At 35.5% G+C, this 64,523-nt stretch overlaps 2 protein-coding genes across 3 annotated transcripts; one reads left to right on the top strand and one right to left on the bottom strand.

Moving 5' to 3' along the window:
- The first annotated feature begins 7,409 nt into the window (after window positions 1–7,409).
- LOC132632624 (protein neprosin-like) lies at window positions 7,410–11,592 on the top strand. Its single transcript, XM_060348620.1, has 7 exons — window positions 7,410–7,975; window positions 8,083–8,169; window positions 8,261–8,470; window positions 8,656–8,820; window positions 9,774–9,827; window positions 9,946–10,092; window positions 10,980–11,592. Exons 1-7 carry the CDS (start codon window positions 7,739–7,741, stop codon window positions 11,355–11,357), a joined length of 1,278 nt encoding a protein of 425 aa, XP_060204603.1. The 5' UTR covers window positions 7,410–7,738; the 3' UTR covers window positions 11,358–11,592.
- A 1,384-nt stretch (window positions 11,593–12,976) lies between these two features.
- LOC132632623 (arginine-specific demethylase JMJ20) lies at window positions 12,977–17,872 on the bottom strand. Of its 2 annotated transcripts, none has more exons than XM_060348619.1 (9): window positions 17,559–17,872; window positions 17,100–17,252; window positions 15,881–16,043; window positions 15,668–15,743; window positions 14,990–15,059; window positions 14,793–14,873; window positions 14,066–14,122; window positions 13,856–13,964; window positions 12,977–13,621 (listed from the first exon to the last, which is right to left on the bottom strand). In XM_060348619.1, the coding sequence occupies exons 1-9, from the start codon at window positions 17,766–17,768 to the stop codon at window positions 13,188–13,190; spliced, it is 1,353 nt and encodes a 450-aa protein (XP_060204602.1). In that variant the 5' UTR covers window positions 17,769–17,872; the 3' UTR covers window positions 12,977–13,187. The 2 variants fall into 2 exon arrangements, with proteins under 2 accessions (XP_060204602.1, XP_060204601.1); XM_060348618.1 differs by having other exon boundaries at window positions 15,626–15,743; window positions 17,559–17,871.
- Window positions 17,873–64,523: the final 46,651 nt, after the last annotated feature.

Raw genomic sequence — 64,523 nt, 5'->3', positions numbered from 1 at the left:
AGTTGAATTGAGGGGTAGTTTTAGCAAAATAGATGAATAAAGGGTATTTTTATACCTTTTCTAAAAGTTCAGGGGCATTTTTGTTCTTTTCCGTTAAATTTATTTGGGATTGTGACTAAAAGTGCACCACTTATGCAAACATAATGTACTATTAGTGCACCATGTGAAAGAATATGTATGATTTTGATCCAAACCCAAACATTATGGATGATTTTGGTCCTTTACTAGCAGATTTAAGTCATGTAGCTTATGAGAGATATTAAGAAGCTTAGTTCTCCATTGTACCAAAAAAATATGGGTTAGGATCTAACAACCAAAATACTTATTCCCTTTTTTTTCAATTTACGTGAGACATTTTTCTTTTTAGCCTGTCACCAAAAAATATCATATTTTCATGTTTACAAATAATTTAATTTTAAAATTTTCATTTACCTTTAATGAGATGATTGATAGCAATAGGTACAAGAATTAGTAGGGGTACGTTTTTTTAGAAGTCCTTTAAAACTTTTTCTAGGTTGTTCGGCATTTTAGTCCTTGAATTTGTTTTTATTGAGTAGGAGTTTATTCGATTTAGCTATTTAAAAGGAGTGGTTAAGTATCAAATGTTGGAAAGTATTTTTTAAGTATTAAACTAATTTTATAAATACTAGACGGCGTATGTCTGTGCTGCGTACGGGCCTAACACTTTGGATTATAGTGTATCTATGTGTATGTAGTTGTGTTTGAGTAATGATAATATGAGTATATTTTCTATTGCTAATAAACATACATAAGTTTGCACTATTTTTATAATATATATATGTTCAAAACACGATTAATATAACATTATAGTTTGTGCTCCGTATCCAAAACTTTATTATATTAGTGTTTGCTACGAATACAAAGTTGGCAAAAATTTATTAATACTTTTTAAAAGAGAAGACTTGTTTAAAAGGAAACTATTTTCCTCTCTTTGAGATAAACAATAGTAATATTTAAGCACCAGTTGATACTTTGAATTTTAATTCGATTAATTTAAAGGTGTAAAATATTCTATTGTTAATGTATGTAAATTGGACCTAAACAATACTTATTATTTTTTTTCTCAAATTTTGATTTGGATAATTCTAATTCAAGTTATTAAATTAATTTTACATGTTTAAAACGAAACAAAGTAGAAATTTGATTTTCTATTTAAACAAAGAACTACTATTTTTTAATTTTTGGTAAATATTCTTGGTTTAGCTCATTTTATTTGTCATGTTGTCTTTTGCTCGACTTTTTAAGGAAACGTTAGTTAGAATTATAATTTGACTAATTTACCTTATTAATTATTTGATCTCCATTTAATATTATTTTTTCTTTTATGACATTAATTTCTTTTCACATTTATTAGAGTAAGAATAAAAATGAAATAGTAATTAAATTTTATCTTATTTTCAAATATAAATATTTTAAGTATATTTATTTAGTAAACATAATAAATAAATGACATAGCAGAATAACAAATACAACAGTTAAATAGCTAGATTAGATTTCAGACTAATATAAGAAAAGAAAGGAAATCGTATGGTTTGACTACTTAATCTATTGAAGAAAGGTAATAATATGGGGTCCATATTTTTTGTTGTACAATAATTTAATTTGCTCTCACTAATGGATTGATACGCATGTGGTAATGAATCCACCATTATTGATTTAATGGGAATACTTTGAGAATTATATAAATATTGTTTAATTTTTTAATATGGGGTGCATATTTTTTTTTTTTAATATGGAGTCAACTTTTTTTTTTATATGAGTTTGAAAATGGTGGAGTTTACTTTTTTTTAATATTATTTAGTATTTTTACTATAGAGCCCACCTTTGTTTTTTTTAAAAGCGACTGACGAACCACGAGTAAAAACCCATGCTTCTATGTACTAGAAAAATAATATTTAGATACTGTTCCCTTCACTAATAACACTGTAAATTAATCACTTTTAGTGCCAAAATTTCTTCATGTGAAGCTATCCAGCCGGCCTAAATAAAGTCCAGATGCCCTATCTTTGTATTTTTTTTATTTTATTTTATTTTTTCTCCCCAGCGCAAAAGGAAACATGTCCCCTTCTCTTTCACTTCCCCACGGGACTATCACATCCAAACTTCCCAAGCTCTCCGGCCATTTGGTCAGATTTATCCAGTAGTTTCATTTGCTTTTTGGTTGAAAGAAACATATGTTTGATCATAATTTTTCATATTTCTCTAAATTATTTATCATCCTAAAAGAGAATCAGTACTAAAAAATACAATGACTCTACTCTTCTAAAAAAAAGTAGTCGATCTTCCGGATGCCAAGTCTGTCCTGAAAGCCATCAATCCCTTTATTATTTGACAAGATGTGTAAAAGTGAAGGAAAATGTTCGAATATATGTCTGACAACAATTTACAATAATTTAACTTACATAATGAAATGAATCCCTTTTTTGGTATCGAGTTTACTCGTTTAAAATGCAATGAGTTTATACTGGTAATAAAAAAGATTACAATTTTTTTATATGATTCCCAACATTAAGCAAATTCAGCCCCCCACCACCCCACCACCCACTCATCCCCCCACCCGCAAAAAAAAAAAAAAAAACCTCTGTAGCCATATATTAAGGTAAACAAAATTTGTGATCTGCCACATCTAATAGCTTAAAATCAAACTCACATGTGATTAGAGGATTTCTTGAAAACATAGTTAAATCAATAAAAGTATGTACTATCTAACTTGTTAGTATTTTATTTTTAATAAGGTGGTCCCAGTCCCCCTGTTCCTCAACCTTTAAATCAAATTTTCAGTTTATACTGAACTTGAAGATCAAGTTACGCGTTCAATGTTAGAAATACACAATAGCGACATTGTTGTATAAGAATATCAAAAGGTAGTAGAAACCTCAAAAGGCACTTGGGCCACACTAAAAAAAGAAAACACGATTTTTATAATTCAGCTTTTCATTAATTGGTCAAGATTGATCAAGCCTAATGGAATAAACTAACATCACTATTCAGTTGCTTAATTAAGTCAATTTTGACATGAAAGAAAGAACAATCAAAGTGGCCACAGGGCCAAGTTTGAGAGTCTATAAATGCACTTTATTATTTATGATCTAAACAATCAACGGTAGGGCCCTAGGATTAAGCTTCTGACTTCCATTAGAGTCCAATTTTACGAAATTTGCATTTATGTTGATTTTTCAAATAAATTACTACCGCACTTGTGTCAGATTCATAAAAAAGATTAAATTTTACATAGATGGAAAACATATTAGAAGAAATATCTGATAAATCCGATCAACATAGATTTGCATGACCTTATTTTCAGCAATAAGACCGTGATGTCCGTCCCAAGGCTGTAGGTAAGGACATGGTCATTTGGTCAAAGTCAATTAGGCATTCAAGTTTCTGAAAATTTTCAGACAACGCTGCAAGACCATTTGCAAAATATCACAATATTAGAAACTTAATTATCCAAATATCTATCAGTCATCAAAATAAGTTAACATATTATTTTGCGTAATCATTTTTGGTGCTTAGTGTTCTCAAAGCAAGAGAAGGTTGGCAACTGAGATACTATAGTAAAAGATTTTACCTAGTTTACTGCACGATAGATTTCTCCTCATCGGTAAAAAAGACAAAATATTGGGCTGACAACCTACGAAACAAACAAGAACCTTGCGCATTGCGAACATACAGAATACTGTGCTCCAGTGCACTTCCACATGTTGCACACTAAATAACTATTTTAAAAATTGAAATGAAAGTTCGTTAATTTGGTGTGAAAAGATAATCTTTGATGGAAAATTAAAAGAAAATATTAGTGTCAAAACAAGTCAAAATCTTTTCCTTTATTTAGTTTACATCTATTAAATGTGGATCATAATTATGTTTCTAATAAGTAGATAATTGAATGCTAAATAAGGTCCACTATAAAGCGACCTCAATCGAGAGTCCGGAGCCAAAATGACTTATTTTTACAGCTATTAGACAAAAATAGTATGCTTTTTTTTTTAGACCAAAATAGGTATAACCAACGAAATACCCACACAAGTACTGCTCCGGTGCCGATGAATTTCTTGCATTTCGCTACATGTGTAGCGAAATGCAAGATTTTTTTTTTCCTTTGCATTTCGTGAATCAATTCACGAAATAGGCATTTTTTTAAATTTTTTTTTTGCCATTCGTGAAATTAAAACTGTTTTTTTTATTTTCCTTTGCATTTCGTGAATCAATTCACGAAATAGGCATTTTTTTTTTTGGCAATTCGTGAAATTAAAATTGTTTTTTTTTCCTTTGCATTTCGTGAATCAATTCACGAAATAGGCATTTTTTTTATTTGTTTTTGCAATTCGTGAATAAAAACGAAACTGATTTGTATTTTTTTTTTGCATTTCGTTGTGCAATCAACGAAATATGTGTTTTTTTTTTTTTTTTTATTTCTTGAATTGATTCACCGAAAGTGATTTGTTTTGTTATGTTTTTTTTTTGGCATTTCGTGACACAATCAACGAAATAGGATTTTTTTATTTTTTTTTGCAATTCGTGAATAAAAAAAGAAATAGGAAATTATATATATATATATTTGCATTTCGTGTATTAAAAAACGAAATAGGATAAATTTATATATATATAATTTTTTTTTTTGCATTTCGTGTATTAATGAACGAAATAGGTTTTTTTTTTTTTTTTTTTTGTATTTGGTGAATTAATGAAGGAAACTGATTTTTTTTTTTTTTTTTTGTATTTCGTGAATAAAAAAAACGAAATAGGAAATTATAATTTTTTTTTTTGCATTTCGTGTATTAAAAAACGAAATAGGAAGAAATAGGAATACATACATATATATATATATATATATATATAACGAAATTGGAATATATATATATATATTATTTTTTATTATTTTTTATTTTTTCTATAAAGCAGTAAAACAGTACCAATTTTTTTTTCTATAACGCAGTAAAATACTGCTTTATAGAAACAGTACCAAAAAAAAATAAAAATTGGCCAACTTTATTTTTTGCAACACTTAGTGTTTTTCTCCATACTTTGACCAATCATTAGTCGTGTGTCAAGACTCCGAAACGTCAATATTTTATATAGAACCTGATATTTTTTTCTGCGTACAATAATGTAGGCCCAATACATCAACGATACGTAGACGTTCGGATCGTCATTTTAGGGGTTGAAAAGGTGCCTGAAGTAAGTTTTGTTTGAAAAAACTTAGTGTTTGACTGTAAGGTTATTTTAGTCAACTTTATATGTCGAGAAAATTGGTCAGCTTTATTTTCAAAAATTGAAACCGCATAAGTGAAATTGACATTCACAGCTACATTACCCCGAGATTTTTACGTTGAAATCTATTGCGTATCATCATCTTATAAGTAAATAAAACTGAAAATTTCACGTCAATTTGGGGGAAAATTGAAATTGAATGGGATAAAAGCTATTTTTTTAAAAAAATCGGCTCGGCCAAACCGCCTTCTGGCGGTTTGTCCGCATAGATCTCGAAAATATAAGCAAGTTTAAAAAAAAAAATGCGTAAAACAGACGTCCGAGCACAAAGTTATGACCATCTAAAGTTTGACGACTTTACAACTAGTTTTTCTCTCTATATTTTTTAGAATTATATTTATATTCAAGATAAAGTTATGTCTTGACTTTACAACAATTTTTTTTTTCGTTTATTAAAAAACGAAATAAGATTTTTTTTATTTCGTTCATCTAAAAACGAAATATGAAAATAATTTTTTTTGTATTTTTGTATTTCGTTTATATAAAAAAATAGGAAATAATTTTATTTTCATTTCGTTTATATAAAAGCGAAATAGGAATACATATATATATATATATATATATATATATATATATATATATATATTTCATATACCAATCGTATATGAATGAAATAAAAAAAAATATATATATGTATTCCTATTTCTTCCTATTTCATTTTTTAATACACGAAATGCAAAAAAAAAAAAATTATAATTTCCTATTTCATTTTTTTTATTCACGAAATACAAAAAAAAAAAACTATTTCGTTCATTAAATTACGAAATGCAAAAATAAATAAATAAAAATAAATCAGTTTCGTTCATTAATACACGAAATAAAAAAAAAGAAAATAAATCAGTTTCGTTCATTAATTCACCAAATACAAAAAAAAAATAAAAAAACCTATTTCGTTCATTAATACACGAAATGCAAAAAAATAAATTATATATATATATTTTCCAATTTCGTTTTTATATGAACGAAATAAAAAAAAAATTATCCTATTTCATTTTTTAATACACGAAATGCAAAATAAAATAAAATTGTAATTTCCTATTTCTTTTTTTATTCACGAATTGCAAAAAAAAAAAAAAAAAACCTATTTCGTTGATTGTGTCAGGAATTGCAAAAAAAAAAAAAAACATATTTCGTTGATTGCACAACGAAATGCAAAAAATAAAAATAAAATAAAAATACAAATCATTTTCGTTTTTATTCACGAATTGCAAAAAAAAAAAAAAATTAAAAAATTAAAAATGCCTATTTCGTGAATTGATTCACGAAATGCAAAGGAAAATAATAATAAAAAAATTTCTTGCATTTCGCTACACATGTAGCGAAATGCAAGAAATTCATCGGCACCGGAACAGTACTTGTGTGGGTATTTATGCAACGAAATACCCATTTTGGTCTAAAAAAAAAAAATCATACTATTTTTATCTAATAACTGTAAAAATAAGCCATTTTAGCTCCGGACTCTCTCAATTGACCCCAATTTCTGACGCTGTAGACTAGTTCAACTCCTGTTATTCATTTCTGGGTCTCAGGACATGGTAGGTTGTCTTACAAGACAGCTTATACTTAAGGAAATAACCAAGCAAAGTTAAATGTTTTCAAAATGTTTACCTTATTAAATTTTAAAGTTTAAGTTATATACATCGTTAGTTAGTGTAAAAAATCTTTTATCGTATTAGATTACTCAAAGAAGGTAAGGTAACCTCTTTAATGTGAGATTTGTAATAAATAAGACAGGTAACCTGTTAGCACAAGTAAAGTTAGCCTGATGATGCAAACATTATTTATATGACAAGTGTATAACTTAAACTCTAAATTTCAAATGATCCGTGAGGACTAATGTAGCCAAATCCAACTATGCTCCATTTCTTTCTTTAAAACCAAGAGAAGCAACAGTACTAGTGAATCCCCCTTCCCCAGAAACAAAAAATAAAATAAAATAAAATACTAATCTGTTGAAACACCAAAATCTCAGTTTGTGGCGTATTTTTAAGTGGTATCTTTTGAGTGCCTGTAACATAGCTATTAGAATAAAGAATTGGTCGTTACTTTTGACTAGAACTACAGTAGTGGGGTTAACATTAACAGCCCCTACTTATGATGGGTCTATTTTAATACAAACTCAAGCCTGAAGTTTCTGCGTGTCAGTACAAAAAACCAAGACATATGCACACATACATAAAGAATCTGTAGAAATATATAGAGTTGTTTTTCTCTGTCAAAATTAGAGTCTTTAAAAAAATCATAAACAATTCTAAAAATGGTGTGTGAGTAACCGTGTTTTAACTTACTCTTTGAATCTTTCTTCCTGTCTTGTTCTTTTATTTTTGTATATGGAAGATCAGCAAGTGTTTCTTCCATGGACAAAATTCTGGAATAAATCCTCTTGTTGTGTTGCTTCTCATCACAGTACAAGACAACCCCAATACATACAAACACACAGTCAATGCTAACAGAAGAAACAGTCAGGAAAGGACATTCCAAAACCATGGCTACTTCAAATTCAATCATTTTCAAATTTGTATCTTTCTTGCTTCTTGTTTCTTCATTTACTACTGTTGTCTCTGAGCATAATACTCTGCCCGCAAATCAAACTTTCCGGCCACGGCAAGAATTGTTGAAACTCAAGAGGATAAGGGCTCACCTCAAGAAAATCAACAAGCCTCCAGTCAAAACAATTAAGGCACTTTTCTTCTTTCTCTTTTTCTTTTCAAGATTGCAGTTTACAGTCTTTTTGATTAGTAGGTGTTTAACAAAAAAAGATGGTTTTTTGGGTTTTGTATGATGCAGAGTCCAGATGGGGATCTAATAGATTGTGTGTTATCTCATCTTCAACCAGCTTTTGACCATCCTCAGCTCAAGGGAATGAAGCCATGGGTACTTTGTTAAATCCTTTAATAATTTTCACTCTTTAGTTTTAAACAGAGTTAGAATAACTTTTTGATGTGTTTAATATCATGCAATGCAGGAACCTCCAAAGAGGCCTAAAGCTAATAACACCATGAATGAAATGGCAGAAAGCTTACAACTTTGGACAGTTTCTGGAGAATCATGCCCTGAAGGAACTGTTCCAATTAGAAGAACAACAGAGAAAGATGTTGTGAGAACTAGCTTAAGAAGATTTGGTAGAAAAATTAGAAGAGGTGTAAGGCATGACACGTTGAGCAATGGTCATGAGGTAATTAATTAGCATAGGCACATCAATTTACTTAAGCACAGTCAAATAAAAGTCAAGATGTCACATTCAAGGTGGAATAGACATTGCATTAAAAGCAACGTATGATTAGGACATTACAATTTTAACGTGTCTTAAAGGGAAGAGTATACAATGTGTCTTAAAAAATGTCTGGTGATATATGGCAGCATGCGGTAGCTTTCGTTAATGGAGATCAATATTATGGAGCAAAGGCAAGCATTAATGTTTGGACACCTAGAGTTACTGACCAATATGAATTCAGTCTGTCCCAGCTATGGGTCATCTCTGGCACATTTGGCCATGATCTTAATACCATTGAAGCTGGTTGGCAGGTATGCAGATATAAGCCTTAAATTTTGATGTACCAAGTAGATGATGTTACTACTTCTATCCTATGTCCTTTCTTCTTTGTCTTTTTTCTGCATCGGGTAGTGTTTGAGCTAACTTGTGCACATCACAACAATTTTATATGAGTATTTGCTACTTCTCAAGTTCCACCAACACATGATTAGATAATTCTACTTGACTTAGACCAATAAAAAGAAATCACATGAATTTTTTTTTCTCGCTTGAAACTTGAATCTTTGAGCTCGTTTATCCATAAGTTTTTTCTCCCTTTTTTTGAAGTAAATCAAAACAACGTTTTGTTATACCATTGGACTAATTTTAGAAAAGAATTTGAAGATGAGTTTCAAGTTTGAAAAATTGACTTTAACCAATTTTTCAAGTGATATTTTTCTTCACAAAATTTTTACTTTTTTTTTTCAAATTAAATGCATGTCCAAAAATAACTTTAATTTTTAAATAACCTTTTTCTCAATTTTCTTTCAAATATTACTTTTTAAAAATATTATTCTCGTATCCCAATGCCTACTTAATCTCTCGTAATTTACCCCCTTTCATTAACAGCTAGACTACGCATTTAGGTTACTTCTATTGCTTCTTTGTCTCTCTCCCTAACGAAAAATAGGGTTAACAAAAGAAAAGTTTCTAACTTTTTAGATTGCTTCAAGTCCAATATAAACCTACTTTAGTCTTTTCTTTTACCCTTTCGAGTAGATGATATCATCGTTGCTGCTAAGCTGTAACATCACCAGTATAAAGGCTTCATTTGAAAGTGAAACATTAGCTAATTTAGTTGTCATAACAAACTATAGTACTATAGTATATATCCATATATCAGAATGACAGCTAATATTTTAAAGTAGTAAATTTTGTAATGCCTTCTGAGTCAACAGAGATTTTTAAGTAGAGTAAATTAATTAAGTGCCATGTTCATATTCAGGTCAGCCCAGAACTATATGGAGACAACTATCCTAGGTTCTTCACTTATTGGACGGTAAGATTTTTTTTTTTTCATGTCTCATACGTTAGGTTAAAGTGCTATCTGATTGCATGATTTCTGTTTACATCGTTAGTATATAAAACTTAAATTTATAATATAATTTGAAATGTAGACGGATGCATACCAAGCTACAGGATGTTACAACTTATTATGCTCAGGTTTCGTTCAAACAAACACCAGAATTGCAATGGGGGCAGCAATATCTCCAAGATCATCTGTCAATGGTAGACAATTTGATATTGGCATAATGATATGGAAGGTATACTTAAGTAATCTTTAGCTTTAATTAATCTTTATTATTCTTTCCTATAACATTTTTATTCTCTTTCTTTTTTAATAACCCAAAAAAAGAAAAAGGTTAAAAAGTATTTTAGCTGTCTTGCACTTCAACAAAAATTGCTTCTCAAGTATAGTACATCTCTTTTTCTTTTATGAGTGGGGTTGAGGCATGCGCATGGGGACATTTGATTTTGAGGAGCTGACAAAATTGCATTAGTTGTATTTTATTCCTTACAAATGGCTTTTTCCTCCCTGTTTAATAATAGTTCTGAATTTCAAGATTCTCTACATTTTGCTAAGAAAAGCATCCGCTGAGTCAACCTCCCATTTTCCATCTTCAATTTAATATTCTACCTTCTTGCTACCTGACAGCTAACAACTTTTAGGGCTACCAGTTTAATTTGGAACTACTCTTCTTCTTGTTTCCACACTTGTTTCTTATGGATTCTTGACTTTTTGTTTTACATTAATATTTTTCTCCCTACCAATAGAGGTTACGGTGGAATGTAAGTATTCCTCCATCCTTAATGAGATATCTCATTTTTAAATTTTAGGTATGAAATCCTTTTTGATAAGGACCACTTTACTCTCAATATGCGACTTTTATTTAAATTTATATAGTCAGGCCCCAATACGAGTACTAGACACTTGGCTAACATATCAATCTCTCTCCCTATGCAACATAACAAGCTTTGACCGGAGCACAGAGAACTTTTACATAATCGATTTATTTTAACCTGTTCTACATTATGCTTTATTTTTAGGTGTCATAAATCCCCTTTTGTTTTTAACCGTTACTTGTAGTTATCTTCTGGATGACTTAATAATGTAAAACAACTAGAACAACTAAATTTGTCTTGTATGTAGGATCCAAAGCATGGACACTGGTGGCTAGAATTCGGGTCAGGTCTATTAGTTGGGTACTGGCCAGATTTGTTGTTCAGCCATCTGAGAGGCCATGCAAGCATGATACAATTTGGAGGAGAAATAGTGAACTCAAGATCAACTGGATATCACACTTCAACACAAATGGGAAGTGGACATTTTGCTGATGAAGGCTTTGGCAAGGCTTCTTATTTCAGAAATTTGCAAGTAGTTGATTGGGATAATAACTTAATTCCTATGTCAAATCTTCATCTTTTAGCTGACCATCCAAATTGCTATGACATTAGAGCCGGAAAAAATAATGTTTGGGGTAATTATTTTTACTATGGTGGTCCTGGAAGAAATTCAAGGTGCCCTTAAAGAAAAAAGAAAAAAGTGTGCAATTAATTTCATTTTGGTCTTGTAGAGTGTCTTATTTTTTTTTCCTACTCTTTTTTTAACCACTTTAGTTCTTTGTGTCCCTATTTTGACCTAGGATTTAGAAGGTTTGGGTCATTTCTAGATTCTTTCATATAACAAACTTGCTTTGCTCAATTTGATCTTCATGAGTCTTATGTAAATTTTTGGTAAGAAGTTGATATTATTTGATTTATAACTACATCTCTGTTATTTTAATTTATATTTTGTCAAACTCAATGGAAATTGTGTGTAGAAAAATTGAACCACCACACCTACCATTTGAACTTGAAATTCAAAGTCCAAGGTGTAATGACCAAAAAGACACTAACCAACATTTTTTTTCTATAACTGTGGTGTTCAATCAGTTTATCCGCACCTTTTGACTAATTCGACAACGTACTTGCTACCTCCCATCAACACAGGTACCGAGTAGCTGTATTCACAAGGTTTGGACGGATAAAAAAAATCATCTAGTATTTTTCTCCTTCGCTGAAAATTGAACCCGAGACCTTATGAACACTAAGCAACATCTTGAGAAACTCAATTACCCAATGTATCTGTCTTATTCTGTGCCAGTGAGATTACAGATATAGAAGGCAAAACTTTGTCATAGTTTCAAATAATTTTCTAGTGAGATAATGTTGATGGTAACGTTCGTGTAGGTATTGCATATGGGAAGCATAGGGAGAATACAATAAATTAATAAATTAATAATCAAATCCCCAAGAAGACAGGTTTTTTTATGATTATAAGAGAAGTTAGAAGCCAGTCAACCTCACAAAAGCATCCAATAAATGGAAACAATCGAAGTTCAGTAATCGAGAACATGGTTCTTATCAAGAACCTATTTATTACTATAAACATAAATTTAAAAAGACAAGTTGTTGCGGGGATTTGTTTTTTGTCTTGGTTAAAAACACATGTCAATGCTGAAGTCAAATTTTAGGTAAATTTACAAACGTCTACAGAAGAAAATTGTATCTCATCACTTAAGAATAGGATATATGCCCCTGATCTTCTAGCAAAACCAAATTAAGGGTATCAAATCGGCGGTTTGAGCCCATTTATTTGAATATCTCTAAGAAATGAAATTTGACAAGCTCAACTACACAAGCTTAGTTCCAGGCTAGATAAAAGAATCCTTGTTCTTGTCGGAATGGGAGCAGCTTGGGCTAGTCAAAATATGTTGAATTAATAAATGGAAGTTACTTGAGCGGAAATGAGTTAAGACTAAAATGAGAGAAAAAGCGAATCATAATTCAACCCGTCTAATTCTTATTAATAAGTGTTAATAAGAATTACTTTTGTCACCCCTAAACTAAATGGTATCTCCTATTTTCTCCAATTGCTACTTTTCCAATTGCCCTCAATTGCTACTTTCCCAATTGCCAGACCCCAACTTGTTTGAAACTGATGCGTAGATATTGTTGTTGCTACTTTTCTTACACTTCCTTTAACTTCATAAACAGAAAAAAATGTCATACTTCACTTTCGATCTTACTAACTGCTGCTTCAAAGTTCAGACCATGACTGCTGTAAGTAAAACCCGTGAATGTTTACATTTCCAACATGTTCAGGTATTTAAGGAAAAAAAAGTAGTAGATCATCATAGATGATGCTTGGCAAATTACATGGGACAAACATAAATGTTTTCGTTTAATTTGAAAAGGCATAGTGCCAACACTTTGTAGAAAGCATAAACATGTAAAAGAGGGTGATAATACACCTGAGATTATACCTAGGGATAACAAGCTACTACCTTGCCAAGAACAAGAGAGTAAACATACATTTCTAACCAGAAAAATCACTACCCAATTTTGTCAAAGCATCATCAATAAAGGTAACTAGGTCTTCAGAACTCTGAACTTGGGATCTAATGAAATTAAACGCTATCAAGTCTTTACACTGCGATACTGCTTGGGTCACCTCACTTTGGCCATGCATCAATTCATATGTTTTTCCAACAGCAGCACAGAGCTCTATAAACGAGTGATCCTCCAAGTTTCCCCTTAAATCAAGTAAAACACTTTGTCTGTTCTCTGCATTTACGGGTTTCATTTTCACACCGATACTTCTTATAGATTCGAGGTTAAAATATAATTGCTGCATCGTTTCTGATGGTTTCCGACTTGTTTCGTTCTTTCCATGGGCAAGTGTATGTAGTAGGACTACATTTGCAAAGGCAAAGCGCACAATGAAGATGAAGAAGTCGTAGAAATTCATGCCTACAAAAGAAAAGGAAACGATAACCGGGTTGTCAAGATGCTGGTGTTGACAATCAGAACTCAAACCCTAATAACAAAATTGATAGGAATATCGAAAGAACTAGAAAGAGAAAAGTAAACAGCAGAGTGGTAGATTCATATCATATAAGTTTTTTGATAGGTCGGGTAGATTTATGTAGGAGTAATATACAAGTACAATAAGATAATTATTGTACTTATTAATCTAGGGTAGACCTGTATTAGCAGCAAGATTTCGCTGGCAAAGCTCCTCAAAATCATCACATCCTTTGAGGTCTTCAATGTATTCACTAGCCTCATTGTAATCTCTCAAAAGCAAATCCCACTGATATCACATGTATAGATATGGTTAATTTCTGAAGAGAAGACAATCGCTATATTCATTTAAAGGTTCCTAAGTAAGTATTTTATAGCAGCTTCACTTACCACCCAAGATAAATTATATCCATTGAACCAGTTATGATTTATGGATATCGTATCCTCCTGCAATTCATGTAACGTATTTGGATTCAGCAGAAATACAAACCATAGATCCTCGAATTAAATATGGGAAAGCGGTATCTCAGATGAATTTTCAGCTTAATTACATGCTAAGATGGATTTTATCTTCCTTCCAACAACCATATAAGGACGATTAAAAGGATCCTTCTTTTTCCACAATCTGCTGTCAATCGTTGTGATAAACAGATCCAAAACAAATTATTGACAGAAGATCCCGTTACCAAAATATGTATATTACATATCCATCTTAATCAGTTATGTCCAGTATATTTGGAAGATATTTCATCTGAATCGAGGCAATTCATTCTTATCTAATGTGTGATGGATGTAATTAGGACATTAACCACCTTGCTATTAGATCCCTTTCTGGAACACAGGATTAAAAGTTCAAGAGAGAAAATTGCAGCTTTACTTGTTTCAATTTTAGCACTATAACCCCGTAAGAAATATGCGCAGCTCTTTGTCATCAAAAGAAATATGTGCAGCTCTATAGAAAGCAGTGTAGTAAAAGAAGGAAGTTAGGATCTAATACAAGGTAAGCTACTTAAGTTTTTTCAGTTGAATGACAAGCTGTACATAATTTATACTCTACGAAGAAACACAGGCCATAACAAGTAAGAGATAATCATGTATTTGATTAAAGCAACAATACCAGATTATGAACTTGATGATACCATCCACTGGGCACGAAAATTACTTCATTTTCCTCTTGGGTGCACTCCCGCCATATAGTCTGAGCTCATGATAGAAGTCAAAAACTAAATACTGTACTAATTAACTGAAATAACATTTTGAATCCCAGAAAAAAACTGCCAGAGAGACATCATGAAGAAGTAACTAGCAAATTACCTTTTCAAATCCAGGAAATTTAGATTGAGAAATATCAGCAAAGATGTTATATACTGAACTTTTCATATTCCTGAGTCAATAAAGAGAATAAATTATGTGAACTAACTGAAAATAGTAAACCTCATATGTTCCATTAACATCATTTTTCCCTGTTTCAGTAAATTTACTTATAGCAATGCAATGCAGCTTTTGCTTCTTTTAACCAGTAATAAGTGGCAGTACAAATTAATAGTTATCAACAACAACATGAAAGGGAATTCACATAAAAGTTGTCACACAAATGTGAAGAATTTGAATTTTCCATCATTTTTTTAATGCATTGATCCAAGAAACTGATAGTTCTTCTATTTTAATATTCTGTGACAGTCATCTATAGAAGATTGTGAAATATGGAAAACCATCATAAAATATTGGCAAACTTCATTAGAGATTGTATGTTTGCATTGATATGGTACATCTGTTTGGAGCTGGACATTAGAACCTTCAGAGTTCAGCAGCGTACATTGCTTTTTCAGTCACCCAGACAATTTTTTCGAGACATTCACAGTTTCAACTCAATCTCATTTCAAAAGTCTAAGGAATAATGTTGGAAAAGGGTCAGAAGAAAGTCCATAGAAAACAAAACATGTACTACACCTGTCAAAAACCAAGTGATGTTGACTTGGAGGCAGAAAATACCACTGCTTTTTTCCACAGACATTTGCCGACCAACTGTATGACCTAAATACATCAGCATGAAGAGGTGTCCATGTTCCTGTATCCGTTTCTAAAGTTTAAAAACTTCCCAAAAGTACTAGGTATTTGATTGAAAAACAAACTTTTTATAGCCAGAGCCATGGAAAATAACAACCGTGTCTTACAAGAAAGAATTTACCGCGACTGTGGCCAAACCTTTTGATCCCATGTATACAAAACGATAGTCAGAGCAACTTATTTCATTTCTCTCACTATATGTATCAGGATCGTTATGCATACGAAATTTGTCAAGATAGAAATTCAGCCAGTCATCAGAAAAGTCCACGGGAGTTCTGTATGCAATATACTCTGGATATTCCTAAAAAGAAGTTCAAGATTTTCAAAATCAGCAAGAGAAACAGGTTAGAAATTTTTTGATAGAATGGACAAAAGAAGTCTGTTAGGCTGGAGTAAGTGGCATCTTTTGAAAGTCGGACAAAAGAACAAGACGGAGATACACATTTCAAATCCTAGCTTACAGTTTCAATATAACATTTGACTGAAGAAAATGCAACTCCTAATCTCACATATACGATTGAAAAGTTACAATTAATTATGTAACCTACTCACTCAGTTTCTATGGAGTGAATTTTTCATCTTATGTTACACAAGTGTATCCAGAAATATAAGGTCACGGAAACAAAACTGAAGAAGTACATGCAAACTGTATTTCTATACTTTTCTGCTACTATGCTGAAAAACAGATTTATTCGCTTACTTAAATCCTGACACAAACATTATCATAGTGAAAGAATTAAGCGACGAAAATTAATGAAGTAATGGGATGGGCAAAAGCTTCTCAAAAATAGAGTCCCTCAACATATGTTATCTGCTGGGTACTAAATAATGTGCTTATTTTCTATATCAACTTGGATTATTAGGATTGTATATAAATAACTATCCACAAACCCTTACATTCTACTTCAGGTGAGTTTATAGCATTTAACACAATTCCTCATAGTGTGCAATAACAAATCTTTTTATTTGGACACCAAGAATAAATCAGAAGAACTACACTATTTCACGGCTGGGGTTGAACAAGCTTTACGAAATCAATGATCAGTAGCACGTATATCGATTGCATCCAGATGGCTAGGTTTCCTTCAAGAAAGAATTTTAACTGAAGCAACAAGACGCAAAAAAGACTCACAAACAGCATAACACTGATTTTTTCTATTAAAGTAACCCGGTACCTGTGCTGGTGTGAGGCAACAGGTACCTGATTGAATTAGTCGAGGTGCGCGGTTATCAGAAAAACACTGATTTTGCTATTTTACATTTAGCAGCAGGAAACTACCATAAGATTATAGTACAAATTTTATTACATGTGTTAACTTATCTACAAATTATTACTAGGAGGACTCAAAGTTGGTACCTTTACAAAATGCCAATCCTTCAAATACAACAAAGATTCACTGTTATCACCATTATCATCAGAAGAAACACGAAGCCAACGATCAACGAATTCAGAAACAGTCATTTCTATTCTCTTCTGATCAGTAAACTCTCTGGTCCCACAATCCGCAACCTGCAAATCACCACCAAGTTGTTGGATTTTGCATCTGATACTGCTATAGTTTTCTAGAATAATTAGTTGTTTAGTTACATGAAAAAGTTTAATAGTTGATTTAGTAAAATATTAAGTTTTTTTAGTAAGAGTCTAATACTTTTATTGTAGGGAGAGTCTCTATGCTTTGTTTATGTGCCTATATAAAGGCTTATGATTAATAAAATTTATATGAGACAATTTTCATTCATATTTTCTACACAAGTAAGCAAAAAGAATCCGAATTCGGGGATTTAAACGAATTGGGTAGAAGAACAAATATGTTACCTGAACTTTGGATTTCCCAAAATGGGTGGAGATAAATTGAAGATTAGGTTTTCCATTAGGTGAAACCCAGTCCTTACAAGCCCTCCAATTGTCCATAAGTCCAGTAAGAACCACAGGTTGGTTTTGAGCCATATATTTCTCAGTGAATTCACTATAACTTAGTTCTTTACCGTTCACTTTTTCAATTTTGCCTCCAATTTTCAAACCCATTTCTATACTATGATCTTCAGAAAGTGTTTCGATGATGAATCTTGATTCTTATGTAATAGTAGCTTCTGTTATTTACAGGCCCCTTATCTGTGAATATAAAATTTTAAATAAATATTACTAAATAATGCGTACCCGCAGTGGTATGATAATAAAGTTGAAATTGAAAATTGATTCATATTTTTCAAAACCATAACCATTATAACACATTACGTTTTTGCATCTTTTTAGCATATTATCTCTCATTTTTTTATCTATATTTCAATTTTCGCAAAAAGAACAATTATTTTATGCTAATTGTTATATGTTGTTTTGAAATATGGAAATCATTGAGATGTTCCTTTTTATGTTATTATTTAATTCTTGCATATTTTAAAATATATCAGGGAGGCTTTAGTTGATGCTTAATGATTATGAATCGTAAAATGCACAGTTTGACAATAACACCAAATATAGAGAAGGTTTACTATATAAACACCAAATTAGCATTAGTTTGATAAATTATATTAAGAAGGAAAGAATTTATATAAGTAAATTTTATTTAAATTTAAATTTCTAAATATTAAGAGTTTTTATATAGTTCAAATAAAGAAATATTTAATAACTAATGTTTAGTTGATTTTAAAGTCCTAAATATTTGAAACAAATTAAATTAGGATTGATGTAAGGTAAAATTATGTATAGTTCGAATTCAAATACACACAAGAAAATTGATACATAAACCAAAAAGGAATTGAAAGTGGATGAACGGAAAAGAAAACGAAGAATCCTACTTCCGTACACCAAGAAGAAATGTAAATTGATCGATTTTTTAGGGAAGAAACAGCCTTGGTAGATTTTGCATTGATATAGAAAGTTACTAAATAAAAAAGGACACCAACTTCTGAAAGGAAATAAAAAGAACTCCTAATGAAGTTGGTTTTGAAGTCCTAAATATTAAAAAAATAATCAAATTTTATTTCTAAATATTAAAAAATTAATTAAATCACAATTATATCTGATGTGCAATCTATTTTTAAAGGTTAAAAGGCCAACAACAATAACCCAAAATTAGAAAATCAATATATGATTGCAAACATTTTGATCAAGAGGTCAATTCAGAAATAAAAATTGCATCATAAATTGATAGCGAGTTTGACTAAGTGGAAAATACTATTCTCTCCGATGGAGTGAAATTAATGCATCTTAGTCAACAATTGAGCCATATATCCTCCGGTTAAACTATACATACATAACCTCTACTATGCATCATCAATTGGCAGCGAATTTGACTGACTTGAGAATATGATTCTACGCAATAAAAAAAAGAATGATTTTTTAAAAATATTTAACCAATAAAAAAATGAAAAAATATATTCATACTATCTTCACATTATGATTCATATAATCTAAAGAACATATAAATGTTAATATATTTAACACTTTCATAATAAATAAGAAAATTAATTCCACCAATACATTTAACTCTATGCTGCAAATTCTCCAAATTGTTCCCTTTTTACTCTTTTCTTCCTTTCAAATAAGCCTGAACGCGTCACAGGACAACCCCCTCCTTTTTCCCCCTTTTCTTTCTTTTCACTTTCCTTCTCACTGCAAAGACTTGTTAATTATGCAACTTGCTAACCAGTTAAATATACTTGCAGTTTTAAATTTTAGTTCTGTCTTCTTTGGGATTTGTCCCAAACGAAAATTACAGTCACAAGAAAAGTTTTTTCTTCTTGATCCAATGATCCTTCAGCTCTGATTTGAACCTGCTTTGCAAGTAGAGTATATTGTTACTGCTGCTAAGCTGTAACATCATTTACTACAAGGCTTCCTTTGAAGAGGAGCAACTCTTGTTTACAGAAGATACCAATATCCAGGCCCCCAAGGTTTTGATTTAGTGGTAAGACCGCAACTTGGGCTGTGTTGGTTATCTGTACTTAACAGTTTTGGTCATTTAAGTTTGTCACAAGTTAATAAAAATGGTCCCTTAATTATGAGGGTTGGTTAAAAATAATCCCTTAAGTATGCACTTAACAGTTTTGATCCTTGCAGTTCGTCAAAAGTTAACATTTTTAGTCTCCAACAAAATATTTATTGAACTCTGTTTGTTAGATTTGATGAGAACTATAAAACAATATTTAGCGAGAACTCACATTTAGAGATGCACATTACTAAAGAAAAGACCAAATACCTCGGAATTAAACCGACAAACGTTAGTCCATTATTGAAAAAAATTAAGGAAAAAATCAACATACTTGATAATGTCAGAAAATAGTGTCTCGAAACATAAAGACCGACGGACTCTGTCGATTAAAACCAAGAGAGTCCATCGGCTAAGTCAAATACAACAGACTTTAGAAATAGCAGAAACTACAAAAATTGTCACTACTAAAAACAAACGAAAAAACGATGGATGGAAACCGATGGATAAAATCGAGGGACACTATTTTTTTTTAATTATTTTTTACGAAAACTAACGGACGTCAATCAATTATTTTCAGGGGAAGATGCGCGGAAACTTTTTTTTAAAAGAAAAGAATCACATAATGGAAGTATTTATTTTATACCGGGTTTTCAATAAAAATGAGTCTAGTGTATTTTACTTAGCCGATGGACTCCCTCGGTTTTAATCGACAGAATCCGTCGGTCTTTGTGTTCCAAGACACTATTTTCTGACATTATCAAGTCTGTTCGTTTTTTCCTTGGTTTTTCCCTATAACGGACTAATGTCCGTCGGTTTTGTCCCGAGATATTTGGTCTTTTCTTTAGTAATGTGTACCTCTAATTGTGAGTTCTCGCTAATTTTTTTTTTGTATAGTTTTCGTCAAATCTAACAAACAGAGTTCAATGAATATTTTGTCGAAGACTAAAAGTGTTAACTTTTGGCGAACTTAAAGGACCAAAACTGTTAAGTGCATACTTAAGGGACTATTTTAACCAACCCTCATAGTTAAGGGACCATTTTTGTTAACTTGTGGCAAACTTAAAGGACTAAAACCGTTAAGTGCATAGTTAAGGGACTATTTTGAACCTATTCTCATAGTTAAGGGATCATTTATGTCCTTTTCTCGTTATCTGTTGTCAAAAGAACTACCTAGAGAGAGATGCAGTCAAGTGCCACGAAAATCAACCTCCACTACAAAGGTTGTACTATACAGCATGAGATTATGCAATATTTTCTGAATGCAACATCAGGAAGTAATCACTGAGCATTTACCTTACTTTCAGTCTATGTTGCTCGGACCCTTCAATTTTGCTGTCGCCGCACCCGTGTCCGACACGACACGACACCGACACTGGATTCGTGTCGGATCTGGTCAAACGACATTGGATACTTTGACCAAATCCATGGACCAATTTGAGAAAAAATTTGAGGCCAAATTGAAAGAAACGGAGAGCTCTTGAAGAGTGGACACTTAATGTATCTAGAAGAGTTTCAAGTTAATTAAAAATTAACATTTAATTATAAATGAAACATAACTATAAAAAATTATTTTTGTTTTTTATTTATAGGCATAGATTTAGTTATTTTTCTTATAATTTTGAATTATTTTAGCCGAATCCCCGCATCCGTATCCGCACCTGGATCCGTACCCCGGAATCTTAAAATTTAGATTATGCCGAATCCGACCTCTAGATCCGTACCCGTATCCGACACTCAACACCGAATTCGAGCAACATAGCTTTCAACGATAGAAGCAAGACCAGAAACAAAGGGGAATGAAACAGTTATAGATACAGAGACGGAGAGAACACCTTGTATCCTGGATAAAAACCAAGTCAACTGACAAGATATTACCCATGAAATATCTAATTTCTCTATTTTCTTTTACTAACCTGATGTTATACATGGTTTGCATAGCCTTGAGTAGATAAACAAGCTTTTTCCGGCTGAAAACAAATTTCAAAGAAGTTAAATAATATATTAACTTGTAACAAAGCTTTTAACTGTTACCTTCCTCAAAAAATAAAAACAAAAGCATTTTCAAACAATAATTTCAAGAAAGTATATAAAGTGATGACCTTCCTCTTGTTCTGATAAAGTCCACCCCAACAGTCAAGTAATATGTCACACCCCAATCCTGATAGGGCAGGGTACGGATATGATAGATGTATGTATAGTGAGTGTAAGTGTATGTGAATGCATATGCATGTTATATATGGATATGTATGGAAAAGTTCTTAAAAAGTTAAGCATGCACGACATTCGCCTTGAGAGGGCATTCAGAGGCGCAGGTTGATCTCTTTTGTATTACTTTATCCCCATACGTCCATTATATTATTTTCCATGATCGGTATTTCTTACTATGTTACTGTTCATGCCTTACATACTCAGTACATTGCTCGTACTGACGTCCCTTCTTGTGGACGCTGCGTTTCATGCCACACAGGTGTATACAGATGAGTAGAGGATATTGCTAGAAGATGTTCCAGCTGGATTGGCGAGCTCCATTTCCTTCCGGAGTGTTGTCGAGTCAGAGTATCTATGTTATGGTATATTGATTTATGCTAGAGACTTTGCAGACAAAGTCACGTATATAGCATGCCAGTCTTGCAAGCGGCTCTGCAAACCGATGTATCATTATGCATTATGTTACAAATTTCATATGATTACAGATTTTTTTTGAGTTGAGGAAGACGAAAGGAATGTTTTTGAAAAGCTTTCATTATGCATTTCATTTTGTGATTTAAAAGTCCAGTGAGACTATGAATATACTGAGAACCAGCGGGTTCGCTCGGCTCTACGTAAAGGGTCGGGTGCCCATCATGCCCTATCAGGACTGGGGTGTGACAAATTGATATCAGAGCAGTTCGTCATAGGGGTTGTCTACAAAGTCGTGTCCAGTAGAGTCCTGTTTATGAGTGTGAAGCCGGCCACACTTATGAACAGGATGCTGCAGGGCATCTAGGAATTATTGACCTTCTTTCTGTTTTAAATCGTGCGATAGAGTCAATTCATAGGAAAGGAGATTTTTTATACTAACCTTTGACCTCAGCAGAAGCACAGTATCGATGGGAGAAAGTGAGTGAGGATATGGGAAGTCACAGAGGTAAGTTTTGATATTTTTGTTCTTTTACCTGAAATTGGGAGCCCTGGGTGGCTGGGATATACTGATATGTCGTGTATATATATATATATGCCCCGTGAGGCATTGCTGGTAATTGTTGCATGGAGGTTTTGGGTAGTAAGAATTGTAAAGGAGACTCTGCCAGAATTTTTCAAAATCAGGTCATTTAGTTAGGTACACCTAACATGAAGAAGCGTGGAAGGGAAATATCGTAGATAGAAAATTAGTGGGATGCGTTGTTTTAGAGGAGTTATGTATTTGGCATGGCATGAAGAATGATTGTGAGAAAGACGATTAACAGTCCGAAGGATTAAAATGGGTTACATTCGAGGTTTAGTAGGAGCAAGGTCTATTGGGAATTCAGGGAAAATCGACAAATGAGTTCTAATGTAGATTATTATATAAGAGTGGCGAGCGGAAGTCTAAAGAGGCTGATAACCGAGTATTTGTAAGTAACGGCGACGAAGGTGTGTTCGTTACCATCGGGAATCTGAAAATCTAGAATGAAAGGTAGCCATACACATAGGTGAAAGGTGAATATTGGGGATTGAAAAGGCTAAAATAGTAATTGTTAAAGGAGGGAGATGTGTTACGAGAATGTTTTGGAATTTGTCAAGACTTCAACTTGCTTTAGATTGTGTGGTGAGGGTCATGTGGTGAGGTGAATACGATTATACCAGCATTAACGCACCGGATTTCATCAGAGTTTCGAGGTTAAGCGTGCTGGGGTGAGAGAAATATTAAGATGGGTGACCCCCTAGGAAGTTGCAAGAAGTCCTATAAATTCAGACACGAGAGACAAATGAGAAGCTAGAGTAGCCTAAAGGAAGTTAGAGTATGCGGAGTGGTTAGAAACCTTAAAGAGGTCGTGTAGGACGAGGAGGACCAGGCCAGTGAAGAAAAAAAAAGAAAAAAAAACCTTAGAGATGTTATAAGAACGTCGGGACGAGAGATAAGGATTTAGGTGTAACCGAAAACTTCATAAAAGACGTGGAGAATCTCGATGTCCCCATTAACTTGTAGGTCCAGGACACCGTTGGTCATAAAAGACAGAGGTATGAAAAGACGAAAAAGGAAGCATCGGAATTGGATACCCTTATGAGTACTCCAATTGAACACAAGAGTTTAACTAGCAAGAGATGAATAAGGTAGACCACACGATGACAGAACCCCGACCTTAAGAAGATCGCGAAGGACGGCAGGAAATTATCGAAGACGGTGAATACTCAAGGGTTAATGGCATATAAGGACCTTCTTAATAAGGGGGGAAGAACATACTAGACTTGAAGGGAGCTATGACGTTCAAAGCTCCAGAAAAGGAGATTTATTAGCTCGGGGCCAGAGCTCGAAACATATTGGTATATCAAGAAGGTATCAAAAAGAAGCAGAAGCGAACGGAAAAATGTGTACCATGAGGCAGACATAGGAAGAAAGTATGGAAGACACCTTAAGAGAATGCTTTATGCTGACATGAACTATGATATTTCTAGACCATGGTTTGAATCTCCCGTATCGAGCAAAATTGCGCCGTACCCAAGTATGCAGCGACATTCCCTAAAGGGTAATGAAAAGAGCAAGAAAAGTCTCTAAGCTAAATTCACAAAGGGTGTTAGAGAGGATAACGAACCCAAATGACACTTGGGATGACGATGACAATTGTAATAAAAGGAACAACAATTGGTTGTATTGATAGATGTGAGGGAAGGAAGTAAAAAGAAGCTGTAGCAGGGGCTCAAAGATGTTGCGAGCTATGAAATTAGTTGAATTCGGATTACGAATTACCATAAGTATAATGGTACTGCGAAGAATAGTAAAGGGAGAAGAACCATTACGTATATACGTACGTTGGATCGATGGAAGTGGTCTTGGAAAGGAACTGGGAGGAATAGCTTAAGGAACATGGCCATTGGACTCACTAGCGAAAAGGTCATGTTGAATGAACACTCGGAATGTAAGGGTAAGAGAGATGGCGACAAGGATGTAAGGACTAATGAAGCTGACCAATGAACTACAAGGAATCAATACGACGTATATCTAAGATTAACGGGTACAAAAAGGATAGCCCGAGATGGCACCGAAGGAATGAACACAAGGAGGGCGCTGTAGAGAGAGGAAGGTAGTTGTTCACTAACAAAGGAACAAGGAACGAGAAAAAGAGAAATACTTACGGGCTGATGAATAATTATTGCACGATAAGTCAAGATTACAAGAATGGAGACAAATTGAGAGTGGTATGTGAGTTAATTTCCGATCATGTACATGAGGACAAGGAAGTGAAAGAAGATGACTGAAGGTAATAAAAAAAAGGGTTAAGGGAAGATGAGAAGAGATTGAATCAAGTTATAGTCTAAGCAAACGGTAATCGGGCCCTTAGGGAAGAATAAAGGTTCTAAGGAATCAAAGATGGTGTTGTGGGTTAGCAATACTGCAACATTCGAGGACGAATGTTTCTAAGGGGGGAAGGATGTTACACCCCGAAAAATTTCGCGTTACCAAGACTGTCGACGGCTTAGTATGAGGTCAAGGGAGAGTAAAGTTATACAAGGATTAGGGATGAAGATTATATTATCTGAGTATAAGAATATATATATATATATATGACATTTGAAGATCGTATGGAGTAAATCAGTTAAAAAATTACTTGATGATAGCCCTCGTAACCATAAGTTAAGGTGGGGCTCACATGTCGGGATTTTATAAAGGACATGTGAAGAAATATATGAGTAGTACATGTGAAGTTGAGCAAGTCCTAAAAAGGACCCTTAAGCCAAATATGGGCATAAGCCTTCCAAAAGGATGATTTAAAGATACGTTTTTGGATGACCTGACTTGGAGGGGCCAAAACGCTATTATAAGTTTGGAATTTAGAAAAACACAAATAATAAAAGTTGTAGATAATTGAAATAGCTTTCCGACTGTAGGTCGTGGGCCCTCACACCATATTGGGATCAAAATTTATGGCCATTTTAAGAGTAAGATCCTAAGCTGCCAAATAAGGCTCCGCGGGCCCCACATGAGGAGGTCGGTGAAACCGACCTAGGAGGGGTATAAATACCCCATTAACCTCATTTTTTTCAGAAAATTAACATTCCAAAAGGTCCTAGAAAATTCTCCACACCTCCCCCAAACATTATAGTCCGATAAATCAAGAATTTAACAATATTACGCCAAACTAGTCCGTGAAAGGCGATTGTTCTTGCTTCTACTTAAGTTTGGCGTTGGAGAAAGTTGATGTGGCTGAGTTTCTTCAAGTATAAGGTATGTTATTCGTCCCATCTCTTATGTTGAGTTTATTTGAAGGTCTAGCAAGCCTTAAAAATGAAAATAGTTATGGAGGAAAGGTCATAAATTGTTGTGTTGTAGTTGTTGTGTTTATGGGATGTTTTGAACATGTTGTGGCCATGTGGATGGACTGATTTATGTGTATAAAAATTGTATCTAACATTGTTGGTGTGTTGATGAGATTATACTCCTTGATTGGGATGAAAGGAAGTGTCTATTATTGTTGTTGTATGTTGAAAAACATCGTGTGGGATATTTATGGAATATATTGGTATGGATAATAGTGTTGTTGATGTTGGTATTGTTGTTGTTGTTGATTGGTTGCTGAATTGTAATTTTGGGCTAGACATATAAACAGGGGAGATGCTGCCCGATTTTCGGCAGAATATACAATAGTTTGATTTGAAACTTGGAACAAGTGTGCAATAAAGAGTCTAACGTTAGTATAACTCCTCTTAAATGTAGACTTGCAAGCTCGGACGAATAAGCGTAGCTAATAGGAGGTCGAACAGGTATGTTAAGACTCGTCCCTTTCTTTCAAAGGCATGATTCCTATGTTATGATTCCATAAATATTTCCATAATAGCTTTGTTTTCAAAAGCTCGAAGTTCATGACTCTTAAAACCTTTTATGACGTTAAATGGAATATGTTCTATGATGATTGTGACGATGACGATGATTCTCTTCTTTTAAAACCCCGAAGCTATGATTTGAGCGCATTATGAGATTATTGAGCCATTCCATGAATCCCTCAACCGTTCTTATTGTTGATGGTCTCACATCATATTACTCGTTCCTTCGAGGTGAGATATAGCGATGATAACTATTCTATTTCCAGTGCTACCTAAGTTCATGATTCTTGAGACTTTCGTGACATCGTCGATTTCATCTTGCGATGGTTGATCTTTTAAGGAATGATATAGTGACAATGGTAATGCTGATGATGATGTTGGTTTCATTTAAGTATTTTTATCTATGTATGTATGCATGCATTGCATCCCACTGATCAATTGGGGATAACACCGAGTCCCGCAAGGGTCGGGTACGGATAACACCGAGTCTCGAAAGGGCCGGGTACGAATAACACCGAGTCCCGAAAGGGCCGGGTACGGATCACACCGAGTCCCGAAAAGGCCGAGTACGGATATGATAGATGTATGTATAGTGAGTGTAAGTGTATGTGAATGCATATGCATGTTATATATGGATATGTATGGAAAAGTTCTTAAAAAGCTAAGGATGCACGACATTCGCCTTGAGAAGGCATTCAGAGGCACATGTTGATCTCTTTTGTATTACTTTATCCCCATACGTCCATTATATTATTTTTCATGATCGGTATTTCTTACTATGTCACTGTTCATGCCTTACATACTCAGTATATTGCTCGTACTGACGTCCCTTCTTGTGGACGCTGCGTTTCATGCCACGCAGGTGCATACAGATGAGTAGAGGATATTGCTAGAAGATGTTCCAGCTGGATTGACGAGCTCCATTTCCTTTCGGAGTGTTGTCGAGTCAGAGTATCTATGTTATGGTATATTGATTTATGTTAGAGACTTTGCAGACAGAGTCACGTATATAACATGTCAGTCTTGCAAGCGGCTCTGCAAGCCGATCATTATGCATTATGTTACAAATTTCATATGATTACAGATTTTACTTGAGTTGAGGAAAACGAAAGGAGTGTTTTTGAAAAGCTTTCATTATGCATTTCATTTTGTGATTTAAAAGTCCAGTGAGACTATGAATATACTGAGAACCAGCAGGTTCGCTCGGCTCTACGTAAAGGGTCGGGTGCCCATCATGCCCTATTAGGACTGGGGTGTGACATGATAGTCTTGTACCTACAATGCAAACTTTGCATTAGTAACTAATTTAACAAATTGAACTCTATTGAATTTACAACAACGAAAGAAATTTACGTCTCCATCAAACTCCATGGACTCTTCATCATCTATTAGGTCAGTGATGGAGTAGTTGTACGCTGCCAAATATCCTCTTAAACTAACTGATCCAAGGTTAACATCCCTCATGAATTCATTAAGACTGAAAAAATATTACTAATATAAGATATAAAAGAGGTGAAAAGAAAACCAAAATAGGTTATACTATAACGAGCTTTCAAAAACTTACATGCTAAACCTATCTTCGTGATAGTGATCCATGGATGGGTCCCTGTACCTACATTGAGTTAAAATTGAAGAGTAACTGATTATTCGCTTTCCTTCAAGACATCATGTATCATTTTGGTATAAATGTGAAAGCCTCCAATTTCTCAGATATATTCACCAATTTTGTACGTTTCTATCGTTTTTTGTTTCCAGCATCCATGAATTGATGTAATTGTGATACTTTGTATTGCTTCTCTAAACAAAGAATATCAAAAATTTGGTTATCTAATTATAATATCAAGAATTTGCGTATCTAATTATAATAAGTGTCACAAAACATGACAACATGCACCATACACGTGATATCCTTGAAGAAGGATTAGAAGGAGCTGAAATTTATTTGGAGAAAAGGCAAAAGAATCATGTCATTGTATAGCAAAAAATATTGTGTATTTTTTTCTGATCATCAAGTGATATATGAGCCCATCCTGATAGATTTGGATCTTGAAAAGGCATTTGATAGAGTTGAATGGTTTCATCCATCAACGGACTGTCTGGAATGCTTTTGGAATGGCAGATTTTATACAATGCATTGCATCACAAATCCACAAACAACGACTCTCTGTGTGGCTTGGAGCTATTATTAGTTTTGCACTAGTAATTTTTCATGTTGATATGCCAGCCAAGGTCCTTCCAATTTGCCTTTGGAATATTTGTACCACCCGAAACAGAAACTTTTTTGATAACCAAAACAGTGCTGCTAATCCAACACATATCCTCAGTCAACCTTTGGAATTTTTCTACTAGGAGCTCATACACTTGCAAAAAGCTAGACTTTCTTCTGTACCTCAAATGGAACCCACCAGCTCCTAGCCTATTTAAACGAAAAATTGATGGGGCAGCCTTATATACTGAAGAGAGAGGAATAGTGCGAGATTCAGCTGGAAGCTGGATTATAGGTTTTGTTTCTTGTATGCCAAAAGCTGCTATATAACTATTGTTGAACTAATGGCTTTTCTGTAGGGATTAAATTTTTTTTATGCCCTTGGTTTGCAACCAACGTTGGTGGAGACAGATTCTCAGGAAGTTATCAATATACTAAGAACTAATCCTGATTCTCATGCACATGTTTTTTCCGACTGCAGGCACTTAATCCGCAATCTCAAAACAATGATCTAGCTAAGTATGGAATGACTGCCCTAGATACTGTAACTTTTGCACCAAGATCGCTTTTTGACAAGGCTTCATCTCAACAAGGAGAGACAGACACCCATGCGGAAAGCAGCAGTTTTGTAATCACAGTGAAGAAATGGGAACATCTACTATTATATACCACTCACTCTACTATTTTTACGACTTTTGTAATACTAATCTCCATGTAGACAGGCATGTACTTAGCCTCACTTACCGTCTGTAGTTGAACGTCAGGGCCAGGGCCCTACTATGTAATGTGTGTTTATATGAATATTAGCATTCTTTTCACCGAAAAAAAAGACTAATTTTGAGCACCCCCGTACTCCAGAATGCTTAAGATGCTCCAGTTCTCATTTTATTGTTCAAATCCACCGAACCAGACATTTACGAAAAACAATTGTTGGTGAATCATTCACCATTAAAGAGAAACATGAAACAATGAACATTGGAATATGTCAATGTTTAAGTATTAGAATCAAATTTTGACTCAATTTATTTTAACGTGTTATTCAGTTTTTCAAGCGTCAGTTCCAAATTGAAAATAGCTGTACATATCAATCCCGCACCGAAGAACTAAACGATAAAAAATCAAACTGAATCGAACAATTATGGTTCAGCATGCAATTTATACAATAAAAATCCGAAAATCAGACCAAATCGAACAATTAGGGTTTGGTATTTGATATATACAATAAAAAACTGAAAATCAAACCGAACCAAACCATTATGTTCCGTATTTGATATATATAATAAAAATTCGAAAATCAAATTGAATCGAACATTATGGTTCAGTATTCGATATATGCAATAACAAACCGAAAATCAAACTGAATCGAACCATCATGGTTCCGTATTCGATATATATAATAAAAAATCGAAATCAACCCGAATGTATAATAAAAGACCGAAATCATGGTTCGATATTCGATATGTACAATAAAAGACCAAAATCAAACTGGATCGAACAATTATGATTCAGTATTCAATATATATACAATAAAACACTGAAAATTAAACTGAATAGAACATTATGATTCGGTATTGATATATACAACAAAAACTATAAATATTCGAAATATACAATAAAAAATCGAAAATTGAAGTATCAATCAAGATTCAAAAAAATCGTCATTCAAAATTTCGCAACAGAGCAACTCGATCAATTCACACCGAAAATTGAAGTATCAATAGAGATTCTAAAAAACCAGGCATTCAAATTTCGAAACAGAGCAACTCAATCAATTCACACCGAAAATTGAAGTATCAATTGAGATTCTAAAAAATTGGCATTCAAAATTTCGGAACAGAGAAACTCGATCAATTCACACCGAAAATTGAAATATCAATCGAGATTATAAAATATCGGCATTCAAATTTTGGAACAGAGTAACTCGATCAATTCACACCGAAAATTGAAGTATCAATCGAGATTCTAAAATATCGGCATTCAAAATTTCGGAACAGCACAACTCGATCAATTCACACCGAAAATTGAAGTATCAATTGAGATTCTGAAAAAATCGACATTCAAAATTTCGAAACAGAGCAACTTGGTCAATTCACACTGAAAATTGAAGTATCAATCGAGATTCTAAAATATCGGTATTCAAAATTTCGGAACAGAGCAACTTGATCAATTCACACCGAAAATTGAAGTATCAATCGAGATTCTAAAAAATCGACATTCAAAATTTGGGAACAGAGCAACTCGATCAATTCACACTGAAAATTGAAGTATCAATCGAGATTCTAAAAACCAGCATTCAAAATTTCGCAACAGAGCAACTCGATCAATTCACACCGAAAATTGAAATATTAATCGATATTCTAACAAATCGGCATTCAAAATTTCAGAACAGAGCAACTCGATCAATTCACACCGAAAATTAAAGTATCAATCGAGATTCTAAAATATCGGCACTCAAAGTTCGGAACAGAGCAAATCGATCAATTCATACCGAAAATTGAAGTATCAATCGAGATTCTAAAATATCAGCATTCAAATTTCGGAACAGAGCAACTCGATCAATTCACACCGAAAATTGATGTACCAATCGAGATTCTAAAAAATCGGCATTCAAAATTTCGGAACAAAGCAACTCGATCAATTCACATCGAAAATTGATGTGTCAATCGAGATTCTGAAAAATCGGCATTCAAAATTTCAGAACAGAGCAACTCGATCAATTCACACTGAAAATTGAAGTGTCAATTGAGATTCTAAAAAATTGGCATTCAAAATTTCGAAACAGAGCAACTTGATCAATTCACACCAAAAATTGAAGTATCTAACGAGATTCTAAAATATCGGCATTCAACATTTCGGAACAGTGCAACTGGATCAATTCACACCGAAAATTGAAGTATCAATCGAGATTCTAAAATATCGGCATTCAAAATTTCAGAACAGAGCAACTCGATCAGTTCACATCGAAAATTGAAGTATCAATCGAGATTCTAAAAAATCAGCATTCAAAATTTCGGAACAAAGCAACTCGATCAATTCACATCTAAAATTGAAGTATCAATCGAGATTCTAAAATATCAGCATTCAAATTTCGGAATAGAGTAACTCGATCAATTCACATAAAAAATTGAAGTATCAATCGAGATTCTGAAAAATCGACATTCAAAATTTCGGAACAGAGTAAGTCGATCAGTTCACACCGAAAATTGAAGCATCAATCAAGATTCTAAAAAATCAGCATTCAAAATTTCAGAGCAGAGCAACTCGATCAATTCACACCGAAAATTGAAGTATCAATCGAGATTTTAAAATATTGGCATTCAATATTTCGCAACAGAGAAACTCGATCAATTAATATAATATGATGTTTGCTTTTAAGAACACACCAATTAGAAAACAACTAAATTCAAACTTACAATGGATGAAATACCTAAGATATGAGTAATACGGCGCTTGAGAGTTGAAATATCAACCTACACGAACAATTGCTTATTACAATGTGTTTCGATGGGAGGGAAAATTGAAAATGGAGAAGAAATTGAGAGCAGTGTTTTAAAAGGCAGTTTCAAGACTCGCCTCCAGGCGAGGCACTGGCAAAACGCCCTGGGGCTCACGTGCGGGGCTTAGTTCTTATGAGGCTTACGCCCTAAGCGTCCGACTGTACGACCTAAACATGCCTGTCTTCCAACGCTCGGGGCTCGCCTTACAGTTCTTACACAATTTATATATTAAATTCTTTAATTAAAATCGTTGACCTTTATAATTCTTTAACAAATGAATGATACTTAATAGTTTTTCATCTATAGAAATAAGAAGATTGAATGTAACTCAAATAACAAGTCGTAGTATTGCATGTTTACTATTTGCGAACATCATGAGGTGAATTCTTTTAAAAATACATAGCCGATTTGTACATTTTCACTTGTTATTGGTCTGTTGTCCTATATATCAAAATTATCAAATTTTATTATTTCGTTATTTGAAAGTAATTTTCATTTTATTCATGAAGGAATTACGTTTTAATTATAATACTGATAAAGTTTATTGATATAAAATGAATAGTATGATAGTAATATTGTTTTAAGAAATTGTGATTTTTTCATTGTTTGAAAAGTTAAGATGTTAGAGTTGATTTGTATTCCATAATAACTTTTATTTCATTGTATTGTGTATACTTGTAAAATTATGTTATATATAATTACAAATTGTAAGCAAGAGTGGCTCAAGGGTGAGACTAGTAAAACTTTCTTTTTAGACCCTCAAACTTTTGAGGCCCCAAAAAATTTTACCGATAAATTTTTATGGTTTAAGTTTCCCTTAAATAATATTGAAGATTGTAAAAAGAAGTACAAATATATATAACAAAAGAAAGAAAAATCATTATCTACATTTTAAAACTTTGAACTAAACTACTCAAATCTTCATATTATTAAATAAAGTTTTTATAATAGCATCCTAGGTAATGTCTTTAAAACACATGGCTAATATCTTATTGACTTGAATTGATCCTCCCTAATATAAATACTAATGTTACTATTATCATTTATTTACAGTTTTCTTATTTTTTTTATGTAATTTTACCTAATTAGAAATATTTATTGTAATTAAATATTTTACGAATACTAAAAATATATACCCATGGGGCTTACGCCCCGTGCCTTGGGACTTACGCCTCGCCGGGGCAAATGTAAAATGCCTGCCTTACGCCCCCGCCTTTTAAAACACTAATTGAGAGAAGGGAGATTTTTTTAACTGAGAGAGAAAATCACAATTTTGTTGCACAAGAAAATGGGAGGGAAGCCAAGCTACCTATAAAACAGCCCGCCAACTTTTCATTTCAATTTTTTTTCTTTCCGTGGATTTTGAGTCTGTGTGTTAGGGGTGTTTATGTTATGGTCTGATAGGACAGGTATTGAAAATTCGGGTTTAGTCACTTTGGTTTCGATTTTTGAAAAATATTACTTATATATTACCATATTAAATTTTATGCCATCAATTACGTCTCCATCAAACTCCATGGACTCTTCATCATCTATTAGGCCAGTGATGGAGTAGTTGTACGCTGCCAAATATCCTCTTAAAGAAATTTACGTCTCCATCAAACTCCATGGACTCTTCATCATCTATTAGGTCAGTGATGGAGTAGTTGTACGCTGCCAAATATCCTCTTAAACTAACTGATCCAAGGGTAACATCCCTCGTGAATTCATTAAGACTGAAAAAATATTACTAACATAAGATATAACAGAGGTGAAAAGAAAACCAAAATAGATTATACTATAACGAACTTTCAAAAACTTACATGCTAAACCTATCTTCATGATAGTGATCCATGGATGGGTGCCCTGTACCTACATTGAGTTAAAATTGAAGAGTAACTGATTATTCGCTTTCCTTCAAGACATCATGTATCATTTTGGTATAAATGTGAAAGACTCCAATTTCTCAGATATATTCACCAATTTTGTGTGTTTCTATTGGTTTTTTTTTCTAGCATCCATGAATTGATGTAACTGTGATACTTTGTATTGCTTCTCTAAACAAAGAATATCAAGAATTTAGGTATCTAATTATAATAAGTGTCACAAAACATGACAATATGCACCATACACGTGATATCCTTGAAGAAGGATTAGAAGGAGCTGAAATTTATTTGGAGAAAAGGCAAAAGAATCATGTCATTGTATAGCAAAAAATATTGTGTATTTTTTTCTAATCATCAAGTGATATATGAGCCCATCCTGATATATTTGGATCTTGAAAAGGCATTTGATAGAGTTGAATGGTTTCATCCATCAACAGACTGTTTAGAATGCTTTTGGAATGGCAGATTTTATACAATGCATTGCATCACGGGAAATTTCTCACGTACGAAATGTATGTCCATCTCAATATGTTTAGTGCGTTGGTGCTGAACTGGATTACCTGATAGGTATATGACACTAACATTATCACAATAAATCAATGTAGCTGTCCGGATTGGACAACGGAGCTCTAAAAGAAGGTTGCGAATCCAACAGGACTCAGAGACGACATTAGCGACGCCATAGTATTCGGCCCCGGCACTCGACTTAGACATAGTAGGTTGCCGTTTGGATGACCATGAGAGGAGATTATCGCCAAGGAAAACACAGTAACCGGATGTGGATCGGCGAGTGTCTGGAAAACCACCCCAATCTGCATCTGTATAAGAAACAAGAGAGGCAATGGAGGATTTGTACAGATGGAGAGCAAACTAAATAGTACCTTGAATGTATCGGACTATGCGTTTAAGAGCATGCATATGTGCAACCTTTGGATCATGCATGTGAAGGCATACTTATTGAACCGCATAGGAGATGTCTGGTCTTGTGAATGTAAGGTACTGCAACGCGCCGGCCAACTTACGATATTGGGTGGGATCATCGCAAGGAGGCCCGGCCGTGGCACCAAGTTTGGCTTTGGTATCGACTGGTGTCTGACTTGGCTTACAGGCAGTCATGTCCGCATGCTCTATAATATCTGCTGCATAATTTTTCTGAGAGAGAAACATGCCGTGTGAAGTCCGGGTAACAGCGATACCCAGAAAATAACTTAGAGTGCCCAAATCCTTCATAGCAAATTCGGCACTAAGCAGAGACATGATGAATTTTCTGAGAGCATCTGAGGAAGCTGTGAGAATAATATCATCAACATATAGCAGAATGTAAGCAATGTCAGGACCTCGACAATAAATAAAGAGAGAGTGATCAGATCGGCTATGTGAAAAACCAATAGTGGAGACATAGTCTGCAAATCATTGGAACCATGCACGGGGAGCTTTCTTAAGTCCGTACAACGATTTCTTCAAGAGACAGATATGAAGGGGATGCTTTGGAACCTGAAACCCAATAGGCTGACGCATATAAATAGTCTCATTAAGATTACCGTGTAGGAAAGCATTCTTGACGTCCAACTGATGAATGGGCCAAGAGTGTGCAAGTGCAATGCTCAAGACAGCGCGAATAGTAGCCGGTTTGACAACCGGACTGAAAGTCTCGTCGCAGTCAACTCCAACCTGTTGAGACCTGCCGTCACAGACAAGACGAGCTTTGTGCCTCTGAAAAGAACCATCAGATTTCTTTTTATGACGAAAAATCCACATAGAACGAATAATATTCACATCAGTGGGACGTGGAACCAACTCCCACGTCTTATTATTAATTAGAGCATTATATTCATCAACCATGGAAGCTTTCCAATTGTGGTCATTTAGAGCACTGACAGGATTTCGTGGGATTGACGAGATGGAGGGAGTGCTGGAAATATTTAAGTTGAACGATTTTTTGGGCTTAAAAATCCCATGTTGGCTTCTAGTGACCATGCGGGTGGGCTGCTGGGCAGTCACGGGTGGGTCAGTGGGGGGTAGGGGCTGCTGGGCAGTGACCGTGGGGTAGGACCGCTGGGCAGTGGGGGGAAGGGCTGCTGGGCAGTCACGGGTGAAGCAGTGGGGGGGAGGGGCTGGACGGAGGGAACGACGGGTGGAGTAGGCTGTGACAGAAAATGCAGGGTATATGGATAATTCCCATGGTCCAAAAAATCATACGAAGTTGGGGGTGGTGAGTGAAATTTGAAGAAGGGAAATTGAGTTTCCTCAAAGATGACATACCTTGAGAAGATGATTTTATTGGTGGATAAATCATAACATTTATATCCTCTATGATTCAATGGATAGCCCAAAAATACACACGAGGTGGATCTTGCTTGTAACTTATGAATAGTTATAGATGGGAAAAGTGGATAACATAGACACCCAAAAACCCGGAGATGAGAATAGGAGGGGATTCGTTGATAGATAACTTGCGTTGGTGATTTATACCCAAGGAATTCGGTGGGAAGGGCATTAAGGAGGTATGTGGCCATTTGGAGAGCATGATGCCAAAAAGAGGGGGGCATGGAGGAGTGGACAAGAAGAGTGCGCACTATGTTGTTAATGGATTTAATTTTTCTTTCCGCTTTGCTGTTTTGAGGAGAGGTATGGGGGCAAGAAAATCGGAAATTTAAACCATTTGAGGCGCAAAAAGATTGAAAATGCCCATTGGCGAACTCCCGCCCATTATCACATTGAATGTTTTTAATGTCTCTTTTGAATTGAGTCCGTATTAATGCCTTAAAAGATAGAAAAGTGGAATAGACTTGGGACTTGTTAGAGATTGGAAAAGTCCAAAGAAAATTACTATAATCATCAAGAAAGAAAACATAATAGTGGTGTCTATTAGAACTTAAAACAGGAGATGTCCATAAATCACTATGAATGATATCAAATGGCATAGTAGTAAATGACAATGAATCATAAAATGGAAATTTAACATGTTTTCCCAAAGGACAAGAGGTACAAAAAGAAGTTTGGGCCCAATTACATTCAATTAAAGCATTACTACGAAGAGAACTAAGGATAGCATTTCCCGGATGGCTGAGTCGGGAATTGCCACAAGCTAGGTGATGCGGCAATGAAGATGGATGGTGGAGTGATCCATTTTGTGGCAATGATGGGATACAATTCCCCGGTGCTCTCACATCTCATTAGGCGGCTCCCCGTCGGTAAATCCTTCACAGAAAACCCAAGAGGATCAAACTCAACAGAAACATTATTGTCCTTAGTGAATTTACGTACGGAAATAAGGTTTTTGATAAGTTTTGGAGCATGCAAGACATTTCGGAGACGTAATTGAGGATTAGGTGGGGGTAGGGATGTATGACCATAGCCTCGAATTGGAATAGTGCTACCATTACCAACAATGATTCCAGAATTATTGCTCAAATTAAAATAAGACGTGAGAGTACCTGAGTTGGCAGTCATGTGAGAAGTCGCTCCGGTGTCCATGTACCAATTATCATCCGGTGTATGCATGGACAGAGTGTGCATGGCTGCCTCCACGTCTGTCGGAGTGTACCCAGAATAGGTCGGACCATGCATGAAATAGGCCTGTTGAAGTCGTGGACCCGTACCGAGAATGCCGCTGCGGGGCCGCGGTATGGTGGGACGCTACTGCCACTGTCTCGTCGGATACGGGCAGGGGGGCATTGGCCACTGCTGGGGCATCCAGGCAGGCCAGTAATAGTCCCCGGCCGGTGGCTGTCCCGTCGGCCACTGGCCGTTGCTGGTCTGTCCGCCGCGACCGGATTTCCCACTGTTGTTGTTGTTGTTCCCCTTTACCTTGTTCCTGTTAGAATTCCTGCCACGATTATTATCACGACGGTTAGTTGAATTATTGTTGCCGCCAGGTGGCGGGGAGGGAGTATCATTATTAACAAGTAAAGCCGCAGGACTGGAATCGCGGGCACGTTCCTTGGCTGCTGCGACTTCTAGCTTGAGTCTGGAGCACACTTCAGAGAAAGAGGGCCGCACATCCTTCTGCTGGATGGTGGTGACAAAGTGTGCATATGTCTCCGGTAAGCCTGCAAGGAGGCGCAAGACCATACGTTAGTCAGATACCGACGACCCCATGTTGGCAAACTGATCCGCGAGAGACTTGAGCCTATTATAATAGGCCATAACCGAGCCGAAGTCGGCCATTTTTGTGGTGGTGAATTCAGTTTCAAGGTACGCTGCCCTTGAGTGCTTGTTATCTTGGAAAAGTTGAGAAACTCGATTCCAAGCCTTCTCTGCAACATCATCCGCCACGAGAATAGAGGTAAGAATATCATGGGATACGGTGGCGTATATCCATTGAAGGACCACCGCATCTATCCGTTTCCAGTGCGGAAGGTTAGCCGCCTTTGTTGCGTTGTACGCGGTGAGTTCAGTGGTGTCAGTTAGTGGTATGATGTGTTCAAGTACGGAGTGGACGCGGGCTAGAACTTTGAATAGTGTCGCCCATTCGTGATAATGGCCGGTTTCCATGTCTAGAGTGATTGGGATTAAAGATTTCACATTCGTGACGGTTAAAGCAGAATGAAAATTTTTGTTGTCAGCCATTGAATAGAGAAGAGGGAAGAGGAAGGGGTGGCGGCTATGGCTAGGGTTAAGAGAGAGGGAGGTGGACGGCTAGGGCTTAGGATGCTAGGATTTTTAGGAGAAACCTAGTCTGATACTATATAGGAAATCAATCTGTGATCTGTATTGATGTATGAAAGTCATTATATACAAAGTAGGTATCTCACTATCAGAATGATATCAGGCTAAATTATAGGACCTAATTACTATACATAAGGAAGAGAATATTTAAAATATTTACGTAGACTATTACATAGTCTATCAGTATCAATCGAGATTCTAAAAAATCGCATTCAAAATTTCGCAACAGAGAAACTCGAACAATTCACACCGAAAATTGAAGTATCAATCGAGATTCTGAAAAATCGGCATTCAAAATTTCGCAACAGAGCAACTCGATCAATTCACACTAAAAATTGACGTATCAATCGAGATTCTAAAAAATCGGCATTCTAAATTTCGCAACAGAGCAACTCGATCAATTCACACTGAAAATTGAAGTATCAATCGAGATTCTAAAAGATCGGGCATTCAAAACTTCGGAACATAGCAACTCGATCAATTCACAGTTCGATCAATTAATATAATATGATGTTTGCTTTTGAGAACACACCAATTGAAAAACAACTAAATTCAAACTTACAATTGATGAGATAGCTAAGATATGAGCAAACGGTGCTTGAGAAATGAAATATCAATCTACACGAACAATTGCTAATTACAATGTGTTTCAATGGAAGGGAAAATTGAAAATGGAGATGCAATTGAGAGAAGGGAGATTTTTTACCTGAGAGAGAAAATCACAATTTTGTTGCACAAGAAAATGGGAGGGAAGCCAAGCTACCTATAAAGCGGCCCGCCAATTTTTTATTTCAATTTTTTTCTTCTTTTACGTGGCTTTTGAGTGGGGTGTTTATGGTATGGTCTTATATGGACCGGTATTGAAAATTCGGGTTTAGTCGCTTTGGTTTCGATTTTTGAAAAATATTACTTATATATTACCATATTAAATTTTAAGCCATCAATTACTGTAAAGTTTACGCAATAAGAATCAAAATGTACACAACTCTATGAGATCGTTTGATAGTTGATTTGGAGGTGAGTTATACAGCTATTAAATCATGTATAAATAACACCACGTTTAGGAGGTAATTATTTATATATAAAATTAATACGGTATTTTATTTGTAATTTTAAAGCCCGCGTAACTAATACATAGATAAATTATGCGGAAATCTATTTATTATTTTATGCATGGTAGAAGGTGGAATATCTAATACTTGAATAACTAAACCCTTCATAACTAACCCCTCCATAAAATAATACACAAATCACTGTATTTCTAATACCTGCATAACTCTAACCAGCTATCAAATGAGTTAACCAAAATAAATCAGAAATACAAACAACAAAAAATAAATCCAAAATTAAGTTGGATGTCAAACAATATTGTGGTAACGCCATATTAAATGAGATTTGATTTGTAATAGTACTACTATTTTATTATTTTGATTTATAAAAATTTATTAGATTTAATTAAATACATAATTATATTATAAGTTTGTAATATTTTCTATTCAATTAAATTTTACATTTTGGACTTTTTTTAAGCTCATATTAGATTAAAAAAATATTATCTATATTAATTTTTTATTTAATTAAATATTTAAAAATAATTTAATATTTTGATATATATTTTCTTAAATATTGAATACCAATATACCATTTTGCATAACAACTTTTTTTAAAATACATACTAAATATTATATCAAATATCGTAAAACCAAAATTGATGTCTAGAATATCAATTTCGATACCATAATTCAGTTTAAACAAAAGGATGTTCACCCCCACTGTGTGTAAAGATATGGGAAATGTTGTAAATAAAGGGATGATTGGGAAAATTCAAATAATGATCACGTGAGTCTTAAGTGAATTAATTGACAGGTCTTCACGGAGGAGAAGCTATATGTGTCACTTCTCCTATCGCTTAGAATACTATTTATCTTTTTTATTTTTTTTTTGAATTTTTTCTCATTTTAAAATTCATGTATTATATAATAAATAATCAAAAATTCGCTCTCTTAATTCTACTAATTATATCTCTTAATTCTCTTAATGACACTTTTTCCAAATTTCTACGCACTTACCAGCAAAAATTAATGCTTATTCCTCATTCTGAAAGCAAGAGGGATAATTAGCATTTATTTGCCTATAATTAGCATTTATTCATGTATATAACTCTACTAGCTTTCTTACTTCCCCTTAGGCTCTATTTAGCATGTTTGTCAAAATGGCCGGTCCAGGTAATTTCTTTAGCCAGGTAACATTTATCTCTCTCTCTCTCTATAATTCTTTTCTTGCAACTTTTTGTCTTCTCCTTCTGATATTAAATTAGTTGAAATGTTGGTGTCATGTTTTGTTTGATTCTTCTTTTATGGGTGTTTTTTTTAAAGCAGGTCCTCTAGGCTTTTAAGGGCCTAGAGCATTCCCTTATCACTGACAAATAAAGAACAAGACTCCCCTGAATTTGCAGCATATTATTGCAAAAAGTGCCACAGGCACCACGATATTCTTGCCACCGAACCTCAACTTCACTTTATTCTTCCATATTGTCCTAAAATTTGAGCTTTTTTTTCGCAGATCATCTTGGTGTCTATTTCCAATTCCACTTTTTCCCTTTAAAGATCAGTAGCTCACACTGAATTTGCAGCATGTTAGTGAAGAACGAGTGCCAGGCACCATGAAATCTTGACACCCCACCTCAACTTGAAGTTCAAACCCAGATTTGGAAAGCTGGAATTCAGATCCTTAAGGTCTTGGAAAAGAAGTCTGTTCATGAAGTTGAAAATTCAAAGCAAAATGGATTACTAAAAATTCAAACTGTCCGAAAAAGCAGATCTGAAGGTACACCTACCTTCTTTCTTTTAGATTATTTGCAAATTTATTAGATCTGACTCTTTCTCTGTTTATTGGTACAATTCTTTAGCTACTTCTCTTGTGCAATCAATTTTTATTTTTAGATTTACTCAAGATCTGAATCAATTTTCCCCTTAAAGATTGGTACTTTGCATCACTTTTCCGTCTTCAATTGTGGAATAAGTGATGGCCGGTGGCCAGTCCACAATGGAGGCTGGCCAACCCTCACTAAATACGACTATTCCAAAAACCAATCCTAATCCATTACAATATTCAGATCTGTTCAAACCAAAAACCTTGAATGATACATTACATAGTCAGATCCAATCACTGCCCCAAATTCCAATGAAACCAGTAACTTACCTACATGGGGTGCCATACATTAAATACACTAAAGTAGAAGTTGATCAGATGAATATCATTGAAAATCTTCAGTATGCTGTGGTAGGAAAGTTCTCATATGGCCAACCAGATATTGAACAACTTCGTCTCATAATCCCTACACAATGTGGAATAAAAGGTGAGTGTAGAACAGGTTTTCTAAGAAACCGCCATGTGCTTATCAGATTAAGTCTTTTTGAAGACTTTGTGAATTTCACATCAAAGCCTGTATACTACATTCAAGATAGAGAGGGATACTCGTACCAAATGAGAACACTGATCTATGATTCGAATTTCAAGGTTGATGAAGAAACATCAAAGACAATGGCATGGATTTCCTTCCCAAAGTTATTGCCTACATACTTTGTGAAGGAAACTCTTTTTTCAATTGCATCTGCAGTGGGTATTCCTATACAATTGGATATGGCTACGATTAACAAGACTAGACCTAGTTGTGCTAGGGTCAAGGTTTTAGTAGATCTGGTAGCGGATTTACCCAAAACGGTGAGGATGGATATTGAAAATGAAAAAACAGGAGCAATAAGGACTGTTAATGTTCAGATTCATTATGATTACCTCCCTAAGTATTGCAAGGAATGTAAATTACAGGGACATGATGAATATGATTGTAGAATTATAAATCCAGAGCGTGTTCAGTATGACAATGAAAGGGAGGAAATGCCAAAGGAGAATGGCAAGAAAAAACCTCATAAAAGCTCTGATGAAGTGCACAATAGTAAGGAAAGCAATAAAGATCTCCAAGAGGATAAAGAAATTGAAGCAAAAAATGCCAAGTGATTACAAGCAGAGGAACAACATAATAAAAAGCAGAATAATGACAAAGGCAAACAAAAGCAAGAGGATGGAAACCAACAAGGATATGAAGGGAAAAAGAATTATGGAAAATACAATTATAGAGGATACAATAATTTATACAATTATTCTGCTAGAGTGTTGGCAGGTGGAAGAGTGTTAGGAAATTCGGGAAATTGGAATCCCATCAAAGACAACAGAAACTTCAATGCTGAGAAGGGAAGTGCAAATCATAGCAAACAGAAAGAGACAACAGTCACTGCTACATGCAACAAATTTAAAACTTTGGTGGACTTGGTGGAGGAACAAGAAAAACAAAATGAAACACAAGAAGGAAGCACACATAGTAGTAATCCTGTTAAAGAGACAGCTAGGCCATGGGTGGATGCTGCCTTTGGGAAACAAACAGAAAATAACAAAGTTATGAAAGAGCAGGGAAAGATAGATAACAGACAAGAGCAAGATAATAAGAATGAGAAAGGGGTAGGGGATAATCAGTCAGAGGAGATAGCCATACAAGATTCAGAAAGAACAATTACAGATATCGTGGAAAATGATAACAAAAAAGAAGATGATAACAAACAGATTACTGAAGGCCAAGACGTACTTCAACCCATAGAAGTACATGACAGTGTTAATTCAAGCTCATATCAGCAAGTGGAATCAGCTAGACAACAAGTGGATCAAATGAAGGACTTACCGGAAGAGCCTCCTCATACAAACAATATGGGTGAAGGAGATACAACATCATCTGCAAATAAGGAACAAAATAATGAAAGGGAAACACAAGCAAGGGATCAGAGAGATCAAAACAACAGAGATACAGCCATAGAAATGCAGACAATTTCAGGAAATCATAAGTATCAACTGGTAGCCAAAGATCATGAAAACACAACACAAGAAGAAGTGAATCAGAATAAAATAGATATTGGAGAGGAGGAAGCAGGTGAAACTATTAGTTCTGATTTAATGGAGGGAAACAATAAAGGAGATATTTCCCCCAAACACTTGACAAAAACTAAAAAAGGTCACAAGCCAAGAGATAAAAGTGTTCCTCCCAAGACAGTGGGAGGAGTACAAACAAGGATGGCATGTTCTAAAGGAGTTTCTCAATGAATAGCTCATTAATATGGAATATAAGGTCTGTAAACACTCAACAGGCCTTTGAGAGGGTAGTACTATTGCATAGACAGAAACATTTTAATTATGTTGCCTTACTAGAGCCTTTCCAGCATGTTAGACATATTGACATGTACAAATTGTGGTTAAATATGGGGACATCATGGCATAATGTGAATGGGAAGATTTGGATTTTTGTGGATGCAGAAATTCAAGTAGAAATAATGAGAGATACAGAACAACTGTTATCCTGTAGATTCACTCATTTGGGTGATCGGCAAGAGTTGGTGCTTACAGTTGTTTATGCGAGTACTGATAGAAGTGGGAGAATAGCTCTATGGGAGGATCTATATGACATGTCTTCACACATCACCATCCCATGGCTTGTCGGTGGGGATTTTAATGTCATTACAGATGACATTGAGAAATTTGGGGGTCTTCCTGTACAGTTTGCAGAAACAGAGGATTTTAGACAATGTATAGACATTTCCAACTGATGGATCTTGGTTTTACTGGAAGTATGTCCACATGGTGGAATGGGAGATCGGATGAGGCTTGTATATTTAAAAGACTGGACAGATGTTTGGGAAATCAGGCTCTGCAGAATTGTTTTCCTAATTTGGAGGTAGAGCATCTCATTAAACAAGGTTCTGACCACTCCCCCTTGCTGGTAAATATGAGAGCAGATAGTAGACCAATTAGGAAATCTTTTAGGTTTCTTAATTTTTGGGTGGAGCATGAATCTTTTCTAGATGTAATCAAAGAAAATTGGGTGGAATCTTATGGCTCAGACCCCTTCTTTAACTTTCATAATAAGTTAAAAAAGGTGGGAAAAGCTCTCTCTAAGTGGAGTAGGGACACTTATGGTGATATTTCAAGCAAATTGCAACTCTGGAGGAAGTGGTGCAGGTGCATGAGCAAGAATTTGAACAGAATCCTACAGGGCTTAACAGGGAAAGGCTACAAAGGGTACAAGCTGATCTGATCAGGTTTTATGCTATTGAAGAAAAATTTTGGAGACAAAAAACAGGGATGCTATGGTTTCAGGATGGAGATAGAAACACAAAATTCTTTCATGCTCATGTCAATGGAAAGAGAAGAAAGCTACAATTATAGAGAATTCAAGATCATACAGGTACATGGCTGGACACTGAAGAGGAGATTGCACAGGAAGCAATTAGATTTTTCTCAGACCAATTCAAAGAGGAAAATATCCCTACAGATTTCTCTATGCTTGATAAGATTCCTAAAATGGTTACAGAAGAACAAAATCAACAACTCTATGAAATGCCAGATGAAGCAGAGGTGAAAAGAGCAGTTTTTGGTTTAAATGGAGACAGTGCAGGGGGTCCTGATGGTTTCACAGGAAGATTTTTCCAAGCTTGTTGGGAAATTATTGCAAATGACTTGGTGACCATGGTGAGATCATTCTTCTGTGGGCATGAACTCCCAAGGTATGTAACTTGTACCAATTTGGTTTTGATACCAAAAAAGAAAGAAATTAATACATTTTCTGATATGAGGCCAATCAGCTTGAGTAACATCACTAGCAAAGTTATTTCAAGAATCATTCATGAAAGACTGATATATCTGCTACCTGAGATCATTTCACCTCAGCAATCAGGATTTGTTAAAGGCAGGAGTATTGTAGAAAACATTCTGTTGGCTCAGGAAATTGTACATGATATTAGGATTAGAGGAAAGCCTGCAAATGTTGTCATTAAGCTTGACATGGAAAAGGCTTATGACAGAGTATCATGGTTATTTTTAACTAAAGTCCTGAGGAGAATGGGGTTCGGTGAATTTACTATTGATCTGGTGTTTAGAGTTATCTCAAATAATTGGTATTCCATTCTGATTAATGGGCAACCTCATGGATTCTTCAAATCATCTAGAGGAGTAAAGCAAGGAGATCCACTGTCCCCTACTTTATTCATTTTGGCTGCAGAATGTTTGTCTAGGGCTCTCAATACACTGCATACTGAGGATGAGTACAAGGAATATGGGATGCCAAAATGGAGTCCATATGTCAATCATTTGGCATATGCAGATGATACTATCATTTTCACCTCTGCTAATGAACAGTCTATGAGATTAGTGATGAAGACTTTGAGTAATTATGAGAAGGTGAGTGGTCAGAAGATCAACAAGCAGAAAAGTGCTGTTTATATGCATCATTTGACATCTCATAACATTAAGGAGCTGGTATTTTCTGTCACCCAGATTCCTAAAAAGGATTTTCCATTCACATATTTGGGTGTACCAATCTACTATGGGAGAAGAAGGAACATTCACTACAAGGAGATAATAGAAAAGATTCAGAATAGACTGAGCTCATGGACTGGTAAGCTGTTATCTATTGGAGGAAGGACAACACTGATTAAACATGTTTTACAGAGCATGCCTATACACCTACTATCCGCTTGTGACCCTCCTAGTGCTATACTTGCTCAGATTCATAGATTGTTTGCTAAGTTCTTTTGGAGCAACTCTGTAGGAAATTCAAGTAAGCACTGGGCAACTTGGACAACCTTATGTCACCCACAAGAAGAAGGTGGCATGGGGTTTAGAAGCCTACAAGATATATCTAAAGCCCTCTTTGCTAAACTGTGGTGGAACATGAGAACCAAACAATCCTTATGGAGAACTTTCATGAGTAATAAGTACTTAAAGAAGTTTCATGCTGTGATAGCCCCTAGCGGATCAGGTACTTATGTGTGGAAGAAGATGATTAAATACCGAGATGAGATGGAACATGAGATATGGTGGAAGCTTCAACAAGGTAATTCTTATTTTTGGTTTGATAATTGGACAGGACTGGGAGCCCTATACCATATTACTCCACCAGATTTTGAGTGTTATCCCACAATCATCCTTGTAAAAGAAACTGCAGAAGTGGGGAAATGGGATGAACAGTTGCTAAGAAGAATCCTTCCTGAGGATCTAGCAGACCATATTGTGCAGCACATTAATCCACCAAATGAAAATGGCCAAGCAGATAAGGCTTTCTGGAAATTAGATTCGAGGGGGAAATTCATAGTTGGGTCTGCATTTCAATTGCTCAGACAAAGAAAAGACCCCAGTAATTTGTATAAGCAGATGTGGATCAAAGGACTACCAATAAAGATGTCTTTTTTTATGTGGAGATTTTGGAAGTTCAAGATACCATTGGATGATAAGTTGAAGAAATAGGGACACCAATTCCCTTCCAGATGCTATTGTTGTCAACATCCAAAAGTGGAAGATACCTCCCATGTCTTTTTACACTCACCAACAGCTCAAGCCATCTGGAAGTATTTTTGTGGACCAGTGGGAATAAATACTGAGAATTTGCAAGTTACCCAAATAATTAACAGATGGTGGGATATGCCTAGTAGACTACATGCCAAATGCATCAACCAAGCTGTCCCTGCTATTATTATTTGGGAACTCTGGAAGAGGAGAAACACTATGAGACATGAAGGGAAGGTGTCAATCACAAAACTCATTTACCAGGTGATGCATACTTTGATTCAATTCATGAAGGTGAGAAGGAGAAATTTTAGGTATGCACCATATAATTGGAGTGTGATTGTTGAGGCATTACAGAGATATTCTCCAAAGATAAGAGTAACACCAGTGACTTGGAGAACTCCAGATATTGGATGGATAAAAGTCAATACTGATGGAGCCTCAAGAGGAAACCCGGGTAGGAGTTCATGGGCCTTTTGTGTAAGGGATGAAAGGGGAGATGTGATACAAGCACAGGCCAGAGAAATAGAGGATCTTCAAAGCACCAACACCGAGGCAGAGGCCCTAGCCATTTTACAGGCTCTCAGGTATTTAAAAGACAGTCAATGGGATCAAATAAGGATACAGACAGATTCACTTTTGCTGAAGAACTCTATTCAAAGGACATGGGAAATTCCTTGGCAAATTATTACTATGGTGGAAGAAATTTGGAGAATAAGTGAGGAAAAGGTGGTGGTGATAGAGCATATTTATAGGGAAGGAAACAAATTAGCAGATCACTTGGCTAATTTAGCTTTGGACACAGGGGACATACAATTCAATTCCTTTCATGACATGGAGAGCCACTGTAAAAGAATTGTGAACAGTGACAAATTACAGCTGCCCTGTCTAAGAATTAGATCATGTTAAGGAGACTGAATATAGGGGGAAGGTGGGAGAAAAGGAGGTCCCCACACTCAAATCCTTTGGGAGGAGAATGTGAAGGATTTGGTTTACACTAACTGTTTGCTAATGGTTGCAGGTACACAAACTAACATAAATGGAGGATTTTAATTCAACAGGTACCACAGAACAACCACACTGAAGGAATACCAACAAGCAGCGAAACACAGTGTAATCAGGATGTTGAGAAGTTTTACCAGCATAAATTGCAACTGGTTGGAGGCACTTTTGACAAATGACATGAAGTGGAATTACTGCTCCAAATGATTGAGCACATGGAACACAACAGACCTCTTGAGTACACATGGGCATACAGTTTCTATTTAGTGGTTGTTTCTTAGTTGGTGGTATTAGCACCCCGGGATGCTCATCCTACTGAGAACTGGTCAATAGTTAGAAAATGTACTGCCTTGATGCATATAGAGGGCCAAATATAGAGCATGTGAGATATAGAAACAGAAGTTCTTTATGGAGCAATTATTTCAAATTTCATTCTATTAGTAATTTTTTAACAATTTGTAATATCAAATTAAGACAAGTTATAAGTCTTAATTTGATCATTAGTTTAAATTTTGTATTTTCATTAGCCTTTTGGCTAGAGTTGTACAAACTTCTGGATTTTTTGATAAAATTTATAAAATTAGCCCTAAGCCAAAAGCCTAGTGGACTTTTATTAAAAAAAAAAAGGGCCTAGAGCTATTTTATTAATTTTTCCAAAAGCAAACAGAAAAGAATCTTTACATCTGAAGCCAAATTGGCTAGTAAAATGCAAGAAAATAAACTAATGATCATCCTAGATCTAACATGCTCCAGGATGATGCTATCTAGTGCCAAAATTAAGACTATACTAAAATAAAACTGCAATAAAACTTCCATGTGGGACCACCTGCCATTGTATCTTGTAGGCATCTCCACAAAAAACAGCAGCCCCAATGGCATATTAAATCAATGTATGAGTGATGTATATCAATGGTATATTCATGTATCTCAGTCTCTGCCTGCAAGTTGAACTTCCCCTCTGTGTTGCTGAATCCTGTATGGCCTCTAAGACTAACAATTATTTGCAAACTTATGTAATATACAGTTAATATACCACAATATACATAGAGTATACTGCAATATATCTTGGGTCTATCTATCACATAAGTATTAGCATTTGTAATTACTGATTTCAAATGATGTCCCAAGTCTGCACCCTTGGTGTACCATTGAATCAGCCTTCCCATATAAATGTTACACCTTGGAAATTTCGTGCGATTCACATTATGAATAGGCTAACGTAAGCTTGGAGTAGGAATGATACCCCTATAAGTTTAATAAGGATATTTGATAGTCTTAAAAGTATATCTTAAGATTCCAAAGGCATTTGAGGCAAAGGAAGTAAGTTTCGTCGGAAAAGGGTTAAAGTTGAGCCATGTTTTGGGAATTTCGTATAATTTGAGCTATGCATTGCTTATCATCACTTTGCGGAACACATGTAGAGCCCCTTGGATGGTTAATGAAGTTTTATACAAGTCCGAAGAAGGTTCCATAAGGATTGGAGGTCAAACAAGTCAAAAAGAACGCGATTTCGCGAAACCTAGATGTGCAGGAGCAGTGTGCGGTCGCACTTTGAGTGTGCTAAGCCGCACACTGATCTCCAACTCACCATTTTGGGTGATTTCACTGCCCAACATCATTTTTGGGGTGGATGGAGGAGTGTGCGGCCGCACACTGAGTGTGCAAGGCCGCATACTCATCGCATATTAAGGTCGGGGGGTAATTTTGCCACCTTTTTAAATCCCAAACGACCCCAACCTTATTTCCAACTTTCTACACTCATTTCCCCACTTATCTAGAGTCTTCCAAAGAGTTCTTGAAGGTACTTAATAACTCCCTACCTTTCCATATCATCCAAAGAGAGAATCAATATCAAAACCTCAAGGTAAATCCATGGAGAGTGATGGTTCTTACTTCCTTTCAATGTTGTGGTGAAATTGGTCTTAGAAAGAGAGTTGAGTAAGGTGAAATCCTACTACTTCAAGGTATGTTCTCTATCATATTCTTATGTTTAAGTGATATAAAGGTTTAGTAACTCTTATTGAGGAGGGAATCTAAAGTAGAGAAGCCATAGATGCTGAGGTGAAGAAGATGACTATGGATGAATTTGAAAAGAGGGTTCTGGGTTAATTTGAGATGGAATTGAATATAATTCCTTGATTATGATACTATGGATGTTGTTAATGTTGTTCGGGGGCTGTTTTGTAAAATAGTGAAAGTTGATGAAATAGGGAAAATGTTGCCCAAATTCCGTTAGCCCTTAGTTGCTCTAGTTGAATTTAAGCATGTTTTCAATGACCTAAATTTATTATGGATTCTCTTGAATGTAGAGTTTCCCGCTTTGGAGGAAAACGTTTAGTCGTTAAGAAGACGCGAAGGTATGTAAAGCTAACCCTTTATTTCAAAAGGCATGATTCCTATGTTATGATCCCTTATATGCCATCTATCCTACCTGTACTCCTAGAAATACTAGAGGTCCTTAATTCTCAAGACTCTTATGATGGTTCTATGTTTAGTGATACCAAAGCCTAAGGTTATAGATGTTCTCATGATATGGCTGAGCTTACTATATAATTCTCGAGTACATGCATTACAATTGGCCCCAACTTATGTTATCGTTTCTTCAAAGTGAGACAAGATAGTGATGATGATTATAGTGATGGTCTCCATTCTAGAAAAGCCAAAGATTGGAAATCCTTAATGTTCTCATGATGTATTGAGCTTTTCACATGATTAATTATTGTATTCTTTGTTTTTTATCCCATCTTATGATAGTTGTTCTTCAAAGGTGGGTTATAGTGATGATGATGATTCCATAATAGAAATTGGAGGGTTACCGACCTTACGTCACTCTGATAGAGTAGCAACATCTTATTTGGGCTCTCATGCATGTTATCACTGTTATATATACATATGGATCGGGCCATATGTTCCTTGGCACTATTATATATACATATGGATTGGGCCATACGTTCCTTGACACTATTATATATATATATATATATATATATATATATATATATATGGATCGAGCCATACGTTCCTTGGCACTACTATATATACATATGGATCGGGCCATACGTTCCTTAGTACTATTATATATATATATATATATATATATATATACGGATCGGGTCGTACGTTCCTTGGCACTATTTATAAATATATATACATGGATCAGGCTGTACGTTCCACTGCAATATACTATATATATGTATAAATGATATTTTTTAAAAGGTAAGTTAAGCATCCATGATATCCGCCTTAAGAGGCAATTATATATACATGTTATCTCTTTATCTCCTGTTTCTTATATCTTCATTATGTTGTTGTTCATGCTTTGCATACTCAGTACATTATTAGTACTGACGTCCTTTTGCTTGTGGATGCTGCACTCATGCTCGCAGGTAGACAGGGCGACGGATCAGATCCTTGGGAGCTTCATCAGCACTTCGGAGCTGCAGTACATCGGTATTTCTCTTTTGTGTACATATTTGGGCATGGCGGGGTCATGTCCCGTCTTTATGACTTCTAGTATTCTGTATAGAGGCTCATAGATACCTATGTGTGTGTGTGTGTACAGTTATACGTCTCATAGCCTCATCGGTTTGTATTTTATGTACCATTTTGTAGCCTTGTGGGCTTGGGCATGTATATTCGAGGCGAAGTTGATGAATTACATGAACAGGGTTCATTTTGAGAATTTGTGTCCGCTCAATTTATGTAATTACGGGATAGACATGTGGCCCACCGAGATAATCTTAGAAGGAATATGCTAGGTGGTACTCGGTAGGCTAGTTTCGGGTACCCGTCATGGCTTTCCGGTTGGGTCGTGACAATAGACCTCTGCATAATTGGTTCTTGTATGTTCCTCACCCTGATCAAAGCATGGTCCATGTACTAACAAATTCTCTGAAGATTAAGCACATAGTGCTAATACCACTACATAAGAACCTGTCAATATATAGATCATGTTTGATCTTTGGAGAAACCAAGCACCAAATTTTGATTATTGAAACTTGGAGCTGAGTAACTGGTATCCACTTGAGTATGTATCATATCATATCCATTATGCATAGGATCAATGAAACCTTGAAAGTCTACCGTTCCTGCTAAAAACATGTACTAAGTCATGTCCTGCCAAAGTAGGATCCTTGGTTTCCAGCCCTGAAGTATATCCATAAACCTTGTGTTGCACTGAATTGTATACTTACTTATCATATCCTGCGCTAGGATCACAGAAACATTGTCACAACTTCTATTGCACCACCTCCTAGTCATGTCATTTCCATGATGAACAAGATCAATGACACAGTTGTCTGCACTTAAGGTCTGATTGCTGATTGTTTTCTTCATGCAAATTCCTTCTTTGATCAAGTTGTAACCTGCAAAAGAGAAAAATATATTAGTAATAATCATTCCAATCTTACTCTCCTCCAAAGGACTTGAGCAAGATGAGACATGATGATCCCATCCTTATAACAACCTCCATTATCAATATCTCCTTTTTGTCATGATTCTTAAATAGGGACATCGCAGCTTGTCACTATTAAGAATCCTTCTCCCCTTTGAGTCTAGTTTTGTAAAATAATTTGCTACCACATCTCCAACATCAAGAGCAACATTAGCCAAATGGTTTGCAAGTTGACTGCCTTCCCTCATGATATGCAGAACTTTAACGTCAGCACTGTCTACTATATCTAACAATTTTTATAATGCAAAAGCAATGTTCCATGGTGGCCTCCACTCCCTATCCAAAATCTTTTTCATCATCATTGAGTCTATTTCAAGTATGAAAGAATACTTATGCCTAGACAAACAATATTGAGCAGCCTCCAATAGAGCCAAAGCTTCTGATTCTGTATTTGTAGCTTCTCCCATTTCATTAGCTCCTACATGTATTAAATCACCTGAAGTATCTATTATACAAAATGCATAGCTGCTTCTACTAGGGTTGCCCCTATTAGCACCATCAGCATTGCATTTGTAGCACCATCAGTATTGCATTTCTACTACGCATCAGGTGGCGGTTTCCATAAAAACTGAGTAACTTGAAGCTTTGACTTAAACTGCTCCAAGATTTTCAGAATATCAACCCATTTATGTGGTACTTTTTTTATGCGAGATTTCCTAATTTCCACTAACTGCTGTATGTTAATGGAAACTTGGTATAGTGCCCTTGCATTAGAAACCTTGTTATTGTGCATATCTCCATTCTTCTTCTTCCACAACTGCCATATAATGATAGAAGGGATTACATAAAACAACTGCTTCATTCTTGGCATAACATCAGCATTCCAGGAGGTCACGATGACTTGATGTAAGTGCATTACTGCAGTAGAAGAAAAGTAAGTCCAAGTTATTTGTGCAACCTCACGCTTTAAGAAAATATGTGGAACAGGCTTTAGGCTTAGCAGGACAACACAGACATTTTGATGGAAGATTATAAACCCAACTCTTCACTACATCATCCAGAGGTACTTTAAAGTGCCAAACTCTCCATATAGTGAATGCTATTTTGAATGGAAGTCCTTTCAACCAAATATTATTGTACACCTCCAACTTCTCACCCTTACTTCTAACAAGATCCCATGTTGACTTCACTGTGAATTCCCCATTAATCTCAAGCATCCACCATGGTTTATCAATTTCACCTTTTCTTGCAAGAGGTTTGATCTCATTGGTGATGAAATCTGCCAGTTCTGCGGGCAAGTATATTCTCAAAGCAGTTTCATTTCATTTTCCTTGTGTTATAACATCACTCACATTTTAAATATCCTCATTGCAATAGAAGTCAGGTGGAGTTATGAAATACAAGGGACCAACACCAGTCTAGCTGTCAAACTAAACAAGGAAGATCCCATCCTCAATTGCCACCATATATGATGATCAATATGATCTCTAGCCTCCAACATTTTCCCCCAAACTAGTGATTCTTGTTTCCAAGGAACCAGTACTGAGTTATTCTTCTTGAGGTATTTATTTCCCATAATGTACTACATAAGGAAGGATTGGTCCTGAAGTTCCACTAGAGTTTGGCAAATAAAGCCAAGGACATATCATTTAAAGATCTAAATCCAAGACCACCTTCCTGTTGAGGTAGGCATATTGTGTGCCATTTAGTCCAATGTCTTCTCCATTCTCCATTAGAGTTGCTCCAAAAGAACTGAGCAAAAATCTTGTGTAATTTTTTAATCACAAAGGATGAAGTATATATTGCAGATAACAAATGCATGGGCATAGCCTGCAAGACATATTTCAGCAATACTGCTCTACCACCAAATGAGAGTAGCTTCCATTTCCATCCTCACAACTTGACCCTTATTATTTTGATCAAAGCTGAATAAAATGACATCTTAGCCCTGTTATAATAAATAGGAAAACCTATATATATAATACAAAAATTTTGTCTTCTAATACCAGTTATCCTTTCAACCCTCTGAAACTCAGTCTCATCAACTCGATCATGCAAGTACACTGCACTTTTTTGCCTTATTAATTGTCCTGAAGCCTTCTCATAGTCTGCAAGTAGCTCTATGATCATTGTCAAAGACATCTCACAGGCTGATGAAAAAAATAATGGTATCATCTACGTAGCATAAATGATTGATTCTCGGACTCCATTTTGGCAAACCAAATCCACAGAATCCTGGATTTTGATGCAATGAATTCAAGGCTCTTGAAAGAACTACTGCAGCTATTATAAACAAGGTAGGTGACAATGGATCACCTTGTTTAACCTCTAGTGGAGTGGAAAAATCCATGTGGTTGACCATTGATCAACACAGAATACCAATTATTAGCAACCAACTCCCATATATGGACAATGATTTTCTCTCCAAATCCCATTTTCCTCAGAGCACTAGTAAAAAATCCTCATAACATCCTATCAAAGGCATTAGTCATAGCCAACTTTATAACTACATTAGGAACAAACTGCTTATTGCTCCTTTTAGTTCTTAGCCTCATATCTGTAATAATCTCTTGAGTCAACAATATATTCTCAACTATACTCCTTCCCTTTACAAATCCCGCTTGATTTGGAGAAATCAAGTCAGGCAGTAATGTTGCAAGTTTGTTATGAATCATCCTTGAGAATACCTTGTTGATGAAATTACTAAGGCTGATTGGCCTCATGTCCCTAAAAGTCTGCACATCCTTCTTCTTTGGCAATAGAACAAGATTAGTATAAGTCATATGCCTTGGAAGTTATTTGCCTTAGAAGAAAGAAAGTACCATCCTGAAAATATCATTTCCAACCACCTCCCAAAAAGTTTGAAAAAACAAACCTGTATATCCATCAGGTTCACCAACACTTGTAGGATTCAGGCCAAAATAAGCATATTTCACCTCTTGTATAATAGGCATAGCCACCAATATCTGGTTTTGTTATGTAATTATGATAGGATCAACATGCTGAAGAATACCAAACTCAGTAGAAACAACAGTTTCATGAAATTGGTCCTGGTAGAATTTAATAGCCTCCTCAGCAATTTCCTGATCAGTCACCAGCCATACACCACTACTACTTTGAATTCTTCTAAGTTGCAAGAACTTAGTTCTACCATTGACTTGAGCATGAAAGAATTTGGAGTTTTTATCCCCATCTTGGAACCAAGATATTCAAGCTTTTTGCTTCCAATATTCTTCCTCAATAGCTAATACATAAGTATATTCAACATTAACCTTATTGAGTTTTTTCTCTGTTCACAAATGAAGAATTTGCTTCAAACATAGCCTCTTGAACCTTGATAACCTCCTCCATGTTTGTTACTTTCTGAAAAAATTCTCCATAAGTAGATTTACTCCAAGGTGACAACACTTTTCTCATATTCTTCACTCTGAAATAAAATCTCCAGAAAGAATTGCCTTCAACTTCAAAGTTCCAATTTTCCTTAACCACATCCATGAAAGATTCATGTTTGGTCCAAGAATTTAGAAACTTGAATGACTTCTTGAATTATGGAACTTTTTTATTGAAATTAAGCAACATGGGAGAATGATCTGAACCATTTTTGATCAAACGACTCACCTCCAGGCCTGGATACAATTCTTGTAATTCAAAACTGCCTAGACACCTATCAAGTCTTTTGAAAACCCAATCATCACTACTTCTCCCATTCCAATATGTTTAAATACTGCCTTTGTACCCTAAATCTGTCAAATTGCAGGTCTGAATACAGTGTCTAAAGTCTTCAATCTCGGCTAGTGATACTGGTAAACCACCATATTTCTCCCTCTCATCAACAAGCATATTAAAATTACCTCCAACTAGCCAATGTGTTGTCATGTATGAGGTCAAATAAGACAAGGAATTCGACATTTCTACTCTCTCAGTTCTGTCACATTTAGCATGAACTAGAGTAACAACTAACTCTATATCAACATCCCAGTTAAATAGCTTTAAAGTGAGTTGTTGCACACTGTCAATAAGAATTGTAGCTTCATACTCTTCATCCACAAATGCCCAAATCTTGCCAAACACATTAGTGATAACAATTTGAAGTCCAAGCCTTCTCCTATATGATTCCACCTTATAAGCTTGTTGGAAAATTCCATCAAGCCAATAAGAAAGAAATGATGTCTATTGTGCATTGTCAAAAGCCTCTTAAAGGTTTTTTTTGTATTTACTGACCTTATATTCCAAATTAGTGCTTTCATGATCACTAGTTGTTGGATTTAGATGCAATGCTCCTTGCATGCACCCCAAGAACCTGAGATGCAGTATTTTCTATTGTAGCCTTCTTCCTATACTTTCCAACCACTTTTTCTACATGTTTAGGTGAAAAATCACCTTCTCTTGCTGCATTCATACAGTTTTGAGCTGTAGATTTCTCATCAAGGTCAATTTTCCCTTCCTCGCCTCTCACAGCTGGTATTGCAACATGTAGGCTTCTTTTATTACTTTGAGAAATGATAACTTGATTTTGATTCTTTTTGGAACCATAATCATGTAGAATCATTTGTTGCTGAATTGCACTGCCCTTATTCTTGTTACGCCCCACTACTTTCCCACCAGATCCAGCTTGTCTATTCCTTAGGTTGGTACCTGGTTTATCAGGTAGTTTTCTTTGCTTCTGAACACTTGGACTTGCATGGTTTCCCTCCCTTTTAAATTTCTGGTCTGATGGTAAATTGTCCACTTTCATACTATCAGCTATTCCTTTTACAAGGACATTATCATTATCTTGTACCCTCTCCCTAGACTACCCATCAAATCCATTATTTCCCATGTCAAAATCATCAGCAGCCTTCTCAAACATCTGATTAATATCTTGTGAGGATGTGATTAAGGCAATAGATTGATTCTTATCAGCTTCCTTATACCAGATATCTCTGCATCTTCCTATACCTAATCACTCCAAAGTTTCCTGTCTATACCAGATGGCACCTTATTACAAACCCGATTCAGAGTAACCACTAAAGGTTGAAAAATAACTTTCACCCATTCTTTAGTCTTCTTAGGTGATCTATTCTTCTTTGAAGGAGTATAGACTGATGCATTAACATTGAGTGGCTTTCCAGCCTGATTATGTACATCAGCATTCTCCTGGCTTGGTGAAGCAACAACAGCTTCATGTTGTTCACTCGCATTAGCCTGTTTGACTTTATTCACTCCTTTATTCAAATCACTGTTGATTGAAATCTCAGTACCATGAACACCATTTGTACCCTTTTGAATACCAGGTGCCACAACCAATTGCTTCTGAGAATTATCAATTGTATTTCCCACTTCTGTATTAACTGGTTGTGCTTGAATTTGTTCATGCAAGCCCATCAACTCACCTTCTTGCACACCATCCTCATTATCTAATGCTGCAAACTTATTAATTGTTTGAACAACACCAGATGTCACTAATTCACCTTGTTTACTTGTATCACCACTCTCCTTTCCTGTTGGCAAAGCAACCTATTTTTGAGCATTGTTTTCAGCCTCCACCTGCTTTTTTCCTTTTTGAGTTTTCCACTTATACAAATCTTGCACATCACCAACTACTTTACCACTCTCTAACCCTTTGATCACCTGTCTATGATTTCTATTCCTTGCATGATTTTCCTATCTATTGTTAGCTTCTTTAGCCTTGTTTGTGACTTTGTCTGCTTCCTTCACATTGTTATGAATGGTAGCTGCTTCCCTTTTTTACCATTATCATCTTCAACCTCTTCCTCACTCTCCTTATCTAGTAACAAATCAGGATAAAGTTTATCCCACTTAAGTGTCCTCATAGGATAATACCATCCATTCTATGTAATCCAAAATGCAAGTTTGGATAAAAGAGTTACATAATCTTCAAACAAGTTGCATTTAATCAAGACATGCCTATTGCATAGTAATCTAATGGTAGCAGTGTTATTCGATTCACATTGTTTTGGGATCAATGTACGTAATGCATGCAAATCTGGCAAGCCATAACTAAACTTTCCCACTACTGCATATTGTAGGTTCTCTTGAACTATCATTCTTTCTGTCTCCTCCATGCTATATTTTATTGTTGTTTCACCATAATGGTACACGATTGACTTTATTGGTATAGGCAAAACAGTCGTGGTAGTCGACTGCTGTGGGTCGCGTGCATTCAACGTTGTAGTTTTTAGTAGTTTAGAGTAGTCTAGGATTTGCATGGTTGTTGGTATTGGTTGTGTGGTTGGTGTAGCCTCATGAGGAGGCTGTGTGGTGGCCTGAGAAGCCATGAATGGCCGGAAAAATTGATGAGGCCATGAATGGCCGGAAAAATTGATATCTCTCTCTCACTAAGTTTAGAGAGAGAAGATCTCAGCTAGGATAAACCTAATATATTTGATATTAGGAGAGTAGCAAGAGATTCTTATGGTTGTTTTTTATTTTTGATTTCTCATTATGTTTTTGAGCTTTTAGTGATAGCATATTGTACACAACCAAGTGAATCATTTGAAGTATTCAATCTTGTGTTAAAGGACCAACATTTCACAATAGAGATTTCAAGTATTTTAATTTTCTTTTGAGTATTTCTTTTGTGATGTTATTATTTTTGAAGTATTTGTTGAGAATTTTATTTATTGTGGTGAAATTATGATGAATTTTATTGAAATAGTATTTAATATGTTTGTTGGAAATTTGAATTAAATGTGAGTGGATTGTATTTGCAAGCATGAAGAGGGTGTCACGTGAGGAAAGATTCTTTCAGAACGAAGATCTGGTATTATATGATAAAGAACAAAAATATAACAAAAGCTAAGAATATATATATATATATATATATATATATATATATATATATATATATATATATATATAAATGAAATAATATCTAATATGTTTGTTGGAAATTTGAATTACATGTGAGTGGATTGTATTTGCAAGCATGAAGAGGTTGTCACATGAGGAAAGATTCTTTCAGAACGAAGATATGGTATTATATGATAAAGAACAAAAATATAACAAAAGCTAAGAATATATATATATATATATATATATATATATATAAATTGAAATAATATCTAATATGTTTGTTGGAAATTTGAATTACATGTGAGTGGATTGTATTTGCAAGCATGAATAGGGCGTCACGTGAGGAAAGATTCTTTCGGAACGAAGATCTGGTATTATATGATAAAGAACAAAACTATAACAAAAGCTAAGAATATATATATATATATATATATATATATATATATATATATATATATATATATATATATATATAGGCAAATGACTTATTTCTCTTCTTCTTCTTTTGGTTTTTTCTCTATTTTTCTCATTTACTAGATGCTAACTAAAAAAGCATAACATATAATCATTTAATTTATAGTGTTGTGGGATATTTTTCAGTTTCCAAACTGTTTTCTCCTATTAATATGTTTTTTTTTTTTCATATTCGTATGCTACTTCATTTTCTAGATATTGATTCATTTTCTAGATATTGACTATTGAAGTTAAACATTTTAATCACTTGCAAATTACATTAGTAAATAACAATAAGAAAGGTTAGGTCATGGACTTGAATTTAAACACAATCTTTGCTATAGGAAGAAAGGTTCCATTTTTATAATGTTCGAGTCAGTTCTCCATTCAATTACTATTTGTATTCCGGAAAGTATGATATATACCATAGGGTCGTTTGGTATGCAGGACTAGATAGGATATCTCGGGATTAAGTTTGGGATAAAATTTATACCTTATTTTGATTGAAGGTATAAATTTATCTCATTAAGCTTGGTATTATTTTATTCCATCTCTCAGGTGAGATAAATTAGTCTAGGGATTATAATTTCAAAACTACAATTCTGGAATAACTTATTCTGCGTACGAAACTATCCCTATAGGTCAGACTGAGAGTTAAGGAATGTAGCATACTTCGTTCTTAATCCGAAGATGTTTCTTAATTTTTTATATATATATATAAAATGTTAAAAGAACCATTAAAAGTGGTACCATTATGAAAAGATGTTTGATTTGCAAAGATTAATTTTCTTTATAAGATTATGAAATGCATATTTTGATCATTTTATTGATCGCGCAAAGCGCGGACAAGTATACTAGTATGTAAGCATATACAGGATTGCGAAATGCCTCTTATCCCTAATTCTCTCCTACCTTCACCACTGATACATGTTGAGGTCAGTGTTTTTCCCTTTTTGGGTGTCAATTTCTAATTTCTTTGTCAGGAAAGGTTGATGCATGGGAGTAAGGGGTTTAAGAAATGGGTGAATTCACAGTGGATATTAGTAGGTGATCTGGGGATACTTTGATTGAAAAAAGTTGACACAGAATGGAAATATAGAGAGCTACTTAGAAAAATTTGATTTACGATACCAGAAGATTAATTACTTCCTGTCTAGCTTCATTGGAGGTCTGAAGGAAGAAATCAAGCATGCCGTAAAATTAATGGCTCCTGTGACCTTATGTCAAGTTGTACAAAGCAATTGAATTCCTTAAGTGCATAAGTGTTGATGGTGCAGAATAATTAGAAGGGCAACTTGAAGAATAGGAAGAAGTTAAGGATGCTATCAGTAATCATGCTTTGACTGGTACACTTATACCTTAACAACAACAACATACCTAGTAAATCTCAAAACGTGGAGTCAGGGGAGGGAGAGTGTACGCAGACCTTACCCTTACCTTAGGTAGGGAGGCTGTTTCCGGAAGACCCTCGGCTCAAGAAAAGGCATATGAAAGGTCAGATACGGGCAAAAAATCAAAGAAATTATGAAAATAAAAACAATGAAAGTAAATAAGCCATTATAAACCAACAGATACACGCAGAAATCAAGAGACAAGAAACTATAGAGCTATAAAACTACTCGTAAGAAAGGATAAACGCGACTACCTACTAGCCTTCTACCCTAATATGAGTCCTTCATACCCTTCTATCTAAGGTCATGTCCTCAGTAAGTAGGAAATGCGCCATGTCTTGTCTAATCACCTCTCCCCAATACTTCTTCGGCCTACCTCTACCTCTTCTGAAACCCTCGCTAGCCAGCCTCTCGTACCTCCGCACTGGGATATTTGCATCTCTCCGCATCACATGCCCAAACCATCTCAGCCTTGCTTTCCGCATCTTGTCTTCCACTGAGGCTACTCTGACCTTATCTCAGATGACTTCATTCTTAATCTTATCACTCCTAGTGTGCCCACAAATCCATCGCAGCATTCTCATTTTCGCCACTTTCATCTACTGAACATGAGATTTCTTGACTGGCCAACACTCCGCCCCATACAACATAGTTGGTCTAACCACCACTTTGTAGAACTTGTCTTTAAGTTTTGGTGGCACCATCTTGTCACACAACACTCCGGAGGAAAGCCTCCATTCCATCCACCCTGCACCAATATGGTGTGTGGCGTCATCATCAATGTCCCCATTTTCTTATATAATAGATCCAAGATACTTGAAACTATCTTTCTTCTGTATGACTTGGGTGCCAAGCTTTACTTCAATGTCTGCCTCATGCACTATATCACTGAACTTGCACTCCAAGTACTCTGTCTTGGTCCTACTCAACTTGAACCCTTTAGACTCCAGAGTTTGTCTTCGAACCTCCAGCTTAGCGTTAACTCCGCTGCGAGACTCGTCAATCAGGACTATGTCATCCTCAAATAACATACACCATGGCACCTCACCTTGAATTTGCCGCGTCAATCCATCCATCACCAAGGAAAATAAAAATGGGCTAAGAGCTGATCCCTGGTGCAATCCCATCATCACTGAAAAGTGCTCTGAGTCTCCTCCCATAGTCCTTACCCTAGTCTCGGCCCCATCATACATGTCCTTGATCACCTTAATATAAGCCACAGGTACACCTCTAGCCTCCAAGCATCTCCATAGAACCTCGCTCGACACTTTGTTGTATGCCTTTTCTAGGTCGATGAATACCATGTGCAGGTCCCTCTCCCTCTCCCTATACTGCTCCACCAGTCTCCGTATAAGATGAATAGCTTTTGTAGTTGAGCGCCCCGGAATGAATCCGAACTAGTTCTCTGAGATAGACACGCCTCTCCACCACCCTTTCCCACACTTTCATAGTGTGGCTTAGCAACTTGATCCCTCTGTAGTTATTGCAACTTTAAATGTCTCCCTTGTTCTTGTATAATGGAATCATTGTACTGCAGTTCCATTCTTCGGGAATCTTATCCGTCTTAAAGATGACATTAAATAACCGAGTTAACCACTCCAAACCTGTCATGCCTGTTGTCTTCCAAAACTCCCAAGAAATCTCATCGGGCCCGATCGCTCTTCCCCTACTCATCCTACGAACAACACCCTTAACTTACTCAACCTTTATACTCCTACAATATCCAAAATCAGGACACCTCTCGGAGTACTCCAAATCTCCCAACACAATATCTTTGTCCCCTTCGTCGTTCAAGAGTTTGTGGAAGTATGACTGCAATCTCCGTCTAATGATAGTGTCCTCCACCAGTACCCTGCCATCCTCGTCGTTGATGAACTTCACTTGGTCCAAGTCAGGCGCCCTCCTCTCCCTCGCCTTGGCTAGTCGGTACAACTTCTTATCCCTGTCTTTGTCCTCTAGTTCTGCATACAGGCATTCAAAAGTTGTTGTCTTTGCCTCCGTAACCGCTAACTTTGCCTCTTTCCTCGCCGTCTTATACAATTCCCTATTTGTTCGCTTCTCCTCATCATCCTTGCTGCCTACCAACTTCGCATACGCCACCTTCTTAGCTTTCACCTTCTCTTGAACTTCTCCATTCCACCACCAGTCCCCTCGGTGCCGACCATGGCTACCATTCGAGACTCCCAGCACCTCTCTAGCTGCTTCACTAATGCAACTGGCCGTCCTATCCCACATGTTGGTTGCCTCCCCACTACTCTCCTAGGCTCCCATAGTCATCAACTTCTCCCCCATCTCCAGGGCACCCGTCTTGGTCAAACTCCCCCATTTGATCCTAGGCCTGTCATCCACGATCCTCTTTCTCTTTCTCATCTTGATTTCCAAATCCATCACCAAGAGCTTATGCTGGGTCGTTATATTCTCACTCAGAATCACCTGCAGTCTTTACAAAGACCTTTATCGTCCCTCCTAAGGAGTAAAAAGTCTATCTGCGTCTTAGCCACTGAACTACGAAAGGTTACCAACTCGAATTGGCTACCACCAGCCTAAAGACTTTTGCGAAATCCAACAGTGCAACTCCTCCTCCGTTCCTGTCCCCGAAACCACAACCTCCATGCACATCATCATATCCCCCCGAAATTGACCCAATGTGCCCATTGAAATCTCCTCAGATGAATAGCTTCTCAGTTGGCGGTATACCTCCCATCATCTCGTCCAAATCCTACCAAAAACGTCTTTTCTCCTCCTCGCCCAAGCCCGTTTGCCGCGCATAAGCACTAATAATGTGCAAAATAAACCCTCCAACGACCAGCTTAATCATCATCAACCTATCACTGACCCTCTTAACCCCTACTACCTGGTCTCTTAAGTCATTATCTACTAAAATGCCTACCCCATTCCTATCCCTCGACCTACCTGAGAACCATAACTTATACTCGTCCACATCTTTAGCCCCGGATCCTACCCATTTAGTCTCCTGGACACAAGCTATATTAATCCTCCTCTTCTTAAGAATCCTAACTAGTAGGCCTGTGCACAAATCGGTTCAATCCGAATTTTCGAACCGATTCGAAACAATTCGGATAATTTAATTTGGATAATACAATTCGATTTCAATTTACAAATGCAATTGTAAAATATTACGGTTTAACGGTTCGGATACGGTTGGCTTCAATTATCAACCGAACCGATCCGAAC

Source organism: Lycium barbarum, chromosome 3, assembly GCF_019175385.1.
Source record: "Lycium barbarum isolate Lr01 chromosome 3, ASM1917538v2, whole genome shotgun sequence".
Lineage (NCBI taxonomy): Eukaryota > Viridiplantae > Streptophyta > Magnoliopsida > Solanales > Solanaceae > Lycium > Lycium barbarum.
Note: the sequence above shows the minus strand (reverse complement) of the source record. Positions and strands in the feature narration are given on the sequence as shown.

Bases quoted from the DNA above. Each gene is read 5' to 3' on its own strand.
- LOC132632623 (XM_060348618.1), bottom strand. From the start codon at position 17,768: ATGGGTTTGAAAATTGGAGGCAAAATTGAAAAAGTGAACGGTAAAGAA. The intron at 15,060-15,625 runs GTGTAGTACATG...TTATTGACTCAG, and splicing joins CATCACTTGGTTTTTGACAG to GAATATGAAAAGTTCAGTAT. The intron at 13,622-13,855 runs GTCTACCCTAGA...TTTCTTTTGTAG, and splicing joins AAATCTTGCTGCTAATACAG to GCATGAATTTCTACGACTTC.
- LOC132632624 (XM_060348620.1), top strand. From the start codon at position 7,739: ATGCTAACAGAAGAAACAGTCAGGAAAGGACATTCCAAAACCATGGCT. The intron at 7,976-8,082 runs GCACTTTTCTTC...TGTATGATGCAG, and splicing joins CTCCAGTCAAAACAATTAAG to AGTCCAGATGGGGATCTAAT. The intron at 9,828-9,945 runs GTAAGATTTTTT...TTTGAAATGTAG, and splicing joins GGTTCTTCACTTATTGGACG to ACGGATGCATACCAAGCTAC.